The 71438-nt window shown below is 35.8% G+C and overlaps 5 protein-coding genes and 2 non-coding genes across 10 annotated transcripts; 3 read left to right on the top strand and 4 right to left on the bottom strand.

Moving 5' to 3' along the window:
* Positions 1 to 4790: 4790 nt before the first annotated feature.
* Positions 4791 to 9155, top strand: LOC118031155 (cinnamoyl-CoA reductase 1). Its single transcript, XM_035035490.2, has 3 exons — positions 4791 to 5802; positions 5915 to 6264; positions 8894 to 9155. The coding sequence occupies exons 1-3, from the start codon at positions 5323 to 5325 to the stop codon at positions 9054 to 9056; spliced, it is 993 nt and encodes a 330-aa protein (XP_034891381.1). The 5' UTR covers positions 4791 to 5322; the 3' UTR covers positions 9057 to 9155.
* Positions 9156 to 9838: 683 nt separating this feature from the next.
* On the top strand, positions 9839 to 12111 carry LOC118031163 (uncharacterized). Its single transcript, XM_035035496.2, has 5 exons — positions 9839 to 10210; positions 10321 to 10582; positions 10989 to 11147; positions 11240 to 11386; positions 11749 to 12111. The coding sequence occupies exons 1-5, from the start codon at positions 10173 to 10175 to the stop codon at positions 11866 to 11868; spliced, it is 726 nt and encodes a 241-aa protein (XP_034891387.1). The 5' UTR covers positions 9839 to 10172; the 3' UTR covers positions 11869 to 12111.
* A 1243-nt stretch (positions 12112 to 13354) lies between these two features.
* TRNAW-CCA (transfer RNA tryptophan (anticodon CCA)) lies at positions 13355 to 13426 on the bottom strand. Its single transcript has one exon. It is a non-coding gene; the product is annotated as a tRNA-Trp (tRNA).
* Positions 13427 to 17389: 3963 nt separating this feature from the next.
* TRNAW-CCA (transfer RNA tryptophan (anticodon CCA)) lies at positions 17390 to 17461 on the bottom strand. The gene has a single exon. It is a non-coding gene; the product is annotated as a tRNA-Trp (tRNA).
* A 1242-nt stretch (positions 17462 to 18703) lies between these two features.
* Positions 18704 to 20513, top strand: LOC118031154 (probable methyltransferase At1g29790). Its single transcript, XM_035035489.2, has one exon. It carries the CDS (start codon positions 18934 to 18936, stop codon positions 20284 to 20286), a length of 1353 nt encoding a protein of 450 aa, XP_034891380.1. The 5' UTR covers positions 18704 to 18933; the 3' UTR covers positions 20287 to 20513.
* A 93-nt stretch (positions 20514 to 20606) lies between these two features.
* On the bottom strand, positions 20607 to 26409 carry LOC118031153 (leucine-rich repeat receptor protein kinase HPCA1). Of its 2 annotated transcripts, none has more exons than XM_073408874.1 (19): positions 26172 to 26409; positions 25739 to 25853; positions 25569 to 25640; positions 25241 to 25315; positions 25088 to 25159; positions 24834 to 24995; positions 24665 to 24739; positions 24379 to 24450; positions 24239 to 24310; positions 24053 to 24121; positions 23889 to 23963; positions 23511 to 23582; positions 23256 to 23396; positions 22679 to 23133; positions 22414 to 22575; positions 22185 to 22318; positions 21790 to 22009; positions 21408 to 21643; positions 20607 to 21275 (listed from the first exon to the last, which is right to left on the bottom strand). In XM_073408874.1, exons 1-19 carry the CDS (start codon positions 26242 to 26244, stop codon positions 20898 to 20900), a joined length of 2730 nt encoding a protein of 909 aa, XP_073264975.1. In that variant the 5' UTR covers positions 26245 to 26409; the 3' UTR covers positions 20607 to 20897. The 2 variants fall into 2 exon arrangements, with proteins under 2 accessions (XP_073264975.1, XP_034891378.1); XM_035035487.2 differs by having other exon boundaries at positions 22414 to 22572; positions 26172 to 26408.
* A 14335-nt stretch (positions 26410 to 40744) lies between these two features.
* On the bottom strand, positions 40745 to 46629 carry LOC118031152 (leucine-rich repeat receptor protein kinase HPCA1). Of its 3 annotated transcripts, none has more exons than XM_073408873.1 (19): positions 46399 to 46629; positions 45963 to 46083; positions 45793 to 45864; positions 45475 to 45549; positions 45323 to 45394; positions 45077 to 45238; positions 44908 to 44982; positions 44658 to 44729; positions 44508 to 44579; positions 44323 to 44391; positions 44150 to 44224; positions 43729 to 43800; positions 43474 to 43614; positions 42819 to 43273; positions 42580 to 42717; positions 42330 to 42463; positions 41935 to 42154; positions 41553 to 41791; positions 40745 to 41420 (listed from the first exon to the last, which is right to left on the bottom strand). In XM_073408873.1, the coding sequence occupies exons 1-19, from the start codon at positions 46469 to 46471 to the stop codon at positions 40980 to 40982; spliced, it is 2778 nt and encodes a 925-aa protein (XP_073264974.1). In that variant the 5' UTR covers positions 46472 to 46629; the 3' UTR covers positions 40745 to 40979. The 3 variants fall into 3 exon arrangements, with proteins under 3 accessions (XP_073264974.1, XP_034891374.1, XP_073264973.1); XM_035035483.2 differs by having other exon boundaries at positions 41553 to 41788; positions 42559 to 42717; XM_073408872.1 differs by having other exon boundaries at positions 42559 to 42717.
* Between the last annotated feature and the right edge of the window lie 24809 nt (positions 46630 to 71438).

The raw sequence follows: 71438 nt of genomic DNA on the forward strand, positions 1-71438 counted from the left end.
GAAGACAAATTTAAGAAAATAAACGAGCTCACATCAGAAAGAAAAACTCATAGAAAACCAAAGAAAGGGGAACCTATGATTCCAAAATTAGTAAACATGCATGCATTTTGACTTTGCATAATACTAACTTTACGGGAAAAATATGTGGTAAAGATCAGAATTTCACGTGGTTAGAGACCCCATCCAACAAAAGATAAGACAAAAGAAAGGTTATCGTTGAAAAGTTTAGACAATAAAACCAAGGACTTTACCAGAAAATAGTTGCACAAGAGAATAGTTGTGAGAATACGGCTCTTCTGACAGTTACAAAACCAAGGTTTTAGTTGAAGGGAATTGTCAAGATGTAGGATTTTGGGTTAACTGAGTTGAAAACAAGAGTAGTTAAGATGATAGGATTTTACTAGGAAAAAAAATTTGTATAAGAGAAGAGTTGTGAGAATAAGATTCTTCTAGTAACTATAAAAACAAGGTTATACTTGAAGGGAATCACTGACATTCATGATTTCAGGTCGACAAAGCTATAAACAAAGGGTGTTGAGCTAACATAACTCCTTTCTAAACAAGAACAGTTGAAACTAGGGTTCTAGTTGAAGAAAATTGTTGAGCTTTAGAATTTCAGGTCAACTATGCTGAAAACAAAGTTGCTAAGATGACATAATTCATCTTCCAATAAAAACAGTTGAATCATAGTTCTAGTTAAAGCAGATCGCTGCAAAAACAGAGTTTTAGGTCAACCAAATTAAAGTTTGGAGAATAGTCTATTAGTCTTTACAAACTTACTATATAAAACACTTCACAAGTCTTAGCTTTAGAAGTATTGTAAAAAGAGGGCATCTATTGTTGTCCATTTTAGAGGCCTATATAAATATGCAAAAAAATTAGAAAGAAGAAAAAAATAAAAATAAATAAATAATTGAAAAAACAAATTAAAAAATATATAAATGGAGAGAACATAAAGAACACTAAGAAAAATTGCTGAATACTAGTTTAAGAGGATCAAAGTATACAAGGTTGGAAAAATTGACAATCCAATATGGACTAGTGAAGGCCCATTGAATTCGAAAATTGAATTTGGGAAGGAAAATTTAAAATTGGATGTTTATAGACTCAATTTGAATTTTTTAGGGTTTAATTGAAATTATTCCAGGCTTAAGTGCAAGAAAAATTAAGTTTTAAGTTCAATTTAGGTTTTAATTGGAGAAATTAAAGTTTGAGGGTTAAATTGTAATTTTAAAAAGCTAATTTGGTCAAATCAGAGGCTTAGTTGCATAAATATTGAATTTTGATGTGCAATTAGGGACATGATTGAAGAAATTCAAAACCAATGACCAGTTTGTAAAGGATGCGTGACTTTAGGGACTGAAAATGGCAAAATCAATGGCCAAATTGGAGAAAATTGAAAGAAAAATGATCAATTGAAGGTTAATATGCATAAAAAAAACAAGGAGTAAAATGGAAAAGAAGTTGAACTTTGGGGTTGGTAATTGAATTTAGCAAGGATAAAATTGCATAAAATTAAAAGTTAGATGGTAATTAAAAATATAATCAAGAAGATTTGAGAGTATACAGACTAAATTGAATTTTGGCCAAATCCTAAATTAAAAACCCTAATTTCTTGGTAGCTAACCTAGATGACATGTTGTCTGGTTCATGTTCAAAACACACCATTTGGAATAGAAGGTAGATGACGTGTTATTTGCCCACTATCCATCTTTTTCTTTGGGCGGTTTTGGGCTGATTGAGTTAGCATCTTCAAATGAATGAATGTGAAGCTACAAATTTCTAGATTGAGCAAGGTTGGATCCAAACTAAAGGCATGCACCTCTTTTACCAACTTCATGTGGTCTCTAATGACGTTTACATTAAAGTCGCTTTAGCAATGCCTTGAAAATGGTCAACTGAGTCAGCCATGATTGTTATACCCATTGTGTAAAACCATTGATTTCTTTCATGTGTTCACACTTCAAACCTTTTTAAAGAGTTATTATCAATGGTTGATCATGTTTCTCTCAAGATCAAAAGGCTAAAAACATCTTATTACCTTCCAAGTTTAGCAAAACCGTCAAAATCTCCAAAACCAAGTTTGTTGTAAAACCATTATTGCATAATTAGTAAGGTACACGACCTCTAGCTAAGTGTGAAGATTTAAAAGCCTAGTACAAGGATTTCTTAAACTTCAAGTGTGGTAAAGCTAAACTTTGCAAAAGAAAAGCATAAAAAGGCAGCAACCATTAGTGAGGTTTGAAGGTATGAACTTCCTCTAATCTAATTAGTGATGTTCATGAGAAACACATGTAGCTTGTTTTACATGTTTAAAGATGTTTATGAACTTGTTTTGGTGTTATAATTTTTTTAGTTTTGATTTTGATTAATGCATGAAAATGTTGTTTTTTCTTATTTTATCTTACTTTGAGTTGTTTGTTAATATTGTTGGATGATTTTTTTTTTTTTGTGAAATATGATAGATTTGAAATTTTCCAAATATGATTGTTGATATTTTTCTAGGTTGCTAATGTATGTTTTTGGCTTCTAAGTTTTAGCTAATTTTTTTTAGTATCAAAATGTCAATTTTGAATATTATATTATTGAATATGCTTGTTGTTAAGGTTTGATAGTTTTGGTAATTGAAATCTCATACATGTTTTCTATATATTTTTTAAAAAGAGCATGCTATTGTGATCTTTATTTATTTACATGGTACAATAATTGTGCTTTTTACAATTAAATTAGGATCATGATTTGGTAAATATACTTTTTTAATTTTTTGATTGAAGCCTTTTTTTGTTTTACATATATATATTGATAGAGTTGCTTGTAATAAGTTGAATTTTTAACGATCCCTTTTTCTTTTAAAAAAAAATATTATTTTGATGTATATCTGAGTGAAAAGTATTTTGAAAAGCAACCACAATCACATTCTCAAACACCTTATAACACTTTCATTATTTAAATTTCCTCACTTGAGGTGAAAATTAAACCAAGTAAACTAACAAAAAGAATAACTTGAACAAAGCAAATTAATTAAACCAAGTAAACAAATGTCCTTTGGTTATTTCAACACTTATGACGAAAGTATTCCATTTGAGTTTGGTTCATTAAGTTCACTTGAGCTTCTTGATTGGCATCTTGTAATCTCAAGGTGGATTTGGAAAAGGCTTATGATTGATTAAGATGGGACTTTATCAGGGATACATTATGTTGGCTTACTAGATTAGTTTTGCAGATTGATTATGTCTAATATTGAGAATTCATCTTTGTAGGCTTTATAGAATAAAGAAGTGTCTTCTAGCTTTAAGTCGACTAAAAGTATAAGATAAGGGGGCCCTTTCTTGCCTTTAATTTTTGTTCTTTGCCTAAAACGGATGCCCCAATTTATAAGTAGAGGAGTTAAGGATGAATTGTGAAAGCTATTTACAGTTAGCAAAAACATGCCTGAGATTTCTCATATATGCTTTGGAGATGACATGTTGTTGTTTGCTAAAACTAGTGAAGCACAACTTAAGAGAGTATTGTATTGTTTGAAGTTGTTTAGAAGTATTGCATCATTTGAAGTTGTTTAGTGACTCATTAGGCCAAAAAGATCAATATCATCAAGACAAAAATATTTTTCTTTAAGAATGTCTCATCCAATTTAGCAAGAATCATTAGTAGGAACAATAGTTTTTACTAGATCGGATGACCTTGAAAAATATCTTGGGTCCCATTATTACATTAGAGAATAACATAACAAACTTATGTTTATATCATAAAGAACATGAAACAGAAAATGGCAACAAGGAAGTCTTAAAACTTATCATTAGCATGGATAACAACTTTATGCAAATAAGTTCTGTCAACAATGCCTTTATACCCCCATACAGTACTCGCTTATCTTGAAATTAATTTGTAAGTATATTGAGAGAAATTGCAAGGATTTTATATAGGGAGATAATGAAGATAGGAAGAAAGTCTACCTAGTCAAATTGGATTATGTTTGTGGTTTTAAAATGGAGGAAGGTTTAGGAATAAGAAAGATGCTTAATATGAATAGATATATAATTCAGGATATTTATGCTTAATCAAATAGATATATAATTCTAAAAACTTATGTTCTAATGGAATTATATTCATCATAAATAAGACAAATGCTATTCATAATTAAGTTATATTTGGTAATAATTTAGAGAATTGTTTAAGAGAGTTTTATGTCTAAATCATAAAAAAAAAAAAAAACACTAAAACCATCAATTTAATTTATTATTATTTTCAATTCAAACACATGTTAATTAAAACACTTGCAAAAAAACACTAATTGCTCAATTTTTCTAAAGATATGCTTTTCCATTAAGAAATTATTTATATAAAGAAGGTACAATTATAGTATTGATTGCATTCATGTACTTTTTTAGATTTTTTTCATAATTAATCACCAACTAGAGTGTGTTTGGAAGTGTGGTTTCAATTATTTTTCAAAGTGTTTTTTACTCAGAATATATCAAAATAATATATTTTTTATTTTTAAAAAAAATATTTTTAATATCAGCGCTTCAAAATAATATAAAAACACCAAAAAAATAAATTTAAAATAAAAAAAAATAAATTTTTTTTCATAATCACTTTCCTTTTTCATTCTATGAAGAAAAGTTGAAAGAATTGTTCAACCTGTGCACAAGTTTATGCTGAAAATAATTATTTATATGGGCCTAAAAGATAAGCCTGCTGGAATCTGGATTTATCCAGTTAGCAAGCAAGCTACGAAGCCCGATATGTGCCCCACAGCTCTTTTATGTTTCCTCCTTTGTTTTGATTATTACTATTTTACGCAGAGAAATTTATTATTATTATTAAATTATTATTGCTGCTGTCATCGTTATATTGTTTAGAGAAAATATTGTCATTATGTTTTTAATGAATAATCACTCATGAATTATTATTAGTGTCATCATCATTTGTTTTTTTTTTTTAATTATTCTTAAAGCAATAATATGATTCAACTAGATCGTGTCTCTTGACATTGACTAGAAGGTGCTTGGTAAAATAATATGATTAGAAGGTGCTTGCTAAATAATATGATTCATATTCTTAAAGCAATAATATGATTCAACCAAGACATGAACAAACAAGATGTGTGTCTCTTGATATTGACTAGAAGGTGCTTGATAAAATGCCGAAAAGAAGAGTTAGTTTCGTTAGGTGAGCAAAGGAAGGATTGGATATTATTGTTACAATCTTGATCTTATCTGACGTAGTAAAGGTAGATTCCTAAAACAACCACAACACTTTAAAACAAGAAGATATTAATCCTATCCAAAATCCAGGAAAAGGCAGGCACAGATTCAATCAATGGCCAAGCAAAAGGAAGCAGTGTGTGTGACTGGAGCCAACGGGTTCATTGGCTCATGGCTGGTTCGTACATTATTAGACCAAGGCTACACCAAAATCCACGCCTCTATATACCCAGGCTCTGACCCATCTCATCTCTTCGAAATCCCCGGTGCCACCGATGCTAGCGTGAGTCTGGAGGTTTTCGAAGCCGACGTGCTTGACCACGACGCCATCTGTAAGGCCGTGGAAGGTTGCCAAGGGGTTTTCCACGTTGCATCTCCCTGTACTCTAGAGGACCCAAAGGACCCACAAGAGGAACTTGTGTTGCCTGCGGTGCAAGGGACTCTTAATGTTCTGGAGGCTGCTAAGAAGTTCAAGGTTAGGCGCGTGGTTGTGACGTCCTCTATATCGGCTTTGGTTCCTAATCCGTCGTGGCCGAGGGAGAAGGTGTTTGATGAGTCTTCCTGGACTGATCTTGATTACTGCAAGTCTCGCCAGGTAATTTAATTAGATTTAGCGTTTTCTATTATGATGCGGTAGTAAATTTGATACTGATCACTTTTATTTTTGTACCAAAACAATCTTGTCTTGGGGCATTGCATCATGGCAGAAATGGTATCCGGTGTCAAAGACACTGGCAGAGAAAGCAGCATGGGAGTTTGCAGGGAGGAATGGAATGGATGTGGTGGCAATCCATCCTGCGACGTGCCTTGGCCCTCTCTTGCAGCCTGCATTGAACGCTAGCTGTGCTGTGTTACAGCAACTGTTGCAAGGATCAAGAGACACTCAGGAATATCACTGGCTGGGAGCTGTTCATGTAAGAGATGTGGCAATGGCACAGGTTTTGTTATTTGAGAACCCTACTGCTTCTGGTAGATATCTTTGCACCAATGGCATCTACCAGTTTGGTGATTTTGCTGCGACGGTTTCCAGACTCTTCCCTGAGTTTCCTCTTCACAGGTTTGTACTTGTAGGCTGCCTAGCTTTCTTGGCTTTCCTTTCTTGCAAGTCGCACTTGCTGAATGCCCTTTTGATTACGGTTTCGAAAAATTTTAGAAATTAAGGACCAAAATATAATTTTACTAGAATTGAATGATCAAACTGTAAATATTAGAAACACAACACATACCGAAATTTCACTATAATTCATCCTCAATTCTGTCCAGAATCTCAATTTATGCTCTAGGATCAAATTGTAATTTTTTCAAAGTTCAGGGACTAAAATGTAAATATAAAAAATGAAGAGACTAAACTGGAAATCACATAAATCAATTATGAATATGAGATTCATTATCCTTAACCTCGTAAGAATACTGTTCAGAATTTTTTAAGGGGTCAAATTATAATTTTTCAAAGTCTATGACTAAACTATAATTTTTATAAATCAATGACCAAAATAAAATTTCACCATCTTCAAATTTTCTAGCAAGGTTTAAACAAATTTCTTAACCGATAACAAATCAATTACCAAATCTTTATTTATAACAACATACCAAAAATCAATCATTTAACTCTAATTTTTATTAACTTCAAATCTTTATAGATTCTAATCTCTTTTTTAATCTTTTCATAATCTTTTCATAATCAAAAGTAACATGAGAATGAACTATATACTTGCTATTTTCACCATTCTTAAACCAAAAAATTAAAGATTAAAAACTGAAATATTTAGTTTTATAATAAAAAAGTCATGGCAGTCACAAGAATTAAATGAGAAAAATATATCTAGGCTAACTTAAGAGTAGGTTTGGGCCTTAGGGTTGTATTTTGGCAAAAAAAATTAGGTCTCACATAGATGGATATAATTAAGACTATATAAAAGAAAAGGTAGATTATTGCTCATGTTCTTTTCCATTCTTCACATGCATTTGTTTTTGTCTAAATTCCGTTCCCAATTTCCTGTTTGATGGCTGAACAAATCCAGATTCTGGTAGCTGTTTAGAGGAAAGATTAGCGTTATCCATCAAAAGGTCTGTAGGCAGGATAATATCCATATTCCTACTGGATTTGAATTGGGATTGACAATCTTTTCTTTAATGTCACTATAAATTTCTCTTGGACAACATGATGAAGGTTTCGTGATTCTTGATAGATTTGTACTTCAGTATATTCGTTTTCTTAAATGTTTGTGGAGGGATTGTGGAGGTGGTGGCAATAGCTGTAATGATGACTAGTGGAGAAGACTTTGAAGGAACATTTAGCACCTCTCCGAGTGGGACTTTAATTAGTCTTCTGGCAATATCTTGGATAAACTTTGCCACCATCCGTCTGTATTTCCAAGGATAGTGGGCAGCCATTGGCAGAATGGAAAACTTGACTTCTGTTTCTGATGATGGCAAAAAAAAGAGGATAGGGGACAATTCAAAAGAGATAAGAATTAGAAAAGTAATGCAACAGTACATTAGCTGGTGTCCTTGTAGCGGGATGACCTTATGGAAAGCAGTGGCTGGTCCACACTGCATGTGGAGCGCTGGTGGACATGAGATTTACTTTAGCTACTCAATTATCAAACTCCCTCAAAAGCTTATCTTGTCATATTGCCCCCATCTATTTTATTTTATTGCCCGGTTATTCTGTTTTTTTGCACAGATTTGGAAGCTTCTCCCATTGCCATTCTGATATTATCAGCGGTGTACTTTTCTTCTTTTTTTTTTTTTTTTGCGTTGTAGTCCATTTCTCTTTCGGTTTGGAAGAATTCTTCCCCCTCTTCATGGCATAACAGTGTATTACTTTTGTCAATTGCCAGTTAATCTGCCACCTTTCTTTAACCTGGTCCCATCACATGATGCTCCACTATATAGGTTCTTGATGGTTATTGTAGAATACAGATTCCTCCTAACACGTATGTCAACTGATGGTGTTTTTGCGCGTATTTTGCACTGTATTGGGTGCTCTCTAAATGACCTTGTTGAAGCTTTAAGATTCATATTCTTGTTTGAATCCCCCTTGAAGCTTCGTATGTATAATACATATTTTCACAAATTGGGTGGCTGTTGGAGCTAAATGTGTATGCTGGTGAAAATAATTTAATACCTTATTGAACGTAGAACTGTGTTTGTTTTTCTCAAGGCCTACTGCTTTTGAAAGATGAAGTTTAAGGGCATATCTGAGTGCCGAGATGGCATAAATGAAATCAATGATTGCATTCATCCCGCATCTTATCTGTCTAGCTCCAGATGGGTTTTCTTATCATGACTGGCAATTTAAAATATGATCCGGTCAAAACCCGATCTGACTGGCAATTTTATTAGAAGGATGCCTTTGATTAGTTTGAAGAAAAGTGCTTCTCAATAAGCAGTCTCGTCTTATATTTTCTATTAGAGTGTCAAGTCCTTGTTTCCTTAGGCAAGTGAGAGCAGGTCAGGTGGCCATAGATGCAGTTAGGAAACAGGACAACCTGACTGTCTTGTTTCAAACTGAACCAAGTGGGAATTATATATCCAGTAAACTGAATATTGACGTTGTCATTTGAATTCTAAACCATTTTAACATCACTTCCAGTCATTTTTACATGTTGTCTTTCTTTTCCTGTAATTAAGGTTTTTGTTTGGTTGCTTAAGTGCATGTTCTTAACTCAAATCCCTTACAGGTTTAGTGGGGAAACTCAACCAGGTCTGAGAGCTTGCAAGGATGCATCCAAGAAATTAATTGACCTGGGGCTACTCTTCACTCCAGTTGAAGATGCTGTACGAGAAACGGTGGAAAGTCTGAAAGCTAAAGGTTTCCTCAGGAGTGAAATGTCTCAATCTTAGTTTGCTTTTAGAGCTAAAATTGATGCTCACTGTTTCATGATTTGTCACTGATAAGACAGGAAGATCTTCATTAATAATTTAATAATCTCCTTTTGGTAATCCCTTTTCTCTTTGTTTGACAACAGCTGAATGTGATCCTTGATCTGATTACCATCCCTTATGATGACAAGAAACCCATGTTCATTCTTTAATCTCAGCAGTCACTGTCAGTTAATGAGTAGAAACCATGTTTTCATTTCGTTTTCTCTGGACCACAAGAAAACAAGATTCGCCTTTCACCACGCAAGCAATCCCCATGAAGCATGTGATGATCAGTAGAATGGGTCCTAAAACTCTGTTCCGATAGCAGAACAGGGGATTAAATTATCTCTTCGAACAAACAGACAGTTACATGTCAAGTGCTTCGTGTAATGCAAATGGTTCATAGGATTCATATATATAGTACAATAACCACTACTTCGCAAAGGGCAGAACATTTTTTATATGGATATCACTGAAAACTTGAAAAAAAAAAAAAAAACCACTTTTTAAACTGCAATTGCAAAAATTTATCACAATATCAAACGCAGACAAAGCACTAGTTTGAGGCCAGGTTGTTGGAAGTTTAAGCTTTGTCATAGCACATGATGCACAGCTTATTGGGTTTGCTTGGTAGGGTCGATGTCACCTAAAACTAGGCCAGGCCATGCTTTTTGGTGTTGGATCATGATATAGTGAGTTTAAGACCTTTTAATTAATCTTGGCTTTAATTTTCAGTCTTTTCTTTCAGCTGATTTTAAAAGGCACCAACAGTCCATGTGCCTGGCACGCCCCACCCTTGCTTCTTGCTGCTTTTTTGCAAGGGAAGAATCTATCTTTCACCTCTCTCTCTCTCTCGAGGAAGAAGAGAGAGAGAGAGAGACGTGAAGTTCTAATCATGGAGTTTCTTCTGGCAATCCATGTGCATCAATGACCTCGGCCCACTTCGCTTTATTTTACACTTCTGTTCAGTCTCTCTTTCTAGCCAATCTTTAAGTTAAACCTCTTCTTTTCCTCTGTGCATATATACACCCACCAATACACATATACTCCTACTTGAAGTGAAAAAACAAGACTTGAAGAACAATTCTTGAACCGATGAACAGTACCGGTCGAACACCTTGCAGCCGATCTTGGTAACTACTGGTTCTGAATTTGTAATCAACTTAGACGCGAGCACTGCTGTATTCATTTTAGTTTCCTGATTAGTTTCTAAATTTTCATTTTGGGTTTTGCATGTATGAAGGTCCATTAGCGAGGACTCACTGAGAAGGTACGTGCACTTTGCTAGCGAAAGCTGCATACAAGAGTTGCTGTCTGCCTCCGATTCGAATAGGTTTGGCAATGTTGGTAATGATGGATGGAAGATTCTAACTGATCTAGACAATGGTGTAGAGATATCAAAACGTAGGTCTGGATCATTCCACACCTTTCGCAGCCGTTGGCTGCTCAGATCAGTCTCCCCTCAACAATTCATCACTGTTGCCAATGCCATTGATGCTGCTAAGGTAATCCATCTACTCTGACATCCTTCTTTAAGATCATATACAGGTTAGATTTTTCAGCTTACATGTTATGATTTTGTGGAGCTGAATATATGATTGGAAAATGCTAGCAATGGTAATATAGAATGAACGGTGAATATTGCTCAGACGATACCATCATAATTATCAAGATGGTTTGACTCCATTCCAAATCATTGAAAAGATGACTTTTGTCTGTGTTTTTTTTCACTGCCTGACAAAATATGGGTTCTTCAGTTACTTTTTTGCAAGAACGACACCTATTTCGGATCGCACCTGGATCTGATTAGGCATAAAAATGTAGCTGTTGGAAATGTTAAGTTACTGTGTGTAGATTGATAATCTTTGATGAAATTGACATTAATATCGATTTAACTTGTTGGAGCTGTAGCAATGGGAGCAGGACCTGGTGGAAGCTACATACATAAAGGATCTTGAAGATAATCTCAGCATAATCCGTCTGAGGTTCGGGGAGAACTCCAAACCTTTGTTTAGAAACAGAGAGTTTATAGTATATGAGCGACGGGAAACAATGGAAGATGGAACCCTAGTAACCATTTGTCTCTCAACTGTTACAATTTTCAAGTCTTCATGCTGTGTTCACAGATTTTAATCACATTTCTTTTGAAAATACATGTAAAGGTGGTGGCAGTAGCTTCATTGCCAAAAGAGATAGCAGCAGGATTGCATCCAAAGCAAAATAATGCTATCAGAGGACTTCTGCTGCAGTCAGGGTGGGTGGTGGAGAAGCTTGAGGATGATTCCTGTATGGTCACCTATGTTGTTCAGGTATTTATACATGTCATTTTGCGATTATACAGGAATATGAAACATTCGAGATTATGCAGGAATATACGCGAAAAATCTTCTTCTTATTCTGGCTATTAATGTATATTTGGTCTTGAGATCTGCACAGCAAGTCTTGAGTTCGAGTCAGGGCGTGCACTTCTTGTCGGGGTTTTACTTACTTATCTGGGCCCACAAGTGCGCTTTCCGGATAGTAGTTTCCTCGAATCAAAAAAAAAAAAAAAAAAAAAAAAAAAAAAAAAGTATATTTGATCAATATACATGAATTTTGTTTTGTTTCTCTGGGAAGTTTCAAAAGTTGATATTGAAATGTTTCTTTGATTGCTTTATTACTATTTATGCAGCTAGATCCTGCTGGATGGCTGCCCAAGTGCTTTGTGAACAGGCTCAACACGAAGCTGGTAATGATCATTGAAAACCTCAAGAAATTAGCACAAGGTTGTCCAGCTGATGGCGACAAATGATACCGAAATTGTTTTCTCTTTCCTTCAAAAAAAGTGGCAAAATCAATGGAAGAGAGGAAATATTGTATAAAGTAATAATGATATGCTGTTTTCTACACTCTTATACATCAATTAATATTCAGCTCTATAGAATACTTGCAAACATGTAGTTGAAGCCCTGGAGGAAATCCCAGTCATTAAGAAGGCACTTCTTGTGTTTTTTTTAGTTTATTTTTTCATAATAAACTAAATTAATATAGGTGTATCTTTATAAACATAATAACAATAATAATAATAAAGATTTAATCTCGATTAACACATAAAATTGTCCGTAGCATGCTGGTGACCATCATAGATTACTTCATTTCTCAATTATACTCTTTATATATATATATATATATATATATATATATATATATATCTTTTTTTGTAATTATTTTCATTAAAATTGAAATGTGAGTAAGTTTAATATAAATTAATAAAAATATCCCTTTCAAATCAATAAAATATAAAATAAATAAGTTTGGCGTAAGGATACAAATCCAAGTAAACTTGGTTATATATTAAAAATATCATAGAAAAATAAATTTTTTTTATCTAAAATTAAAGGGTATAATCCATTAATAGCACATGATGCTAATTTTAACCAAAGTATTGATAGAGGAATATATTAGAGAATGAAAATAAATTAAAGATTGTTTATTTATTTATTTACTATGTTAATGATTAATGAAGGGTGTAATATATATTTTCTTGAGAAAAGAAGGATAGACATGTAGTTGGACTTATGAACTTTTATTATTTTTATATATTAAATGGTACCAACAAAATTATTAAAAATTAATATAAAAAAGCTTATTAAAAAAGTTTTTGTCAAATAGTTACCGTCGATCCCATCGTGGGATCATACTCATCTCATCTACTTCACTTTACTAATCATGTGTTAGCTAGGCTAAAAACAAAATAAAAATAAAATAATATTATTTTAAATAAAAATTTTATTTATATTTATTTAGTTTTACCCGAATTTAATCAGGTTAATTGAATTACAAATTAACCCTTTATATCATCTAAATTTAACTGGATTAATATTAGATTTAATTTAAAAAATAAATCCAGTCTAGAATATATTTTATGTTTTGAGATGATTTATTAAGACACTTTGAGATTAGCGTGGAGCCCATGTTTTATATTTTATATTTTATCTCATCTACCTCACTTTGATTTATTAAAATCAGAGCCCATGTTCTTACAAAAACTGGAAATAGCAAAAATAAATCTGGAAATATGATCCAATCTAGTCTCCCAAACGTGGTTATGAACCCTAATTTGACTTTTTTTAGATCAACTAATTAATACTAAATCAGTAAGGATCGGATAGCCTAGTTTAATTTAAAATATATTTTAAGGCAAGGGTCGGATTAGCGTGGAGCCGTGCTTGGTTTAATGTGCTTTAAACACCATCAAATTACGAAGATTCAGCAAAAAATTTGATTTCTGTGGAAAATGAACCTGACGTGAATCGAACACGCAACCTTCTGATCTGGAGTCAGACGCGCTACCATTGCGCCACAGATCCACTTGTGCATACCTGCTCAACACATTTTACATATAGATTATAATTCCAGCTACGGCTATAGCTGGTTGCGCCATCTGGTTGAGATGGCAAAGTAGTTTGCCCATAAGTTTCCCACAGTTGATGTGAGGATGACTTGGGTAAGCCCCGAGAATCTGACAGCTTTATGGATCTATGGCAAGTGGATCGTAAACAAGACCTAGCATGAATCTGACCACTGTTGTTTACCTCCAAACTAATTAATGGATAATTTAAAAGAACAATTCAAACCTCATAAGATCTATTAAGGACATGTATACTTGAGTTTTGAGTTAACTGGGAGGATCAGTTGCTGCTAGTTGAATTTACTTATAATAATAGTTATCAGTCTACAATCGAGATGGCTTTTTATGAGGCTTTATACGGCCCAAAATATTGAATTCCTGCGTGCTTGGAGGAGTTTGGATGTATGAAATTAATTAGACTTGAATTGGTACAACTCACCTCAGAAAAGGTGAGAATCATAAATGATAGAATGAAAGCAATATAACATAAGCCAAAAGAGTTATGTAGATCAAAGAAGACAACCTCTGTAACTCGAAGTAGGGGACAAAGTGTATTTAAAGGTTGCTCCGTGGAAACATATGTTGCAATTCGGGACGAAAGGAAAGTTGATGCCGAGATATATCGAACCCTATGAAACCAAGAAGAGAGTTAGGTCTACAGCATACAAGTTGATTTTACCCTACCACTTGACCAAGATTCATGATATGTTTCATATTTAATTACTATGAAAAACTGAGATAGATACTTTTCGAGTATTACCACTATTGACATGATGAGTTGCGATTCTATAATCTGATTAATTATAGGAACTAGATCAAATATTATTTTACAATCTGATTATTGTCTATTCAGATCAAATCTTGTATAGATAGTAATTATGTGAATCTGATCAATTATAAGAGTCATATCAAATCCTGTACAAAATTATTACACTTCCTTATAATAGGGTTGTTACTTATTCAGAGCACTATCTATTCAAGGCTCTGCCTATATATTTTCTCCTACAAGGAGAAGAATACTAATGAAAAATTCAGCTTGTAGACACCATTATTTTCTACATGGTATTAGAGCTAAATTAATCAAACACGAATCTCACACAAATCCCCTACTATATGATGAATCTCAACTCCATTGTTCCCGTTCCACAACATAGCCAAGCATCATCCATTATTATTTACCAAGACAATTTTGCATTCCCTACCAGCATCATATTAGATGAAAACAATTATCCATTATGATCTCAACTAATGGAGATGTGTATTGGTGCTCGTAACAAAATCGGATATCTCACTAACGAAGCAAAAAAATCCCGAACTCGAAGATCCCATGTTTGCAACATGGATCACCGAAAGTCAAAAAGTGAAAAGTTGGCTCATTGATTCAATGAGTCCGTTACTAATGTAGCGATTTATTCGCCTATCCACAACCAAGGAAATATGGGAGGTTATGTCAAAGATATTCTATGATGGCTCAGATGAAACTTGTTTGTTTGAATTAAATCATAAATCTTTCCTTATCAAATAAGAGGATAGATCTGCGTCCACTTATTACAATGAACTAGTTGTTTTATTCCAAGAAATTGATCACAGAATTGATTCCCAAGAAGAGATGGTAGAAATTTTAAACCGAATGATGTAAGATTTATGGAATAAATTTTAATTTTATGTATGAAATTGAATTTTTCTAGTTAGGGTTTTTGAAGAGTAATTTGGGAAAAATATTATATTGTTATAAACTATTACAATTGAGGTGAATTGTGTTACAAATAATGTCTTATCGTAGAAAATTGAAGTAAATATCATAGGTATTAGAGGGGATTAGTATCAGCCACAAAAACAAAATAAAATGGAGAGTTTGGGGGAAATTAATTTATTGCTTGAGAGGTGTTATGAGTGTGTTTGAAATGAATTAATTGATGTGTTGATTTATTTTACCGATAAGGTTTATCAAAATGATTTATTGGGTTGAATTAATTGATGTGTTGGTTTATTTTACCGGTAAAGATTATCAAAATGAATTATTGAATTGAATTAATTGATATGTTGATTTATTTTACCAATGAGGATTATCAGAATAAATTATTGAATTGAATCAATTGATATGTTGATTTATTATGTTGATAAGAATTTTCAAGATGAATTATTGGATTGAATTAATTAATATGTTGACTTTTTCTATAAAGATTATCGAAATGAATTATTGAATTGAATTAATTGATACATTTTTATCATATCAATAAGTAATATTGGAGTAATAAATTGTAAGTGTATGATTTAATAATAATAATAATAATAATATGATATACCTGTTGGTATAAGTGAGGCCACAAATACTCTTTAACAGCAGGAGATTGGTAGTCGAATGCAAAATTCAGGTAGGTCATAAGCATCCTATATTAGTTCAATTTTTTTATTATTAGAATTTGAAACCATTTATTATTAGTTATTTTAAATTGTGAATTTTGTAATTTTATATCAAGTGATAGTTAGTTGTCTTGGTTTAGGAACTAACGCCAAGTTTTGGATAATGTGAGCTAGTTGTCCTGGTGTATAGACTAGCACTTGGTTTTGGGCAGCGTGAGCTAGTTATCCAGGTGTAGAAACTAACATCCTGTTTTTGAGCAGTGTGAATTGGTAGTTCTAGTCAAGGATCAGTGCTATTTTAGGCTATGTAATTTATTATCTTAGTTAAGGGTTCGGTCTTGATTATAAGATAAATGCCTAGTTTGAAGTGGTAGATTGAATGTGGGAATTAGAATTGAAAATTTTGGTGTAAGGTATAACCTTCAATTACATGAAGTTATGTTTTGTTATAGGAGGGGTAAAAAATTACATGAGATTATATTTTATTATGTAATGTAATGATCTTTTGTATCAAACAATTTTTTAGGTTTATCTAAACAACAAGGAGGATGTTAGTTAATTTTAGAAGATCTTTTGTTTATGACATAGTTTTTGTTGGTATGTGTAAATATTTGAGAGAAATTAATTTTTGCTGTAATAAAAAATTTAGAAACTAAGGCATTGTAATTAACTTAGAAAAGCTTATATAGTATGTTAGGTATTCTAGCATGTTTTATTCCTTTAAACTATAATGTATGTATTTTATTAACTCATTGATTTTTTATGTATTTGTGTATACACACACTTACACTTAATTAATTGTTTTTGTGAATATGGAGAATATTGATAAGATCTTTGGATTGTAAAAAAAATTTAAAATCTTAAATTGTTGAATAGAATGATAGTTTAAAATGATTGTGTCGAGGATGATTGAATAGTGATTTTGTGTTTGATGTCAATAACTTTATATTGAAATATTAGAGGAAATTCTGTTAAAATTTTGATAGAAAATAATTTTTTTTTCTCACTCTAATCTTATTTTGAAGGGCACTTGCCAAGACTAACAAAATCACAAAGTTTAATATAATAAGATAAAAATTAGATTCAATATTGATTTGATTTGGTTACTTACCTCTTTATTATAAAATTCAATAAAGAAAAAATAAAAGGAAGAGAATGACATTATTGCTATATAAAGTATAATAACCCTCTTCAAACCAAAATTATTAAGCCTAATTAGTAAATTGATCTAAAATTTAGATTATTTATTAAATGATTTAATCTAAGTCAATTTCAAATAATAATATTTTAATTTTTTAATAATTTTAATAAGAATTTAAATAATACTTTAACTGGATCTAGATCGTGAATTAATCTTCTCAGTTTATATTAAATTAATTTTTATCTAATTTAATTTAAAATTTAAACCGGACTTAAAAAAATACCTAGTTTAATTTAAAATCTATCTTAAGCCTAGGATCTACCTGGTTTGATTACCGTGGAGCCGTGCTTGGTTTAATGTGCTTTAAACACCATCAAATTATGAAGATTCAGCAAAAAATTTAATTTCTGTGGAAAATGAACCTGACGTGAATCGAACACGCAACCTTCTGATCTGGAGTCAGACGCGCTACCATTGCGCCACAGATCCACCTGTTCATATTTACACAAAACAATTTTACATACACATTTAAATTCCAGCTACAGCTATAGCTGGTTTAGATGGCAAAGTAGTTTGCCCATAAGTTGCTGTGGCGGCAAGACCAGGGATGTTTTTGAGCATAGCTCAGTTGATGATGGCTGCAGGCCCGATCACAAGTATTGCTGGCAACTAGCTTGTGACTGTAGCCATAGCTGGGGATCAAGTGGAGTTGATACCATTTGAGGCACCTTGTTGTCCATAGCAGCCTCAAATGGTCTGAGAATCTGACAGCTTTAAATAGTTAGCTATGGAATCAATCACTAGTGGATCGCATAGAAGACCAAGCATGGATTGTCTGCTTTCTGATCCAAATCCATATCCTGCAAATAATCACTACATTGACATCATGCATTCAGGAAGAAAAGGTGTTTCAATCCATGAACTGCAGATGAAGCAGAGTCCCCTGCATCAGTCTGTTTCAAGCAAAAAAAAAAAAAAAAAAAGACAACAAAAGAGCATGAAAGGATAACAACAATGGCACCATTATTGAGGATCAGCTTCCTGGTCCTTGGTAATCTTAACACGCTATATAATCCCTCCTCCTTTACTGATAGCCATGCCAACCTAGAACACCGGCGGCAACGTACCGGCGTTATACATGAGATGTTCATGTACAAAAACCAGATTATTTCTAAAAATGGCTCAAACGGGTAGTTTTTTTTTTTTTACCTACTTTTATATAAATATATAATGCAATCCCATTTATTCTCATTCAATCTTACACTTTAATTTAATTACTTTCAACAATTTATAAATTGATTGAATCGATTCCTTAAATAATAATATTTTGTAATTTAGCTAGTATGATGAAATTGTTGCATCATGAGAACAAAACGATTGATATTTTACTAAAACTAATCATGTGAGCTATTGTTAAAATAAAGTTAAATGATGATTTGAAAAAAAAAACAAAAATCATTAAATGCTCACAATGTTTAAAATTGCGTTTCAAATTATGTTTTTAAATATATTATTTCTAAATATATTAAAAATATGTTATTTTAATATATTTTTAAATAAAAAATAATTTTAAAAACAAACACACTATCATCTCAATCACCACCGTCACCCCCATGTGTTTGCTATAGCAATGGTGATGGCGGTGCAATGCCTAATTAAATTGCATAAAAAGGAGAGAGCTACGTGGTAAATGTGTAGGACAATGCATGAGTAGAGGCCACAGTCAAGGAATCCGATGCTGAGCCAAGATCCGGAGAGCGAGGGCAGGGTGCAGAAATTGAATTAATTTTGTGGAAAAGAGTCTTGGAACGTCCAAAGCGGCGTGCTACAATGTCCAAACTTGATCTAGAACATGTGACTTCTCCGCTTTCTGTGCCCTGCATTTACTCTGCCTCTGCCATTTAACTAGTGTCAACATTAGTCTTTTCTCATTTGAGAAGGAAGGAGAGAAAGAAAGAAAGATGGTAAATGGTGTTGAAGATTACCCTAAAAAGCATGTCCATCAACAGCAGCTCCATACCAAGTACAAGCTCAAGATGTTTGTGCTTGTAATCCTAACCAACCTTCTCACCATGTACATCTTCACCAGCCCTTCTTTTAACTGGAAACCATCTCCATTGGGCTCAAAGAATCACATCTCTCTCCCTCTCGGGGACCCCACTGCTCTGTTGGATGAGCTTAGCGCTACTAAAGAGCAACTCGCCGTCAGTCATTCTCTAATTGCTGAGTTCCACAAAAAGCTCAACTCTACCACCTTGCTTGTTGAAGCTCTTCTCACAGAGCTACGCAGCAGACATGAGGGATTGGCTGAGAAAGAGAAAGGAAGCGATCCCATGAAACTATCGAGTGTTGCTATGTCTGATGAAGTTATGCTAGTGGTAGGCCCTCACAAACTCCCACTAGGGTACTCACCAAGGATGGGATCCGACGAGGTTTATCCGCCAGTAGGTGGAGCGTGCTTAAGGTATCATGAGGAATTAGCACAGTACATGACCTATGAAGTTGGAGGGGAATGTCCGGTGGATGACGTGTTTGCTCAGAGGTTGATGCTTAAGGGGTGTGAGCCTCTCCCTCGCCGTAGATGCCATCCAAAGTCCCCTGCCAACTATGTGGAGCCAACACCATTTCCAAAGAGTCTTTGGACTACACCACCAGACACCAGCATTATTTGGGATCCATATACTTGCAAAAGCTACAAGTGCCTCATTGAACGCAGAAAGGCACCTGGTTACTTCGACTGCAAGGACTGCTTCGACTTGGAGGGCAGGGAGAAGAGTAGATGGCTTCTCGACAATGGGGGGCTTGATTATGGCATCGATGAAGTCCTCAAAACAAGGCCTCAGGGGACCATCCGCATTGGATTTGACATAGGAGGCGGGAGCGGCACATTTGCGGCAAGAATGAAGGAAAGAAATGTAACCATCATCACCAGCTCCATGAATTTGGACGGTCCATTCAACAGCTTTATTGCGTCGAGGGGGTTGATCTCTATCCATGTCAGTGTTTCTCAGAGGCTTCCATTCTTTGACAGCACTCTTGACATTGTTCATTCGATGCATGTTCTGAGCAACTGGATTCCAGATGCGATGTTGGAATTCACACTCTATGATATATACAGAGTGTTGAGGCCAGGGGGACTCTTCTGGCTTGATCGCTTCTTCTGCCTGGGATCGCAGCTGAATCAAACATACGTTCCAATGTTGGATCGTGTTGGGTTCAGGAACCTAAGGTGGAACGCTGGCGTGAAGCTTGATCGAGGGATTGACAAAAACGAGTGGTATTTCTCTGCCCTGTTGAAGAAACCAATGACCTGAGCAACAATTTTTAACTCCATCATCAAATCAATGCAATGCACATGCATGCAGTTTAGGAAGTATTTAGTTTACAAATTTTATTTTTTTTATTCAGTTTAGACCTATGATTAGTATAAATAAGGTTGTCTAAATGAAATATTTTAGATGTTTCCCCACAGCTATGATGTTCATGATTTTTAAGGGTTTTGACCTGTAATAAACTCAATGAAGGGTCATGATAACAATAATTATAACATTCACAACTTAAAAGATTGGACACAGAAAATGCTCATCATTTTACATTCTTTTGATTCAAGATGTCGATTGAAGAGAAATAGATCAATAAGTTCAACTGGCACAAGTCCAATTTCTATCATAATTAATGTAAGAGCACACAGGATTTTTTCACCCAGAATACAAATGTTTTGATAACTATATATTCACAAGTAGTTGACTCTTAGAAATCTGATGCACCACACGCGGCAAACAACGCAAAAAAATATTGTAACACCCAGTACTGAAGCAACTTCTCAGCTTTCCCATCTAAACAATGCTCATCATGGTTCTAGACTCAAGATAATGAAAGCTCTTCTTCCTTCAAGGATGGTGGAAACTCGTCCTGGCTTGCTTCCTCAAAACTCTGAAGTGGATTCTGCTTCAGCATTGGGGTTTAAACCAGCAAGATGCAAGATATTCTCAACCTCTTTCACCACTTCACCCATTGTTGGCCTGTCTCTTCCTTTCTCTTGTACACATTTCATTGCCAGATCCACCATCTTATCTAGACCTCTCGGCTTCGTGTCTAAACCAATGCTTGGGTCAAGAAGTTCATGAAGATTATATAGATCTTCTTTTCTATCCAATGAGCTACTTACCTCCGCTACAAGGTACTTCCCTCGCTCTATAGGCTTTCTTCCACTTACAAGTTCCAGCAACACAACTCCAAAGCCATAGACATCACTCTTCTCAGTCAAGAGCAGGGTCTTCTGATATTCTGGATCTATATAACCCTAAGCAGAAAATATAGTAATCTTGTCAATTGTAACCCTTGATATATATTGGCTTTAATCATAGACCAGCAAGCGGCCTGCATATAATGAAACTAGATAGTCTTAAATTCTTCAAGTTTTGGAGGTACTGACCATTGTCCCTTTAACTTGAGTGCTAGCAAGAATAAGCTCACTATTGTCCATAGGCTTGGAAAGACCAAAATCAGCAACTTTAGCATTTAAGCATTCATCCAGTAATATGTTAGCTGATTTTACGTCCCTGTGGATAATACGAGGGTTGACAAGCTCGTGCAAGTAGGCAAGACCTCTTGCAGCACCAAGAGCCACTTTAAGTCTCCTCCTCCAATCCAGCCAGATCCCGCTCGAACCTGCTAACATGAGAAGAGGATATATAATTGTATAGACTTACTACAACTATAGAATGCGTTTACTTATGTTCGGAACAAAGGCACCAAAGGGTTGTCATGGAAAACTCAATGCTTGTAAGAATATTGAAAGGTTCCATGTGCAATACCTGATAGGCTGTCCCTGAGACTACCATTGCGAACAAACTCATAAATTAGCATCTGTTCACCTCTCTCAAAGCGAAACCCAACAAGGTTTACAACATTTTTATGATGAACTCTTGATAAAACTTCTATCTCTGCGTTGAATTCATGCCCACCTTGCACCGATCCTTGTCGACATCGTTTGATGGCAATCAGTTGTCCAGTAGGAAGCATCCCTCTATAAACCTGTACACAAAAATGTTGAAAGGTTACTTTCAAATGCTCATTCTTAAGGTTTGGTATTCCATGCCAGCTCAGAAGTTAGATAGTTTGAAGGAAAATTGCAACCAGCAACACCCACAATCATTGTTTATGCAAATGAAACCACCAAGGCAGGACAGGAAAAGAGGGAGAGACTTGCCATTCCGTAACCCCCTGAACCAATATGATTGGCTTCCGAGAAATTATTGGTGCTCTTCATAATCTCATCGAAAGAGAAGCATCTGGCTCCCTTCAACTGAGGAACTCTGTCACTGTTCTTTAAATCCAAGTATGCTGCAATTTGGCAAAATAAAGAAAAAGAAATAAACCCGCAATTTTCGATAATGAACGGGAAAGTATCAGGTCTAAAAACTAGAACCTTAAAGTACCAAAATGATTCTTATGTTTACTTGCTCTTTCTCTTCCTTTTTTCAGACGATAAGCATATACCCCTGCAAGAAGCAATAGTAGCAGGAAAGAGGCTCCTCCAGCCGCAGCCCCAACGATACCTCCAATGATTGGTAACTTGTTTGATACCGCGGGTTTTCCTGCTTGAAAAAGAGGGAGGGAGGGAGAGGGATGAGTCATCATAAGAAAGAAAGAAAGATCGATGTAGGCAAATAATTTTCCACTTGTGCATGAAATTGAAATTACCATCGAAGTATGGATATGCAGCACCCTTAAAATATGAAGGTCCAAAGATGCCTGGATTTTCAATAGTCTGAAGGTTTAGCACAAATCCAATTCCAGAAATCGTAGTTGTGTTAAAATGATTTTGGCCCGAAGGAAACACAGATACGTTCAATTTAAGATACCCCAACGAATCATTTGTCGGACAATTTACATAAACTGAATCCACAGAAAGGTTAGAGTTCTTCAAGGAATGCATCAGAGACTCTTCTACCAGATGAAGATAATAATTTGAGTTTGTTGACTCTAAAAATGGAGGTCTGAAGAACAGTACTCCTGTGTACGGATAAGAGAATCTGCTGCTGGGACTGGAAATCTGATCTGAAATGCATGGGAGGAGAAATGAAGAAATGCCTTGATGAACTGTGCAGTAATGTTCTGTTGCTTCTGTACGCTTACAAACAGGGTTACCCACAAGTCTGCAAAACACATAAAACACTCTTACGCAGGCAAGTAGTATAGCACATCTCCTCAGGATTTAACTTTTCACACTACTAACTTTTCACATCTCCACAATAAGAAGAAGAAGAATGCCGCTTACAATACATCCACGTTATTCCTCCGTTCTGGTGTTTCTGAATAGAATAAAATGCGATTGTTTCGCATATCAATGACTTTCAGTTGGCTGCTAGAGCTTGTTGCAATATCCAATGTGCCATTGAGCTGGTTGTTCCTTAGAATCCTGTAAGCATTTGTGAATTTAGATATCCATCAGTTTCCATGAGATGAAAGAATCTATCAATATCCATGAAGTTGACTGCTACGGTACTTAAGAAACAAGGGGAAGGATGCTCACAAAGTCTGTAAACCAGGAAGATCGAAGAGGGTAGGAGGAATCTGACCTTCAAGTCCAGTGTTTTCCATCATTCTGTTATTCACAGGAAGAGAAGAAGGCTTCACTATGTTGACAGCGTGAAAAATCATAAATTGTAAACTTTTATACACAGGAATGCATAGTAAATAAGAGGTTCCATGGACAAAAATGTCTCTGTCAAAAAAACAATGACTGCTTCATTAACACTTACTGTATACATGGAGACAATTATAATGCCTGAGCAAAATATTAAGGGCTAATTGCAAAGTGGGATGGTGGAAAGAAAACAGTCAAGGCTTCATTGAGTTGGTCGAGTGTGTATGATGACAGAGAGAAAAGGAGGGAGTATGGGAGACATACAGTGTTTTCAAAGCCTGTAAGTTTGAGAATGACAACGGAAAATCTGAAGCGTCAAAAATATTATTGCTCAGGTCCCTGGAGAAAAGATTTTGGTCAAAGTAGGAATTTGGAGAAAAGTCGAATTGTATTTCATACTGAGATACCTAACAGAATGGAAATCTTACAAGTAGCTGAGATAAGCCATGCCAGTGAGATTAGGAACAGGTCCAGTAAATTTATTGTTGGACAAAATCCTGAAATTTATCAGCAAAAAGCACTCTTAACAGAGTGAAAATCCGCACAAAAGACATAACAAACTAGCCAAACCATTGTGATATCTTTACTGGCAATGTCGTTTTCTGTATACTTACAACGTCGCCACATTTGTAAGATTGTTGAGGTTTGAAGGGACAGGTCCAGTTAATGAGTTCCCTTCAAAACGTCTGCAACAAAGATAAGACATTCAATACAAACTAGATTAATCACTTCAGTTTGTCATGTAGATGCTTACACAGCCTCCAAAGTGTGCACAAGTCCAAGGGTAGAAGGAATGCTTCCCGTGAGATTATTGTCATGCAAAAGCCTGCACAAAAGTAATGTATATGATGTATATAGAATTGTAAACCTTTTAAAGAAGCATATTAAATTAAAAAGAAATATTGTTTTCTTTTAAATTAAATTAAAATCCCACTTCCTCTTTTCTCCCCTGTTCTCACTATGAATAAAATGAATCCAATTGTTGTATTCCACTGGTTAAGTAGTTTGACTTCAACATCCAACGCATATACAAAACTTACACATGAATGAGAGTCATGTCTGATCTGAAAAGCTCATTCGGGATGGTGCCTGAGAGCCGATTCCGTCCTAGATGACTGAATAATTTTCAGACCAGCATAAACAGATGTCAATAAAGCCGAAGCAAGAGAGCACAAATCAGCTGGACAAATACAAGGAAATTTTACATACAAGTGTTTTGTATTAACTAGCATATCAAGACCAGATGTAGTTCCACTGGAGACAGGGATGGCTCCATCGAGCAGATTATAAGATAGATCCAGCAAAAAGAGTTTCGAAAGGTTTCCAATTGAATGTGGAATTGATCCAATGAATCTATTAGAATTCAGGTCTCTGCGGGAAATAGCAATAGAGAGTTTCAGAAAACAGTAAAGGTTGCCAGTAGAGAACATGTTTAGTCCACAAGAAAACAGTAAAACACTTACAGAGACTCCAGCAGCTGAAGAGACCCTATCAACTCAGGGATAGGGCCATAGAAACTACAACCAACCAACTTTCTATAAGGGAAGAAAAGAAAATTCTGTCAGTTAATTAGAGGACTGGTCTCAGTTAATACTAACATTATATTATTCCCTTACAAGTATTTTAGCTTCTTCAAATTCACAATTGATGCCGGAAGTGTACCGCTCAAACCCGTGTTGTACGATAGATCCCTATAACCAGACACTGATAATCAGCAAGGAATCCTTAAATGGAAAACAATCACTATGTTCATATATCAAGAAAAAGGATGAAAGGAGCTCAGGGAATGGGGCATTTTCTCAATATGTGCCTTGAGATCCGGATGCTAGAGCAGCCCAGTCCAGACATCTGGAAAGCCAAAGAGTATCGCAGCGCTACATCTGAGGCTATGACTACTTGTAAGTTGGGATCATTTATTATGTGAAGTGAAAACTCAAGACTTACAGAAACTCCAATTCTGATAAGGAGGAGATGTCTCCAGACAGCTCACCCATCAATCCCACAGCTGCCAACGTTCTGCAGTTGAAAATAGTCAGCTAATCTCGAAACTTGGAGAAGGAAGAAGGTACGAGGCTTAATTAACGTTAGAAGCTGAACAACTGCCAATAACTTACATCGAAGTCACACGTGAATTGTTACATGAAATGCCTTCCCATCCACAGGGATCTGCACCCACCCAGTTACGTGGTGTGTTTTCCCAGGCATCCTTGAGAGTACTCATTACAGTAACTGCATCAGGAATGGGGCAGATCAATAAAAAATTTCCATGATTCAATCACCGTCAGAATCATCTAGTTACATGGAGTATGGAGGATCCATTAAAGCTAGCAAAGATCTCTACTAAATCTAATCTAGCCAGGAACTTTAATGAGTGATTTTTGGCCCAAGTGCAGGCAATTCAGAATATTCATTCTGCAGTTCATCTATAAAGTTAAGAACACCCTTAAGCACTTGATTCTGATTAGCATAAAAAGCTATATATCCTGCATGAGACATGGTTCAAAAACTCTTTGCAGTAAATGGGGAATATTAATTTATTGAACTTACAATCATCACCATAGGTCTGTGTATAAATCTGAAAGGAAGCAACCAGCAAAAACGTGAGAACTTTGGGACACATTTCTCGACAAAATTGCAAAGCTCTTTGTTATGAATGTTGCATAACTCCAAAACCCTTTAATAGCAGAAATGATATCGAGAAGTACAACTTTTAATATGATAAAACATGGATGGAAGATCTTTACATATCCCCATCTTTTACCTGTCTCAAAATTTCTATCGTGGAAGGACATGATCGGGACACTTTTGTTCGTATGAATCACATACTAAATACAAAGACAATTGACCTCCCATCTCAAGTCATTTTCAATTTTACAGTGAATAGAAGAACCCACCAAATGGAATATTTATGAAGAGGACATAATTAAATCCAAGAAGAGATAAAATCACACCGAACAACTAGTCGAGCAGAAAAGCTCATAATTTTTTCTACAAGTAGTCGTTCAAATTACGCTCAAAAGATGCTCTTTGATTTTTCAACTTTGTAAAAGTCCATTATTAACCTATTTAAGGAGTTGTGAGCTTCTCGAAGGAAAAAATATATTAGAAAAAAATAATATTAAGCAATAAAACTCGAATAATTAAAGAATCTAATTGTTTGAGAGTACCCTTTTCAGCGAAATTATATCTCTCTTTCTTCTTCCTTTCTTCCTGTCTAGTTCAGCTGTGTGAAAAGTCGAGTTTCTTCTAAAAACTAACCATCTAATGCAAGCAACAATAAATAGCTCTGATTCTATTTCTCATACGGATATTAAATAAAGTTCATTAATCTCAAATAATTTTCTTCTTAATTAAGAAGAGAGAAACCGTAAAAGAAGGGAAATGAATAGTTGTTTGCTAGCTAGTCATTTAAATTGACAGAAATAAATTGTGGTCTGTCAAGAGATATGAGCTAAAGAAAACTCCACAAAGTATTCCAACTCACTCGTGGAAAGAACGCTTGCATCAGTCCCGTGCTGATTTGCTTGACCAAGTCTACTAATTAGACAAGTAGAAAGAAATGCATTTGACTGTTGGAGCATGCTGCAAGGTGCAAACAACACAAGAAATTGTTAAAATAAGTTACATTGATTATGCTTTTGTGTTTATCTGGAATAAGTTATGGAAGACCTATTCCATAGGAAATATCTATTCTATAGGAGTACCATCCACGTCTTAGATAGTGGAGATTTTATTGTTATTCTGTTGCTATTTCCTTCCTACTGAACAACCTATTTAAAGGCTTGCTATTGATTTATTCAATACACTGAGTGCAATAGTCTTCTATTAATTCTTATTCACGTAACAGTGGTATCAGAGCCACATATAGAAGAGAGTGTGAGAGTATTAAAAACAAAAACAGTGTCCACAAAATAGTCATCAATAAGCAGCAGCTTTCTTTTATTAATTGTTTTCTATTTTGTAGAAATAGAAATATGATGGCAGAGACAAATTTTATGCAGGCAGCAATCCCTCGTTTCGATGGTCACTATGATCATTGGAGCATGCTAATGGAGAATTTCTTACGATAAAAGGAGTACTGGCAGGTGGTTGATTTTGGGATAGCAGAACCAAAAACTGGGATCATTTTAACAGAAGCTCAACTGACTGAGCTGAGCAGCTTGAAATTAAAAGATTTGAAGGCAAATAATTATTTATTTTAGGCCATTGATCGTTCTATCTTGGAAAAAATTCTTAGCAAAGATACTTCTAAGCAAATATGGGATTCTATGAAGAAGAAATATCAAGGCTCTTCAAGAGTAAAACGTTCACAACTCCAGGCTCTCAGGAGAGATTTTGAGACTTTACAAATGAAGGATGGAGAATCAATCACTGAATATTGTGCAAAGACCATGGGGATATCAAACAAAATGCGGTTTCATGGTGAAAAAATGAATGATACGGTAATTGTTGAAAAGATTTTACGTTCCTTATCGTCAAAGTTTGATTATGTTGCTTGCTCAATCGAAGAATCTAAAGATATAGAAGCTCTTTCTCTTGATGAACTTCAAAGCTCATTATTAGTACATGAGTAGAAGATGAAATGAAGCACAATCACAGAGGAGCATGCTTTGAAAGCTTCTACATTTACTGAATCCTCACACATAAGAGGAAGAGGTAGAGGCAGAAGTCGGGGCAGAGGATATCATGACAACAAAGATGGAGGCAGAGGAAGAGGATGTGAACAACCATTTGGCAGAACTAATGTGGAGTGCTACAGGTGTCACAGACTTGGTCATTATCAGTCTGAATGCTATACCAGATTGCCTCATAACAAAGAAAAGTGGCAGAAATCAAACTTTACAGAGAACAAGGAAGAAGAAACTCTATTGATGGCATTCCATACGAAGGATAATATCAGTGAACCAGATGTTTGGTACTTAGATACCGGTTGCAGTAATCACATGTGTGGTAGTAAGTCTTTCTTCTCTAATCTCAATGAAGAATTTCATACTACTGTGAGCTTTGGTGATCATTCTAAAGTTGATGTTATGGGCAAGGGTGATATTCAAATCAGAACAAAGAAAAATACAATTGAGACTATCTCAAATGTTTTTTATATTCTTGATTTGAAAAGCAATTTGCTTAGCTTGGGACAGCTGCAAGAGAAGGGATAGAAGAATGGTGTTTGTGAAATTTATGATACAGGGTCTGATTGCTCACTAAAATAACAGATTGTTTTCGCTAAAGATCTTTTCAACATTGGTGGTTTGTGGCACTATCGCTATGGTCATTTGAATTTCAATGGTTTAAAGACATTATATCAGAAGAACATGGTGATTGGTCTTCCTAATATTACTCATTTTAACAAGGTGTGTGAACATTATGTTGTTGGCAAACAACATCGTAAAGAATTCCCACAAAGAAAAACATGGAGAGCAAAGAAAGTCTTGGAGCTGGTACGTTCTGATTTGTGTGGACCAATAAATCCATCATCAAATGGAGGTAAACGATACTTCATCACCTTCATTGATGACTGCAGTAGGAAAACATGGGTTTATTTTTTGCAGGATAAGTCTAAAGCTTTTTCTGCATTTAAAAGCTTCAAGACACATGTTGAGAATGAAGTAGAGAGAACCATTAAAACTCTTCGAACAGACCGAGGTGGCAAGTTTTGTTCCAAAGAGTTTCAAGTTTTTTGTGAGGCACATGGAATTCAAAGACAATTGACTGCAGCATACACACCACAGCAGAATGGTATATCAGAGAGGAAAAATCAAACCATTCTGAATATGGTGAGATGCTTGTTGACACATATGAGTGTTCCAAAAGATTTTTGGCTAGAAGCTGTGAAATGGAGCATTCATGTTTTGAATCGCAGTCCTACATTTGTTGTTCAAAACATGACACTTGAAGAAGCGTTGAGTGGACGAAAGCCATCAGTTGATCATTTCAAAGTGTTTGGATGCATTGCATATGCACATGTTCCAGATGAGAAGAGAAAGAAGCTATCAGAACAAAGTGCAAACCAGCAACAACTACCAGTATTATTTGATGAGAATGAGACAGACGTAAGTGATCAATCAGACCAATAACTACAACACCAGCAACATTGACGAAGCCTGCAATCAAATCAGGAATTACCATAGCTATGTCTTAATGAAGATCAACCAGCTCTAGAATGTTCACGATCTCAACGAAGCAGAAAAAGGCCAGCTTGGATGGAAGATTATGAGGTGAGTGGTGTTGTTCAAACCGGTGAACAATCTGATGATTTTTCTCATTATGCATTTTTATCAGATTGTGATCCTATCACATTTGACAAAGCTGCTAAAGAGTTAAAATGGCAAAAAGCCATGGATGAGGAGATCTTGTCCATTGAAAGAAACAATAGCTGGGAACTGACCAAACTTCCTGACGGTAAAAAATCCATTGGTGTTAAATGGATTTACAAAACCAAGCTGAAGGAAGATGGTGGAGTAGACAAGTACAAAGCCCAACTTGTTGCAAAGGGGTACAAGCAAGAATTTGGTATTGATTACAAAGAGGTGTTTGCACCAGTTGCAAGAATGGACACTATTCAGTTGGTATTATCACTTGCTGTTCAGAATTCATGGCTTATATATCAACTTGACGTAAAGTCTGCGTTTTTGCATGAAAATTTGGAAGAGGAGGTGTACATTGATTAACCTCCTGGATATGTGAACCAAGGTCATGCGGATCAGGTATACAGATTAAAGAAAGCACTATATGGACTGAAACAAGCACCAAGAGCTTGGTACAGCCGTATATATGCTTACTTTAAGAGGGAAGGTTTTCTTAAATGCCCTTATGAGCACACTCTATGTTGCTACCCAATTTTTGACCTATGTTTTGATAAATTTTTCAAAAAAAATAAAAAAAACAATAATAAAGGTTTACATGTGGCAATAACCTAGAGCATCATGGCTAATATTAAGGAAGGCAATATGTCAAGGAGGTAATTACTAAATCATAAATAATTTGGTTTGATTTGTGCTGGTTATGAAAAATAATCACTACAATATAAAATATCATAGATATATGATTTGATTTGTACTGGTTATGGAAAATAATTATTGCAATATAAAATACCATAGATATATGATTTGATTCGTGTTGGTTATAGAAAATAATCAATGCAATATAAAATACCATATATATGGAATTTGTTAGTGTTGGTTATAGAAGACAATCTCTGCAATAATTATTGCAATATTTCCTTGAATAACACACATAGAGATTTTCTATATAAGTGAACCTCCAGTCATAATAAAAAAGGAAAAGAAGAGAGAATTTGGAGGAGAGCAATTTGAAGACAAAAAAATTAGGGCATCCACAAAACCCTAAACCCATCTCTTTTAAGCCAGTCGGCTGCACACCCTCCTTTGAAAATAAAAAAGCCACCGCCTAAGGAAGCCCTCTTCCTTCTCCTTTCAGCCGACAAAGCTCCCCTGCACTCTCTTTTCCCTTCTGCCAACCAAACAAACCAAGAGCTAACCTCCAAACCACAACAACCACGCATTGTCCCCACACACTTCGCCTCCAGCCGCTGCCTCGCAGGTAAGTCTTTCAAACTTTGAGAATATATTCACATGGTTTCTTGTCTTTAATTGCGATTAACTGTGATGCTTGTGTTTTTTTTTTACAAAAAAATATAAAAAAATATTTTTGTGTGTTGCATACGGCTAATACCCTAACATGTTTTTTTTAATGTCTTAACAAATATTTGAACTTTCAAAAATGTGTTTTTGCATGGATTTCTTAAACACAACAAAAAAATTATTTTCTTGCATTTCTGGATTTTTACAACATTTTGTAAAACTCCAAAGGGTATTGGCCAATATTCCAAAAAATACAAAAATCTTATTTTTGGGGAAATTCATTGATTATTCACCATTAATGTTTGGATAAAGAAATCTCAAAGGGATGAATATCCAAAATATTATTGGGAATAACTTGTTATTATTCACTGTTAATAGTTGGATAAAGAAACCCTAAGTGGTAAATATCCAAAATATTTTTTTAGGAATAATAAGTCATGAAACATCCTTGAAAGAAGCCTTGATTATAATCGAGGATATTTCAATTTTACTCCACGGTTTATGAGCCGTGAGAGTATGAAACACTAAGGAAAAAATAGGCTTTTAACGCCTTGAATTTCCTTAGATTTCTAAATTTTTTGTCCCTGCTCTTTGTGATTTACGAGTCGCAAAACTCTTGAAATACTAAGAAAAAAATGAGCTTTCGAAGCACATGAAATCTCCTTGGATTTCTATCTTAATAAATTTAGTTTGAATCAAACTTAGGAAAATTAAATGGGATTACAAAACATCAACACCGTAGCAGCTTACCTTAGGTAGGGCGTACTAGGGGTGCTAATACCTTCTCTTTACGCAACCAGTCCCTTGCTTTAGAATCTCTGAAAGACCAGTTAGGGTTCCTAGTGACCATAATACTAGGTGGTGACTCCAAAGAAATAATACAAAGCAAAAACAAATGAAAAATCACCATCTGATGCCGTGCGGATTTTGACGTGCGACAAAATGGCGACTCCATTGGGGACCCTTGGACTAAGCTTGGTAATTGTTTTTTTTTTATTATGCTATGTGTTGTTGTTGTTTTTTTTTTTACTTTGAATGATACTTTGTTTAAAAGCTTTAGCATGTATCTTTACATTCTATCATACATGATGTAGTCATTCATCACTTTATTATTATTTTATTTTTGGAGAGCACACACATTAAATTTTAAGTTAAGTGGGTAACTAGCAGCTTGCCTTATGACTTGAGTGAAGATTTAAGTTTGTGTAAACCCCAACTCTTTGTTGAGTGTTTAGACTGATAGTGATTGGTACACGTGTCATCCCATTATCTGCTGAACCCCTATATTGCCTTTACGATGGTGATCACTAGGACAACAAGAGACCCTCTTTAGAGACCAAGTAGTAAACCTACCCAATGTCTCACCTAAAAGAACTAGAGCCTATCCTTAGGATGTATGCTCCATAATATCTTTTTGCATCCAAACAAGCCTAAGCTGAAAGCATCTTGAATCTCAAGACCTTAATTCAAAAGCTAGCCAAGGGAGAGATGTTCCAGAATTGGGAGACCCAAGAAACTCCATTGGTGTTCAAAATTTAATCAACAATGCTTGTTTGATCATGATATTGTGTTGTTTTCCTTTTTCAACTTTCTAAATCGAGGTTCCAAATGTCAATGGGATTTTATCTTTGTTTTTTTTAGCCAAACTTTTCCCTTTAATGACATCATGCCTTTTCAAAAATTCATCTTGGTGTTTTTACACATCACTTTCCTTTTCAAAACGAATCTTCCATAACTACACTTGCACTTTACACTGAGAATGAATGGCTGGACTTTAAAGAATCCATATTAGTTGTAGAAGAGGAAGAATGGTAGGAAAATAACATTAGGGGATTCACAAAAATTAATAACATGAACAAGCTTGAAAACCCGCTAGAGAGGAGCTTGAAACCATAGATGTGGGCGATGAAGAAATCAAGAGAGAGTTGAAGATATGTACTTTGATCACCCTTAAAGAAAGAGAAGAGTTGATTGCACAACTTCAAAATTATATAGATGTTTTTGCTTGGTCCTACAAGGATATGCCTGGTTTGTATAGGGTACCACTAATAGATGGATGCAAGTCGGTTAAGCAAAGGTTAAGAAGGACTAATCCGAATAAAGGCAGAAATTGAAAAATAATGGAACGCCAATTTTCTAGAAGTAGTCAAGTATCTACAAGTGTGTCCAACAAAGTGGTAGTATCTAAAAAGAAAGATAAAATCAGAGTGTTTATGGACTTTAGGGATTTAAATCGGACTAGCCCTAAAGACAATTTTGTCTACCACACATAGATATGTTTGACAATGTAGCACGTAGCTCCACGTATTCCTTTATGGACAGATTTTTGGGCTACAATCAGATAAAAATGACTTGAGGATAATGAGAAGAAACCTTTGTAACACCATGAGGAACCTTTTACTATAAAGTCATGCCATTTGGGTTGAAGAATGTTGGGGCCACCTACCAAAGGGCCATGGTAACTTCATTACACAACATGATGCAAAAAGAGGTTAAAGTATACGTGGATGACATGATCTAGAGAGGGAGAGAATCATGTCCAAATATTGAAGGAATTATTTGAAAAAACTAAGGAGGTACAAAGTTGAGGCTTAACCATGCAAGGTGTTCATTCGGGGTGAAATCTAGGAAGTTGTTAGGATTTATTATGAGTGACAAAGGGATAGAAGTGGACCCTGGTTAAGTAAAGGTTATTCAATCTATGCCAACTCCCAAGACTGAGAAAGGATGTAAGGAGTTTCTTGGGAAGGTTGAATTACATTGCTTGGTTTATATTCGAATTAACCACAACTTATGACCTCATCTTCAATTGTTAAGGAAGAAGAATCTTGGAATTTGGAATAAGAGTGTGAAGAAACTTTCACGAAAATCAAGCAGTACCTACTAAAACCACCCCTATCTATCAAGCTGAATTGTAAAATGACAAGTTCTACTAGCTGAGTACGACATAATATATATGACAATGAAAGCCATGAATGTCATCGCCGATCACCTAGCTGACCATGCTATGGAAAGATTATGAGCCGTTAAAATTTGATTTTTCTGATAAAGATATGCCTTCAGTCAAGGAAGGGAAATCAGATTGGTGGAGTATGTATGTTGATGGTGCTGTGGTAATAGAATGGGGGCAGTGCTAATATTTCCTAATAAGAAACAATATCCGGTTTTAGTTAAGTTGTAATTTGGGTGCACTAACAACACAACTGAGTATGAAGTTTGCATTCTTGATTTTAGAGGTTACATTGGAGCTAAACATCAGAAAGATAGATGTGTATTAGAGACTCAATTTTGATTATTTGCCAAGTGAAAGGAAAAGGGCAAACCAAGGATGAGAAGTTGAGACCTTAACAAGAATAACTGTCTAAATTGGCTAGAGAATTTGAGGAAATAAAGTTCACCCATCTAGGAAGGGAAGGAAACCATTCTGATGTTTTGGTCACACCAGCTTCTATGGCTAGATTAGACTTTGGGCACAAGGTACAACTGATACACATTGATATAAGAAATAACTCAACTCATTGTTACTCAGTCGAAAGGGAAATAGATGGAAACCCTTGGTACTATGATATCAAGAATTTCATCCAAAACCAGACATATCCCATGGGGGCATCCACAATCGACAAAAAGACTTCGAGGAGTTTGGCAATGGATTTCTATCTTGATGGGGAAACTTTGTATAAGAAATCATCTGACGAAACTTTGTTGAAATGTTTGGATGACGTGGAAAAAAAAGTGGTGAAGAAATTTATGGAAAGATATTTGATCTGTCGATATAGCCCACTAGAAAAATTAATAATACCCAGAAATTCAATAGCAGGATGATAATAGAACTCTGCGCTAAATGGAAAAATCAAGTATGCCAATTCCTCGCCATACAGGCCGAAGATGAATAGTGCGGTAGAAGCTGCTAACAAAAATATCAAGAAGATTATTTAGAAAATGTTAGTCATTTACAAGGATTGGTATGAGATGTTGTCATTTACCCTTCACGCGTACCGCACTACAATCCGAACCTCAATAAGAGTCACCCTGTATACGTTGGTATATGAAATGGAGGCGGTAATACCTTTAGAAGTTGAAATCCCCTCATTAAGAGTATTGATAGACTCCGAGCTAGAAGAGGTAGAGTGAGTAAAAGTTAGATATGAATAGTTGAATCTGATAAGTGAAAAGAGGATAGCTGTAATCTACCATTATCAACTATACCAAAGAAGAATGGCCAAATCATATGATAAGAAGGTTCGACCTCGAGGATTCCATGAGATCTTGTACTGAAGAAAATATTGCTTTTACTAGGAGAAGATTAGAGTAAAAGGGCGCCAAACAATGAGAGCCCTTACATGGTAAAGAAAGCGTTCTCGGGAAGAGCTTTATTGTTATTAGAATGGATGGAGAAGATCTAGTTAGACCTGTGAATGCTGACTCTATAAAGAAATACTATGCTTCCCGATCAATGAAATAAAGTTTGGTCATGAATTCTCTCTGTAAAGAACCTTTTCTTTATAAAGTGCTTGATCGCATAACATTCAAAATCTTTTACTTAAAAGAACTATTTTTATACATGACTAAGGAGATGACTCCATCGATTCTCAAATTGGAGGGATCTAAACCAAATTTAAACCTGATAGGTATTGCATACCACACTGGGGGAAAACGTGCACATAAGGGTTTATAGTGAACCAAAGCCCAAAGGGGTATCATCAAAGAACTTCTAAAACACCTTTTATGAGAGTTGCTTAAAACAAAATATGATTGAAAGTTTTAGTTTTCATGAAAAAAACCAAATTTTTTGAGTTTTCCTCTTAGAAAATAATTTCTCAAAAATGGAAAAGACAATACTCAATGGAGCAAGGAAAGACCTCATAAAAAAAGTATAACGCGTGGATCATATTCTGGTTTAAGAGGACGGGTCAAACAAAAAAAATGGAAACAAGAGCTCAAGAAGTCTACAACGAAAGGGGGATTTATGTTTCAAAAAAGTAAGTAACAAAAAAAACATGCATACTATATTGTCATAAAACTAACCTGGCAGGAGAAAGTGTGACGAAAGCCAAGATAGTTCCAAGTTTTAGGAAGCCGCTGAGGTACAAAATCTCAGGTCAACGAAACTATGAAAAAGGATAAGGATTGTAAACCAGCATTGCTTCATTTCCTTGAGGTATGATGTTTTCTTTAAGAATTTTAAGAGGAGCCGGTCATCCGATGTTAAGTTTGTTTCTTAGAAAAGCGTGGAGTTTTCTAAGAATTTTAAGAGGGGCCGGTCACCTGATATTGAGACCGTTTCTTAGAAAAGCGTGAAGTTTTCTAAGAATTTTAAAATAGACGGGTCACCCGATATTGAGACCATTTCTTAGAAAAGCGTAGAGTTTTCTAAGAATTTTAAGAGGTGCCGGTTACTTGATATTGAAACCGTTTCTTAGAAAAGCATGGAGTTTTCTAAGAATTTTAAGATGGGCCGAACACTTGGTATTGAGACCGTTTCTTAGAAAAGCGTGGAGTTTTCTAAGAATTTTAAAATGGGCAGGTCACTCGATATTGAGATAATTTCTTAGAAAAGCGTGGAGTTTTCTAAGAATTTTAAGAGGGGCCGGTTACCTGATATTGAAATCGTTTCTTAGAAAAGCATGGAGTTTTCTAAGAATTAGAAGATCTTAAGAGGTCATTTCTTGTATAAGAGAAGTTTGAATCTAGAGTATGTAACCAAATAGCAACCCGATGAATCATGATGGAGAAACAATAAAAAAAGCTTATAGTTCTCTCCTCAAAAATAATTTTGTTCCTCAACAACCAAATGCCGCAAGTAATACTACTGGAGATTAGTCTCCAGGCTAATCTTTGGAATTTACCTTGCAACATTCAAGGCCATTATAGAAGTAGCGAGTCTAGTGTGCTTGGTAAACAACATTGGATACCTCACCAATCCAAAACTTTCATCCAAACACTCTTAGGAAAGTTACAGTGTATAAAAATATGCTTTGAAGTTTTCAAATCTAAGTAGCAAAAGACACATGAAGCTTGTGTGGCGGGCAAAACAGTCTGGTGATGGAGAAAAGCTCTTGTACTAACTTTGTCTTAAACTGCCACCTAGAGGAACACCTGTACTTTCAGAGGGGCCCTTTTAATCCAGATGTTGACTTCAAAAACTCTATCATTAGCTGAAGAGGTACTATCAATTAGTGTGCAACAGGACTTAAATAAGAAGCTTCCATTAGAATTACATGGCCATATGATTTTGTCATCTTCTCCAATGTAGTAATTGAAGCTTCATATTTTTATGGTAGTGTAACTAGAAGTTTTCAACAATTCTAGACTCCGTAAATGATGTTCCCAGCAACTTGATTCTGTTAACAATTCCAAGCAACCTATATGAGTATTCCTTTATGATCTTAGATTATTTCATTCTTGGTGTTGCTACCCAATTTTTAACCTATGTTTTGATAAATTTTTCAAAAAATAAAAAAATAATAATAAGGGGTTACATGTGGCGATAACATAGAGCATCAGGACTAATATTAAGGAAGCAATATGTAAAGGAGATAATTATTAAATCATATATAATTACTGCAATATAAAACACCATAGATATATGATTTGATTCGTGCTAGTTATGGAAAATAATCAATGCAATATAAAATACCATATATATGGGATTTGTTGGTGCTGGTTATAGAAGACAATCTCTGTAATAATTATTGTAATATTTCCTTAAATATCACAGGTAGAGATTTTTTATATAAATAAACCTCCAGTCATATGCAAAAAAAGAGTGGGAAAAATTGACCCGGGGAGAAAAATATTCACAAGGAGGCAAAATTTTAGAAAAGGGGAGCCAAACAAAAAAACCTAAAAATAAAAAACCCTAACCCTATTTCTCTAGGAAAGAAGCCGTAGCCCCGAGTTATCTTCGAAAAATAAAAAAACGAAGCAGCCCCTCCCTTTGAAGAAACTGAGGATCCCTCTCTGGCCACAACACCCACTTTCCTGCTCCTACTCTCCCAGCTAAGAGAAGACGCTCCCCCTCACCTGACTTTTCCCTCTCTCAGCTGTCCCGCCCCACAAACAGCCGGCTCATCTCTCTCCTTCCCATGTTTCCTACTCATAGACCTGTGTCTTACCCTCATCAGAAGCTCCCTCTCTTGGCCAAGACCTCCCTTCCCATCTCCACTCACCTCATTTCCCTTTCCTTTTGAAGTAAACCAGAAGACCTTGACTGCCGCCCCTTTTCTAAAGAAGAAAACCAGAGAAACCCCTGGCCAGATATACAGAACAACCTCGTCTTCTTCACAGAACAGCCACGTCTTCTCCTGACCAGAGAACGGGCTGCGCAAGCCCTTCACTCTCCCTTCCTCTCCGCTGCTAACAGCAGCTCATTACAGAGAAGATGGAGAAATAAGAGGGGAGGCCGAAGGACAGTAAAGAAGGAGCAGAAAACCGAGACTCCAAGGGCGCCGATCTTTTTCCATGCCAGCGAAAGACTTTCCTCCACCTGTGAACAAGACGACAACACTGTGAGCAGCAATAAGCAAGAGCAGCACATTAGCAGGGATCCTTCCTCCCAAAGCGGCAAACAACAGCAGTAACATGACAGGAAGATGTTTTTTTTTTCTCAGCCTCTATTAAAGCCACATCGAAAACTCTCCTGCATGACAACAATTCTGTTTCTACGGTGAGCAGCAGGCCGGATCTTCCTTCGTGAGCAGCGCCCAGTTGTCTCAGTGCCAGGTGAGTTTCCATGCATTCTTTTACTTTGCATATTAATGGTTGTTGTGCATGCTTTTGTTACTGTTCAAGTGAATTATAATTCACTTGAACAGTAACTAATGAGGCACTATTTGCCCAGCCGGGTCACTGGTTTGGGCCAGGGACTCGGCTAAGCCTACTGGGTTTAGCCCAGCCACATGGGCCGAGCTGGACCCAATCCCAAAAAAAAAAAACAAGTAATATCGTTGGTTTTCTCGTGTATTTATTTTATGGTTTGTATTTTTTATATTGTGGAAATACAAATTTGGTATTAAAATACCTAGTTTTTTATGAAATGTTGCAAATATATATATATATATATATATATATATATATATATATATATATATATATATATATGTCTAAAAAAAATGTTTTCTTGTGTGCTGCATACGGCCCATACCCTAACATGTTTTAAAATTTTTTATAAAAAAAATAACAAATATTTGAACTTTAAAAAATATGTTTTCGCATGGATTTCTTAAACACAACAAATAAATTATTTTCTTGCATTTTTGGATTTTACAACATGTTTGTAAAACTCCAAAGAGTATTGGCCAATATTCCAAAAAAATACAAAAATCTTATTTTGGGGGGAATTCATTTATTATTCACCGTTAATGTTTAGATAAGAAATCCCAAAGGGATGAATATCCAAAATATTATTGGGAATAACTTGTTATTATTCACTGTTAATATTTAGATAAAGAAACCCTAAGTGGTAAATATTCAAAATAATTTTCTAGGAAGAATAAGTCATCAAACATCCTTGAAAGAAGCCTTGATTATAATCGAGGACATTTCAATTTTACTCCACGGTTTACGAGCCATGAGAGTATGAAACACTAAGGTAAAAATAGGATTTTAAAGCGCCTTGAATTTCCTTAGATTTCTAATTTTTTTTGTTCCTCCTCCTTGTGATTTACGAGTTGCAAAACTCTTGAAATACTAAGGGAAAAATGAGCTTTCGAAGCACATGTAATCTCCTTGGATTTTTATTCAAATAAATTTAGTTTGAATCAAACCTAGGAAAACTGATGGAATTAGAAAACACCAACACTGTAGCAATTATAAAGCAAACCAAACACTAAGCAGCTTACCTTAGGTAGGGTGTACTAAGGGTGCTAATACCTTCCTTTTACGCAACCAATCCCTTGCCTTAGAATCTCTGAAAGACCAGTTAGGGTTTCTAGTGATCAAAATACTAGGTGGTGACTTCAAAGAACTAATCAAGCAAATCAACAAACAAATGAAAAATCGCCACCGGACGCCGTGCGGGTGATGTGCGACACTTGGTAGCTCAAACTCTCATATCAAGTTTAGGCTTTGCATTTTACGAACTCTTTCATGTCTTGATACAACTAAACCCTCGTATATGAGAAATGATTTATATTATTCTCTAACACACCCCTTAAGTGAAAGCTTTTTGAGCTTGAACCTTGCACAAGTCCACACTATCTTGTGCTTAATTTTATCAAATAAATAGGAATTGTGAGATTCGAACTCGTGACCACTTGGTCATCAAGGCTCTGATACCATGTCAAAAAAGCATCTCAACCCAATAGCTTACGCTGTTAGATGAGATTCTAATATATGATTTATATTATTTTTTAACAATAACTTGCACTAAATTCTGTTATCCTTTGCTCTCTGCTGGGTAAAGTTTTGGATGATAATAATAATATTCAAAACTTAAATGATTGGATACAGGTCGCAGAAAATGCTCATCATTTTACTCTCCTTCGATAAAAGTGATGAGATGTCGAATGAAGAGAAATAGATCAATAAGTTCAACTGGCACAAGTCTAATTTCTATCATAATTAATGTAAGAGCACACAGGATTTTTTTCACCCAGAATACAAATGTTTTGATAACAATATATTCACAAGTAGTTGACTCTTACAAATCTGATGCACCACACGCGGCAAACAACGCAAGAAAATATTGTAACACCCAGTACTGAAGCAACTTCTCAGCTTTCCCAGCTAAACAATGCTCATCATGGTTCTAGACTCAAGATAATGAAAGCTCTTCTTCCTTCAAGGATGGTGGAAACTCGTCCTGGCTTGCTTCCTCAAAACTAGCTGAAGTGGATTCTGCTTCAGCATCGGGGTTTAAACCAGCAAGATACAAGATAATCTCAATCTCTTTCACCACTTCACCCATTATTGGCCTGTCTCTTCCTTTCTCTTGTACACATTTCATTGCCAGATCCACCATCTTATCCAGACCTTTTGGCATCGTGTCTAAACGAATGCTTGGGTCAAGAAGTTCATGAAGGTTATATAGATCTTTTTTTCTATCCAATGAGCTACTTACCTCCGCTACAAGGTACTTCCCTCGCTCTAAAGGCTTTCTTCCACTTACAAGTTCCAGCAACACAACTCCAAAGCCATAGACATCACTCTTCTCAGTCAAGAGCAGGGTCTTCTGATATTCTGGATCTATATAACCCTAAGCAGAAAATATAGTAATCTTGTCAATTGTAACCCTTGATATATATTGGCTTTAATCATAGACCAGCAAGCTGCCTGCATATAATGAAACTAGATAGTCTTAAATTCTTCAAGTTTTGGAGGTACTGACCATTGTCCCCTTAACTTGAGTGCTAGCAAGAATAAGCTCACTATTGTCCATAGGCTTGGAAAGACCAAAATCAGCAACTTTAGCATTTAAGCATTCATCCAGTAATATGTTAGCTGATTTTACGTCCCTGTGGATAATACGAGGGTTGACAAGCTCGTGCAAGTAGGCAAGACCTCTTGCTGCACCAAGAGCCACTTTAAGTCTCCTCCTCCAATCCAGCCAGATCCCGCTCGAACCTGCTAACATGAGAAGAGGATATATAATTGTATAGACTTACTACAACTATAGAATGCGTTTACTTATGTTCGGAACAAAGGCACCAAAGGGTTGTCATGGAAAACTCAATGCTTGTGAGAATATTGAAAGGTTCCATGTGCAATACCTGATAGGCTGTCCCTGAGACTACCATTGCGAACAAACTCATAAATTAGCATCTGTTCACCTCTCTCAAAGCAAAACCCAACAAGGTTTACAACATTTTTATGATGAACTCTTGATAAAACTTCTATCTCTGCGTTGAATTCATGCCCACCTTGCACCGATCCTTGTCGACATCGTTTGATGGCAATCAGTTGTCCAGTAGGAAGCATCCCTCTATAAACCTGTACACAAAAATGTTGAAAGGTTACTTTCAAATGCTCATTCTTAAGGTTTGGTATTCCATGCCAGCTCAGAAGTTAGATAGTTTGAAGGAAAATTGCAACCAGCAACACCCACAATCATTGTTTATGCAAATGAAACCACCAAGGCAGGACAGGAAAAGAGGGAGAGACTTGCCATTCCGTAACCCCCTGAACCAATATGATTGGCTTCCGAGAAATTATTGGTGCTCTTCGTAATCTCATCGAAAGAGAAGCATCTGGCTCCCTTCAACTGAGGAACTCTGTCACTGTTCTTTAAATCCAAGTATGCTGCAATTTGGCAAAATAAAGAAAAAGAAATAAACCCGCAATTTTCGATGATGAACGGGAAAGTATCAGGTCTAAAAACTAGAACCTTAAAGTACCAAAATGATTCTTATGTTTACATGCTCTTTCTCTTCTTTTTTTCAGACGATAAGCATATACCCCTGCAAGAAGCAATAGTAGCAGGAAAGAGGCTCCTCCAGCCGCAGCCCCAACGATACCTCCAATGATAGGTAACTTGTTTGATACTGCGGGTTTTCCTGCTTGAAAAAGAGGGAGGGAGGGAGAGGGATGAGTCATCATAAGAAAGAAAGATCGATGTAGGCAAATATTTTTCACTTGTGCATGAAATTGAAATTACCATCGAAGTATGGATATGCAGCACCCTTAAAATATGAAGGTCCAAAGATGCCTGGATTTTCAATAGTCTGAAGGTTTAGCACAAATCCAATTTCAGAAATCGTAGTTGTGTTAAAATGATTTTGACCCGAAGGAAACACAGATACGTTCGATTCAAGATACCCCAACGAATCATTTGTTGGACAATTTACATAAACTGAATCGACAGGAAGGTTAAAGTTCTTAAAGGAATGCATCAGAGGCTCTTCTACCAAACGTAGATAATAAGTTGCGTTTTTTGACTCTAGAAACGGAGGTCTGAAGAACAGTACTCCTGTGTACGGATAAGAGAATCTGCTGCTGGGACTGAAAATCTGATCTGAAATGCAGGGGAGGAGAAAAGAAGAAATGCCTTGATGATCTGTGCAGTAATGTTCTGTTGCTTTTGTACGCTCACAAACAGGGTTACCCACAAGTCTGCAAAATTTAACACATAAAACACTCTTACGCAGGCAAGTAGTATAGCACATCTCCTCAGGATTTAACTTTTCACACTACTAACATGACAAGGTTTCAGTCAGATCTTCAGACTTTTGAATGATCTGTGTAATTTTACAATATCTGAGAGGGACTGTTGTAATTCATCCCACAATAAGAAGAAGAAGAATGCCTCTTACATTACATTCGCGTTATTCCTTTGTTCTGTTGTTTCTGAATAGAATGAAATGCGATTGTTTCGCATATCAATGACTTTCAGTTGGCTGCTAGAGCTTGTTGCAATATCCAATGTGCCATTGAGCTGGTTGTTCCTTAGAATCCTGTAACCATTTGTGAATTTAGATATCCATCAGTTTCCATGAGATGAAAGAATCTATCAATATCCATGAAGTTGACTGCTACGGTATTAAAGAAACAAGGGGAAGGATGCTCACAAAGTCTGTAAACCAGGAAGATCGAAGAGGGTAGGAGGAATCTGACCTTCAAGTCCAGTGTTTTCCATCATTCTGTTATTCACAGGAAGGGAAGAAGGCTTCACTATGTTGACAGCGTGAAAAATCATAAATTGTAAACTTTTATACACTGGAATGCATAGTCAATAAGAGGTACCATGGACAAAAATGTCTCTGTCAAAAAAACCAATGACTGCTTCATATAACACTTACTAAACATGGAGACAATTATAATCTAGCATGTAAAGTCATGATGCCTGAACAAAATATTAAGGGCTAATTGCAAAGTGGATGGTGGAAAGGGTTTGTGATTCTTGAAAGAAAGCAGTCTAGTTAAGGCTTCATTGAGTTGGTCGAGTGTGTGTGATGACAGAGAGAAAAGGAGGGAGGATGGGAGACATACAGTGTTTTTAAAGCCCGTAAGTTTGAGAATGACACTGGAAAATCTGAAGCGTCAAAAATATTATTGCTCAGGTCCCTGCAGAAAAGATTTCGGTCAAAGTAGGCATTTGGAGAAAAGTTGAATTGTATTTCATACTGAGATACCTGACAGCGTTAATAGACTGGAAATCTTACAAGTAGCAGAGATAAGCCATGCCAGTGAGATTAGGAACAGGCCCAGTAAATTTATTGTTGGACAAAATCCTGAAATTCATCAGCAAAAGCACTCTTAACAGAGTGAAAATCCGCACAAAAGACATAACAAACTAGCCAAACCATTGTGATGTCTTTACTGGCAATGTTGTTTTCTGTATACTTACAACGTGGTCACATTGGTAAGATTGTTGAGGTTTGAAGGGACAGGTCCAGTTAATGAGTTCCCTTCAAAACGTCTGCAACGAAGAGAAGACATTCAATACAAGCTAGATCAGTTTAGATTAATCACTTCAGTTTGTCATGTAGATGCTTACACAGCCTCCAAAGTGTGCACAAGTCCAAGGGTAGAAGGAATGCTTCCCGTGAGATTATTGTCATGCAAAAGCCTGCACAAAAGTAATGTAGATGAAGCATATTAAATTAACAAGAAATATTGTTTTCTTTTAAATTAAATCCCACTTCCTATTTTCTCCCCTATTCTCACTATGAACAAAATGAATCCAGTTGTTGTATTCCAGTGGTGAAGTAGTTTAACTTCAACATCCAATGCATATACAAACTTACACATGAATGAGAGTCATGTCTGATCTGAAAAGCTCATTCGGGATTGCGCCTGAGAACTGATTCCTTCCTAGATGACTGAATAATTTTCAGACCAGCATAAACAGATGTCAATAAAGCCGAAGCAAGAGTGCACAAATCAGCTGGACAAATACAAGGAAATTTGACATACAAGTGTTTTGTATGAACTAGCATATCAAGACCAGGTGTAGTTCCACTGGAGACAGGGATGGCTCCATCGAGCTGATTATCAGATAGATCCAGCAAAATGAGTTTCGAAAGGTTTCCAATTGAATGTGGAATTTGTCCAGTGAATCCATTAGAATTCAGGTCTCTGCGGGAAATAGCAATGGAGAGTCTCAGAAATGTTGCCAATAGAGCACATGTTTAGTCCACAAGAAAACAGTAAAACACTTACAGAGACTCCAGCAGCTGAAGAGACCCTATCAACTCAGGGATAGGGCCATAGAAACTACAACCAACCAACTTTCTATAAGGGAAGAAAAGAATATTCTGTCAGTTAATTAGAGGCTGGTCTCAGTTAATACTAACATCATATTATTTCCTTACAAGTTTTTTAGCTTCTTCAAATTCACAATTGATGGTGGAAGGGTACCGTTCAACCCCGTGTTGTACGATAGATCCCTATAACCAGACACTGTTAATGAGCAAGGAATCCTTGGAATGGAAAACAATCACTATGTTCATATATCAAGAAAAAAGATGAAAGCAGTTCTGGGAATGAGGCCTTTTCTCAATATGTGCCTCATGCCTTGAGATCCGGACACTAGAGCAGCCCAGTCTAGACATCTGGAAAGCCAAATAGTATCGTAGCACTACTTGTAAGTTGGGATCTTTTATTATGTGAAGTCAAAACTCAAGACTTACAGAACCTCCAATTCTGATAAGGAGGAGATGTCTCCAGACAGCTCACCCATCAATCCCACAGCTGCCAACGTTCTGCAGTTGAAAATAGCCAGCTAATCTCGAAACTTGGAGAAGGAAGAAGGTACGAGGCTTAATTAACGTTAGAAGCTGAACAACTGCCAATAACTTACATCGAAGTCACACGTGAATTGTTACATGAAATGCCTTCCCATTTGCCTCCACAGGGATCTGCACCCACCCAATTACGTGGTGTGTTTTCCCAGGCATCCTTGAGAATACTCATTACTGTAACTGCATCAGGAATGGGGCAGATCAATAAAAATTTCCATGATTCAATCACCGTCAGAATCATCTAGTTAGATGGAGTATGGAGGATCTATTAAAGCTAGCAAAGATCTCTACTAAATCTAATCTAGCCACGAACTTTAATGAGTGATTTTTGGCCCAAGTGCAGGCAATTCAGAATATTCTTTCTGCAGTTCATCTATAAAGTTAAGAACACCCTTAAGCACTTGATTCTGATTAGCATAAAAAGCTACATCCTACATGACACATGGCTCAAAGACTCTTTGTAGTAAATGGGGAATATTAATTTATTGAACTTACAATCATCACCATAGGTCTGTGTATAAATCTGAAAGGAAGCAACCAGCAAAAACGTGAGAACTTTGGGACACATTTCTCGACAAAATTGCAAAGCTCTTTGTTATGAATGTTGCATAACTCCAAAACCCTTTAATAGCAGAAATGATATCGAGAAGTACAACTTTTAATATGATAAAACATGGAAGGAAGGTCTTTACATATCCCCATCTTTTACCTGTCTCAAAATTTATATCGTGAAAGGACATGATTGGGACACTTCTGTTCGTATGAATCACATACTAAATACAAAGACATTTTACCTCCCATCTCAAGTCATTTTCAAGTTTACAGTGAATAGAAGAACCCACCAAATGGAATATTTATGAAGAGGACATAATTAAATCCAAGAAGAGATAAAATCACACCGAACAACTAGTCGAGCAGAAAAGCTCATAATTTTTTCTACAAGTAGTCGTTCAAATTACGCTCAAAAGATGCTCTTTGATTTTTCAACTTTGTAAAAGTCCATTATTAACCTATTTAATGAGTTGTGAGCTTCTCGAAGGAACAAATACATTAGAAAAAAATAATATTAAGCAATAAAACTCGAATAATTAAAGAATCTAATTGTTTGAGAGTACCCTTTTCAGCGAAATTATATCTCTCTTTCTTCTTCCTTTCTTCCTGTCTAGTTCAGCTGTGTGAAAAGTCGAGTTTCTTCTAAAAACTAACCATCTAATGCAAGCAACAATAAATAGCTCTGATTCTATTTCTCATACGGATATTAAATAAAGTTCACTAATCTCAAATAATTTTCTTCTTAATTAAGAAAAGAGAAACCGTAAAAGAAGGGAAAGAAATAGTTGTTTGCTAGCTAGTCATTTAAATTGACAGAAATAAATTGTGGTCTGTCAAGAGATATGAGCTAAAGAAAACTCCACAAAATATTCCAACTCACTCGTTGAAAGAACGCTTGCATCAGTCCCGTGCTGATTTGCTTGACCAATCAGAATATATCCTAGATTGACGGAGAGCGTGTTGCAAATATGTTTATGGACCAGATATATAAGGCCAATTTGGTTATTACTTGACTTGCTGTTGCCATTGTTATTAACAAGCAGTTGGTTGCTATAGAGACAAAAACTTGTCTGACAACAGTAGAGAATGATTCATGAAGATATCAGAATTCCTTCCAAACGAATCATTCCTTCTAATTGCAAACACATGGATGGATCCCCTCCTCTCCATGAATGCTTACAACAAATCATTCTCTTAGACTTGACAGCGCCTGACCTAGGAAGCAAACATATTGATCCCTGGGGAAGACGGCACTGCAGTTTCTCAGATGATGCAAACAATTACTACAGTACACAAGAAAGGTAAACCCAAGAAACAGTATCATAAAAGGCAAAAAGGTCGTGAAAAAAATGAAAATAGTTGAAACAGTCAGCAATTCTTAACCACAACAGCAGTTCGTTTTGTCCTCTAATGTTATGAGAGAGAATCGTTGTAATTCTTCTACTATCTTTAATATTAACAGTAATAATTGAAATTAAAGGGATCAAGCTCTCATCCCTTTCCATTACATATTATAGTTTTCAGCCCCGGTCGGGTACCGAATCAATTGTTCTTATTAAAAAAACGTTTCTTAGTATATATTAATTGGACCGAGTTTAACCGCATCAGCCTCTCACAGTTAATTTCATTGTGGTTTCAGTACAGTTTACTGTAACTGCATCAGGAATGGGGCAGATCAATAAAAAATTTCCATGATTCAATCACCATCAGAGTTGTCTAGTTACATGGAGTATGGAGGATCCATTAAAGCTAGCAAAGATCTCTACTAAATCAAATAGTTGTTTGAAACTGGGAAGTGTCCGGCCCCACTGTAATCAAAGACATCCCTTGCTTGCATCGTCATAGTTGTTTGCTAGTCATTTAAATTGACAGAAATAAATTTTGGTCAGTCAAGAGATTAGAGCCAAAGAAAACTCAACAAAATATTTGAACTCACTCGTGGAAAGAATGCATGCATTCAGTCCCGCGCTGATTTGCTTGACCAATCAGAATTTTTCCCTGATTTGTTAGTCCGAGGAATAATATATCCTAGATAGATTGATGGGAAAGTGTTGGAAATATGTATATAGAACAAATAAATAAGGCCAGATAAAAATATATCATCCTAAAATATCAATGGAAAAAATCCAAATTTTAATTTTGTTTGTATTTCTAGTAGTAAATCATGCATTGGCTAAAGGATCCATGAACCTGTTCACTACCAGAAATTCGCTAAATACCAACGGACATACCGACGGAATTTTTTCTGTCGGTAATTTTCGGCCGAAATCACCGACGGAAAATATTCGTCGGTAATTAGGTCGGTAATTACCGACGGAAATAGGCCGTCGGTAATTACCGACCGAATTACCGACCAAAAATTCAGAATTAATGAAAAAAGGGCGGGTAGTGGCGCGGGGGTTTTGGCGGATGATTTTTCCGACGGAATTAAAAACTGGGGCCCGTATGCGTGATGGGACCTGTTCACCGTCAAAAAATACCGACGGAATCACCGACGGATTTGAAATGCCAGATCCGTACCGGTGACGTGACCGGTGCACCGTTAAAAATACCGATGGAATTACCGAGGGATTTGAATAGCAGGTCCGTGCGGTGACGTGTCGATTGCCGACGGATTACAAACCGTTGGTAATTCCGTCGGCAAAAGTGAATATATGGCCACTCTGCCGACACTCTCCTCCCCCATTTCTCCTTCTTCTTCCTAATCCTAACCCTCCCCATCTGCAAAATAACCAACCCCCCCTCGCCCCAAAACAAAAATCTTTCTCATCTCAGCACAACAAGTTGTATTTGTTTTGTGGTCACAGCATTCGTGTTCTGATTTACCGACGGATTTTATCATTTTTTGTAAGTAATTCTATCTTTTAAAATTTTAAAATTTAAATGTTAATTTTATTGTTTTTTTAGTATATATATTATTTTTTTTAGTAGATGTACATGTTTTATTGTTATTTCTCAAACAAACTTGTAGTATATGAATGTATAATTTTATACTTGTTATGGTTTGTTTTAGATTTTGTAAGATTGTATTTGTTTGAAAATTGTTAAAACTTAATTTGTAGAATTACTGAATTACATGTTGTGTTTTGAAATAATTAAGAGCTTGCTTAATTAATGGGTCCTTTTTATAGAGGTTCGATAGAAGTCATGGATGATCGTTCATGGATGTATCTAGATTCACCCCAAGGATTGCGGAGGATGAATTATTGTAACGGGGTTCAGGGTTTTATTAATTTCGCAACATCTATTCCCAGAAATTTTACTGGAGGCGGTATTAGGTGTCCATGCAGAAAGTGTCAAAATAAAAAGTATCTGCATCCAGATGTTGTAATGATGCATCTTCTACACAAAGGGTTTGTGGAGGATAACGAGTGTTGGTATGCACATGGAGAGGTATTTGTTAGTAATAGGAGAATGGGAGAAACGGTGGTTGGGTCAACTTCTAGTGCTAGCAACGTGCATGAAGCGACAAATGACAACACTAATCCTTACAGAAACATGGTTATGGATGCAATGGGAATGAATCAAGATAATGTCAATTAATGTCCAATCGTAGAAGAAGAACCTAATGCAGAGGCAGCTAGGTTTTGTGATTTGTTGAAAGATTCTGACGAACCATTATGGGATGGCTGCACAAACCACAGTAAATTATCGGCTGTGGCACAGGTGTTCACCATCAAGTCAGATCACGGGTTGAGTGAGGCCGGGTATGACAAAATTATTGATTGGGCAAGAAGCATTTTACCAGAAGGGAACAGGCTCAAAGAGAACTTCTATGCTGCGAAGTCCATGATGAAACCCCTCGGTTTAGGATACCAGAAAATTGACATGTGCCCTAACTTCTGCATGTTATACTACCTTGAAAATGCTGTGATGACCGAGTGCATGACATGCGGACATTCCCGTTACAAACCCAGAACTGGCAGGGGGAAGACTCTAGTGGCATATAAAAAACTTAGATATTTCCCGATCACACCAAGACTGCAGAGGTTATTTATGTCACCAAGGACTGCTGAGCACATGACATGGCACCAAACACATGATGCCGTTGATGGTGTGATGGTGCATCCTTCTGACGGCGAAGCGTGGAAACGCTTTAACAGTGTTCATCCGGACTTTTCTGCTGAATCAAGGAATGTTCTACTTGGGTTGTGTACAGACGGGTTCAACCCATTTGGGTCATTTGCTGCTCCCTATTCTTGTTGGCCGTCATTCTCACAGTTTATAACTTGCCACCGGGAATGTGTATGAGGCCGGAGTTCATGTTTCTATCTATTGTCATACCCGGTCCAAGCAGCCCGGGGCGGAATATAGATGTTTGTCTTCGACCGTTGATAGATGAGCTGGCGCAGTTGTGGTCCTCCGGATCTCTGACTTATGATATATCGAGGAAAAAAAATTTCCTTATGAGGGCGGCTTTGATGTGGACTATCAGTGATTTTCCAGCTTATGGAATGCTTTCTGGTTGGAGCACACATGGGAAACTCGCATGTCCATACTGCATGGAAAACAACAAGGCATTCACGATAGCAAACGGAGGTAAAGCTTCTTTTTTTGACTGTCACCGTCGCTTCTTGCCACTTAATCACAGGTTCAGAAAAAACAGAAAAGATTTCTTTGTTGGTAGAGTTGAAAAAGATGTTGCATCCCCGCGTCTTTCTGGTGAAGAATTGCATCATGTTGTATCAGAGTACGGTGACATTGTGTTTGGCCTTCAATCAGGTAAGCAAAAGTTTCCTGGTTTTGGTTTGACCCATAATTGGGTAAAGCGAAGTATCTTTTGGGAGCTTCCGTATTGGAAGACTAATCTTCTCCGCCATAACCTTGACGTCATGCACATCGAAAAGAACGTGTTTGAGAATATTTTCAACATCGTCATGGATGTGAAGGGGAAGACAAAGGACAACATGAAGGCTAGATTGGATATAGCTTTATACTGTAACCGTAAAAATATGGAGTTGGTTTATGACGAGTCACGGGTTGCAAAACCAAGGGCAAGCTTCGTGTTAGAGAAAAACGCACAACTGCTAGTCTATAAATGGCTTAAGAGTCTGCGTTTCCCGGATGGACATGCATCAAACATATCAAGGCTTGTTAACATAGAGGACTGCAGATTGTATGGAATGAAGAGCCATGACTGCCACGTGTTTATGCAAACACTCATCCCATTAGCTTTTCGTGATTTGTTGCCAAAGGGAATATGGGATGCACTAACAGAGATCAGTCATTTCTTCAGAGATATATGCTCTAGCAAGATGAATGTTGAGCACATTGAGATGCTTCAAACGAATATCATCGAGACACTATGCAAACTTGAGATGATATTCCCTCCTTCATTTTTTGACTCAATGGAGCATCTCTCTATACATCTACCGTTCGAGGCAAAAGCTGGAGGACCGGTCCAGTATAGATGGATGTACCCATTCGAACGGTGAGATATTACAGTTGCAATGGGATTCATATCTTAAAGTATTTTCTATGTTTTTCTTATTTGAAAATACTTGAATTGTACTTCAATGCAGGTACTTGTTTAATCTAAAAAAAAAGGTTAAGAACAAGGCGCATGTTGAGGCTTCGATATCTGAGGCCTATATTGTTGAAGAGATATCAACATTTATCTCGTACTATTTCGAACCTCATCTGAGAACAAGAATCAATCGCGTTCCACGGCATGACGATGGCGGTGAAGTGCCTTCCAGTGGGAACTTGTCAATATTCTCCAATACTGGACGACCCACACCTAAAAATGTCGTAAGAGGAAGATATTTGTCGGAAATAGAATTCAAACAAGCACACAACTATGTTCTATTTAACTGTGATGAGCTGAGACCATTTATTCAGTAAGTCTATATATGTGTAATAGTAATTAAACTTTGTCAGTAATATACTGTTAATTATATATTGTAATATCATACACTCATTATCACTTGCAGGCAACATCGACAATATTTGCTCTCCAATAACTCGCAGCTGACCGAATCCCAGATCTTTCAATTACAAGATGAACAATTTGCCACATGGTTCAGAACACATGTAAGCACTATCACAAACTCATTCTAACGTATGCATGTCATTACGAGATTCTCGTTCATTTATCGTGTATTGATGTACATTTAATTACATATATTTACAAGGTTTATCAAATGGGAAGGAGTGCGCCCAAGTCATTGTCTTCACTAAGCCTCGGCCCTGAAAGAAAAGTTAGGTGCTACAACGGGTATTTTGTCAATGGATATGTTTTCCATACTGAAGAATACGGGCAAGGAAGAAAGACATACAACTGCGGTGTTTGTGTTAAGGGATCCACAAGTAGCCAGTTAGAAGTTGACTACTATGGTAGATTAGAAGAGGTCGTCGAACTGCAATATCATAGCGAGCAGAATAAAGTGTTTTTATTCAAATGCTATTGGTATGACATGACGGACAGAGGAATCAGAGTTGATCCGCACCATGGTCTGGTCGAAATCAACTCAAAAGCTAGACTCCGCAACATAAACGATGTCTTTGTTTTCGCAAAGCAATGTCAACAAGTTTATTACACATACACCCCTTCATTTAGAAAGGATCGTTCAAGAGTTGATTGGTTGTCCGTTTTAAAAACGAAACCACGGGGTCGTGTCGAGGTTGTTCAGGATGAGAACGAAGACACAAGTGTGCGAGATGAAGTCTTTCAAGTTCGTGAGTTGGTTGAACCATATCGAGTTGCTCCTTCGATTGAATTGGAAGAAAATTCAAATTTTCGAGTTCTCGATGATAGTCTTGTTGATATTGACGGAGAGGAGTTGAATGTTGTTCTCAGCTCTAGCGGACAAGAAAATGTCGATGAAGAAGATGATATCCATATTGAAGATTGCGATGAAGATGATGACAATTCAATTGACGAGGAAGAAGAAGAAAATTCCGACTAATTATGAAAATGAAGCCCTATGTAAAAACATTTGTCTCATGTAATTTAGATTATTGATGATGTATTTTTTAAATAAAATATTTATTGTTTAAGCAATGTGGTTATTGTGTTTATGTGATGGACAGTTTATCAGTTAAGTTTCTGCAGGAAGGTAAACAGGCAATACAAAGACAACCTTTCCTGCATCATGCAATCTTACCGACGGATAGTGATCCGTCGGTATCTCACAGAGAGTTCGAAATTAATTACGCGAAATGCCACCACCACTGACGACATTACCGACGGCTTCACCGACACATACACCGACGAATTCTAGGCCGTCGGTATCTCACAGAGAGTTCGAAAATATTTACAACAAAATGCCACAATCACCGACGTCCATACTGACTGATAATCATCCGTCGGTATCTCACAGAGAGTTCGAAAATATTTACAACAAAATGCCACAATCACCGACGTCCATACCGACGGATAATCATCCGTCGGTATCTCACAGAGAGTTCGAAAATATTTACGCGAAATGCCACCAACACCGAATTACCGACGGAGTAGGTCCGTCGGTAATTTTTCGGTTACACATATTACCGACAGAATTACCGACGGACCGTGCGTTTTCCAAAGTGCGTTAATTGCGCCTCTGAACTTGTCAGATTACCGACGGAATCACCGATGGACTGCGAAAAATTTGGAGGGCTTTTAAAAATTCTGAGCAAAATTTGAAAAATACCAATGGAATTTTGACCTGTTACCGATGGAATTTTGCCCTGTTACCGACGGAGGTGAAGTCTGTCGGTGAGTCCATCGGTGAAATTGACCTATAAGTTCCAGCCCCGCCGCTTCGCCTCATTTTTTCTTCTTCTCTCCGACGCTTCGCTTCTCCTCCGTTTTTCACCTTAGATTTTTTATTTTTTTCACCTCAATCCTTAAACACTTTCACCTTTAATCTCTAGCAAGATTTGGTGTTGTAAATCTTCATTATATTAAAAGGTATGTGTTTTTTTTTCTATTTTATTTTATTTTATTTTATTTTTAGTTGTTTTTATTTTTGTTGTGTTGGTGTTTTTTGTTGCAATGTAGATAAAGTTTTGAATTTGACACATTATTAAGGTATGTATATTTTGTTCCTTTTTTTTTTGAATTTTTTGAATATTTTTTGAATTTGTTGAATATTTGTGAATTTAATTGTTGAATAATTGAATTTAATTGTTGAATTTATTGAATATTTTTTGTTGTTGTGTTGTTAGAATTGTTATTAGTTAACTTAGAATTAGTTAAAGTTGAATATTTGAATATTTTTTGAATATTTTTTGAATTTGTTGAATATTTGTGAATTTAATTGTTGAATAATTGAATTTAATTGTTGAATTTATTGAATATTTTTTGTTGTTGTGTTGTTAGAATTGTTATTAGTTAATTTAACTTAGAATTAGTTAAAGTTGAATATTTGAATATTTTTTGAATAATTTTTGAATTTGTTTAATATTTGTGAATTTAATTGTTGAATTTATTGAATATTTTTTGTTGTTGTGTTGTTAGAATTGTTATTAGTTAATTTAACTTAGAATTAGTTAAATTTGAATATTTGAATATTTTTTGAATTTTTTGAATTATAATTGTTAATGTTGAATTGTAATGATTAATTTGTTGAATTATAATTTGTTGAATTTATTGAATATATTTTTTGTCATATTTTTTATTGTTTTGAATTTATTGAATTGGAAGGATTAATAGTTGAATATGTTGGAATAATTAGTATAGATTGGTTCGATTGGTTGTGGCTATTGTTAATATTTGCAGGTTTGTGGATTTGGGTAGTATCCAGTATAGGGGAGGTGCTGCCGATTTTTTTTTTAACTTTTGAATTTTATTATACAATTATTAATATAAAATTGTTTAGATGCGCAAAATGAAAACCAGAGCTGGTCGTCTAGTCGAATCAAGTTCGTCTAGCAGCGATGATGATGTTTCCTTAGGTGCCTCTCAAGAAGAGGCACCTACACCACCTGCGCCATCAACCGATGCTGCCTCTTCCAGCGATGTTTCACATCGCAGACGCGGCATACCTTCGAAGCAGAATCAATTTACCCGCTAGTTCGAGGCACAGTGGAAGGACGATCTTTCAATGTAAGTTTGTTAATGTTTTAGTTTTTTTTATATAAAAAAAACAAATTTAAAACATAATTTATGAAGTAATCACAAATTAATTTCATTTCTTTTCAGGTTCACAAACATTGAGGCCGCCCGATTAATATCATCGGCGTTTAAAGCGTTGATGGAGATTCCATTGTTTCAATGAAGTCAGATATCCAGACATCCTGAATGGATGCCTCAAATCAATGCATGGTTTCGTAGATTTGAGGTTCGTGTTAGTATATAATTTTCAGCTTATTTGTAATAAATTCAAGTTATAATTGTAAATAATTTATTAACATTTTAAAAGATTATTTTTTTATATACAGCATCGATTCTGCTGGGACGATGAACATGACAGTGTTGTGAGGAGGGTGTGGGAAAATCACGCGGCAATTAGGTAACATCGAAAACAATACGACTTTTTTTTACATAATTATTTATGTTTTGAAATGTAATTTTTTCGTGCGTGAATTAGGTTGCGTGATTTTTGGTATGACGCCCAGAAAAAAGCAAAAAAAACAGCGAGGGATAAGGGGTTACAAGGCTGGAACGATATTGCGGTTTGGAGGGATTTCAAACCAATATACATCCCGGAAGATATATGGCCGCACTATCTTCAGCACGTGACGTCTGAGCGGTTCACTCGACGCTCACAGTCCGGTGCCGGCAACCGGAATCGGCAAATTCATGGCTCGGTTACAACGCACACCGGCGGCTCCGTTCCGTTTGCTGCACATGCGAAACGGATGGTAAGATTAATTTAAATGAAATATATCGTTCAATTAATTTGTTGTTAATACATTTGTTTCATTATATATAGGCTACGTCTCTTGGACGTGAGCCGAGCCCTATGGAGCTGTTTGTGGAGACGCACATGCGGAGTCATGACCGCCAAAAGGGGACGCAACAGTTCGTTGACAACCGTGCTCAACAGTTTGTGGTGTGTTTGGTCAACCATTTTATTTTATAAGTTATTATCATGTTTATTGAATTGAATATGATTTTTTTTTTCAGGAGACCTATAATAATCGGTTGAGGGAGAGATACGGGGATGATCCTTCGACCCATCCGGAATTCGATCCGGATTTGTGGATGGAGGCTGGATCGTCAGGTGGACCCGATAAAAATCGGGTTTACGGGCTCTCCAATACTACCGCTGCCAAGTTGTGGTCGACCGGTACTGCTTCAATCGGTGGGAGCTCCCAATCTGTATCGAGCTCCCAATCTAAGGAGTTTGTGGCCTTGCAGCAAAGGTGCGACCACCTATCAGAGGCGTACACACAACTCAAAGAAGAGCAAAGATTGGCGAACAAACAACACAGATTGGCGGACGAACAACGCAGAGCAGAGTCTGAACAACAAAGAGCGACCTATGAAGAGCTTCGTCAAATGGTCATGAACATGACACAAGGTGGAACATGTGCGCCTAATCCTTTTTGGCCGCCTAACCCCCACCCTCCTCCTCCTCCTCCTCCACCTTTATATTAATTGTTTTTTTTTTTTAAACACATTCATTTTGTAATGAATATTATTTAACTTTGAGTTTTTGTTGCTTAATATAAATTTTATTTGCATAATTGGTTTGTATTACTATTAATTTATATTATTTTTTCTAAAATAATTAAAAAAAAAATTACACAGGGATTTACCGACGGAAAAAATCCGTCGGCATTGGACACCCATCACCGACATATTCACCGACGGAAATAATCCGTTGGCATTGGACAGTGTCTGCGGTATTCCATCCCATCACCGACGGAAATAATCCGTCGGTATAAAAATACCGACGAATTTACAGACGGATTTATTCGGTCGGTATGAAATATCACCGACACTTTTGCCGACGGATATAGTCCATCGGTATTTACATAACACCGACGGAAAATATTCCGTCGGTATATTCCAAGCGGAAAACTTTTTTTTTTTTGGCGCGCACGGTCCGTCGGTAAATGTTTTTTTTGTATTACCGACCGATATAGCGACAGAATGTGGAATCACCGACAAAAGGTATTTCGACGGGCGTATTCCGTCGGTAATATAGTCGGTAAATACTTTACCGACAAACGTTCTATCACACACCGACGGAATATTTCCGTCGGTAAAACTGTGAAATCTTGTAGTGGTCAGCATAAAGAAAAATATCGAATACCTTTTGTTTTTATACACACACACACACATCAACTCGAATTAGACTTTTCCCAATTTTTTTAATAGCTAGATTTTATACATAAATGACTAGCCATCGTCAACACTTGTGCTCATCGCATCACCATACAGCTCAGCACACCAAGAAAACGAATCTCATATTTGCTCGGTTGGTGTGCTTACACGGTCATCAAGGTCAGCCACAAATGTGACCTTGGCTCTTGCAGCTCTGATCAACTCTCGCATTCATATCAAGGAGCAAGCTCATGTTCTCAACCTTCATTATCTTTTCATGATCATCAACATGATGAATCTGTGGTCAAGGATCTTATCAGTATGCTTGATTCAACTAACTGTTTGGTTGGGTTATTTCACTAGGCTTCACAAAGAATGGTGAAGCGTAACAATCCTAGATATATACAAGCTTCGATTGAATGATATCAGTGGTTTGGTTGTTGGAGATATTGGTTATTATCATTCAGAACGAGATATCATCATCGAAATCTTGGCAGGGACTTTGCTAAGGATCTCAAGCTTACATCAAAAAATTATTTCCTTTCAATATTCTGTTCTTTTTCCCTCCGGTGAAGATGGTAATCAGACTAACATTAGCTTTGCCAACCAAGATGACCAGGTTTCTCGAAAACGCTAAGAAGTTTCAATGAGAGCTTTATATGCTTATCTTCTTCATGAAGGAGAATATGGTAAAGACACTATTACAAAAGACGATCGTCGTCTTTACCATTAGTTCTTAGTCGACGCATTTACAAATGTCGAAGAAGATAGGCTTGATTGCATTAGACCAAACCAGAATGATCTTGGAACTGAGCTCTATCAAGACATTAATAAAGTTGTTCTTAGAGAGGATGTTCAAGGGTTCACAACTGGAAAAATTATTGCCCCCTCTTCTTTAACTGGCAGTCCACCATACACGACAAAAAACTACCAAGATGTCATGGCTATTTGTAGAACATATAGAAATCCAGATCTATTCATTACGTTTATGTAATATTTTGAGTTAAAGGGATTGGAAAATACAATAAAGCCCTTGGAGGCTTAAAGAGTGAGTAAAATTGAATAAGGGGTATTATGGTAATTGGATAAATAGTTGATAAATATAAATAGAAAAAGAAAGAGGGATCTAGAAATTTGAAGAACAAACCGTAAGAGAGAAGGGAGGAAGAAGAAGAAGAAGAGAAAAGAAGGGAAAAATAAGGGAAAAAGGAAGAGATTGGGAGGAAATAAGTTTAAAGGTAAGCTTATTTATAAATATGTGTTAATTAAGCTTTAATTTTGGTTTTGATAAATGTTAGGGTTATGAAGTTTGTGTTTTGGGTTTAATTGATGAATTAAATTGAATGTTAGGGGTTAATTTTTGGGGTTAATTGATGATTTAATTGATTATGGAAGATTGTGATGATTTTGAGATGACGAAAATTCAGTTTGGTCTCTCAATTTGTGAAAATTGCAGTTTAGTCCCTGAACTTTGGAAATATTACAGATTGGTCCCTGGGGCATAAATTGAGGTTTTGAACAGAACTGAGGATGATTTAAGGGCAAAATTCCAGTATAATTAGGAATATATATATGATATTTTCAGTTTGGTCCTCCAAGTTGACAAATTACGATTTGACCCCTAAAATTTTGATAGAATCACATTTTGGACCTTGGGGCATAATTCAAGATTCTGGACAAAGATAAGGACGAATTATGGATAAATTTCAGTATGGTTATATATTTACAATTCGGTCATCAAAGTTTGGTAAAATTACGTTTTGGTCCCTCTTTTGGAAAATTGTTGTTTTAGTCCATAAACTTAGGAGATTAAGCCCGGTTTTATTTTATGCATTGGGATCTTTTGTTTGATTTGTTTTTGAGTATATTTCATATATTTATTGTAGGTTCTGCTAACGATCCTTAATCGGATTTTCGGGTCTTTCGTCTTACATTCCTTTAGTTCAGTATTTTCCAGGTGAGTGGAATAATCTTTAATATGCATATAATATAAATAAATATGTATGTTGATTATACAATGAGTACAACTAGTAAATTTCTTGAATATTTATATATGTTGCTTTATTTTCCGAGTACTCATTTATTCTTGAATTTGCACTCGCAATCTGTCAAAGTAAATTCTATTTGATATGATATACGTTTCTTTGATGATTCTGTGAATATCTATTATGCCTTGATATGGGACTTGTCAGTAACTCCATGCTAACGGAGAGTAGTTAGCCTGTGTGCACATAATATTATGTTACCTAGCTGGTGAAAGAGGCATCAGCCTGTGGTGACTGATCATCCCACAGTGGTCACCGATGAATGTCATCTAGTCACCGACGGGTGTTATCTGGTCACCTACGGGTGTCATCTGATCTCTGACATGTAATCCACTACGTTATGATAATATGTTTAGAAAGTATATGTATATGTATATGTATATCAAGATATTAATATCTGAAATATCTGAAATATATATTAAATGTTATTCCCTCACTGAGTTGGTTGAACTCAGTTCTTAGTTTCTGATAGCAGTTGGACTTTGTTGAGTGTTTCTGCTTCTTCAGTTCTGGTCGGTATGACTTGCTTGTTTGCGAGGCTTTCCTTTCAGTTTTGATTTGATGTCTTAGACGCTCCACTGTTACCTTGGTTTAATTAAATTTGGATTTTGACAATGTAATGAGTATTATGAATTATTATTTTTGTTTTAATAACTAACTTTCGGTTTCATCAGTATTTGAATAATATGATATTTCTGAAGATTATGAGCTGCTGCGTATTTTTGAATAAATTGTACTTTTGATGTGTCCGTTGTGAGGCTTAGCGTAGGTGGGGTGTCCTTTCGGCACTACTCCTGCGTTGCCGGCCATGGACCCGGGATTCGGGTTGTGACAGTTTACATGCAACACAAACTAGCTTGGAATTAGAAGAGAGCTTAGAAAAGTGAGTTTATAAGCATGAAGACAAGCCTGATATAATTGCACCTGTTTTAAGAACAAATGAAGAAAATTATGAGTGAAAGAGTTTCATTGTTCTTATTAATTACAAGTAGAGTTACACACATATATATAGAGAGAAATCTTTAGCCAGCTATTCTTACAATCCTTCTAGGATAGATATCCTATTAGCAACAGGATATACATGTACATGTCAGGTCTTTAACTTATGATTATATATGGAATTATCCTTAATTGCTAACGACCCCCACAATTTCAGAAACTAATGAGAGTGTCACGACTTAAATCCCGGGTCCATGACCGGCAACGCAGGAGCGGTGTAGAAAGGACACCCCATCTACGGTAAGCCTCAAAACAGACATATCAAAAGAATAATTTATTTAAAAATACGCAGCATTTCATAAACACTCAACCATCCTAAATTATGTATAGAACGAATTAGGGACCGAATTGTAATTTTCATAAAGTCTAGGGACTAAAATGTAAATTCCCAAAATTAAGGGACCAAACTAAAAATATTCCAAATCAATTATCAAACTGAGATTCATCATCATTAACCTCATAATAACACTGTCCAGAATCTCAAAATACATTTAAGGGTAAAATTGTAATTTTTTCAAAGTTTAGGGACTAAACTGAAATTTTCATAAATCAAGGACCAAAATAAAATTTGGTCATCTTCAACCTCAAGACCATTCTGTCCAGATTTTCCAGCAAGGTAAAAATGAATTTCTTAACCCCATAAGAATTAATTTAAACAAATCAAGTCACAAATTCTTATTTCTAACAACATACTAATTAATCACCTAATATTAAATTAACCCTTAATAATCATAAATCAATCTTAACAACATAAACTTCTAAGCCTTATAAACCCTAATATCTTCTTTAATCATTCCATAAACAAACTATAATCAAAAGTAATATGAAAGAGAACCACTTACTTGCTATTTCACTTTTCTTGAACTGAAAACTCAAGATCAAAAACTAAAATCTTAGGTTTGAGGAGGGGAGGGTCACGGCGGCTACAAGAATTAGAAGAGAGAAAAGTAATTCTCTTGCAACTCTTCCTTAAATACCTAGGTTAACTTAGGTTGGGTTTGAGTTGGCTTGGATTTAGGTTTGGGCCAAAAGTTTGGGTCTTACAGAGAGTGTACAAGCACAGGACACAAGATATTTGCAATACTCCCCCTCAAGTTGGATCCAGAGGATTAATGGATCCAAGCTTGCTCAATAGCTAGTGAAATTGAGTAGACAACAAAACTTTGGTAAACACATCTGCCAATTAATCATTTGTACGCACATAATGAGTAGCAATAAGTTATGATTGAACTTGTTGCCAAATGTAGTGACAATCAACTTGAATGTGCTTTGTGCATTCATGAAAAACAGGATTAGATGCAATGTGTATGGATGATTGATTATCACAATAAAAAGTCATGAGAATACTGCACGGATAGCCTAGATCGGTTAAAAGGTGATTAAGCCATACAAGCTCACATGCAACTGATGCCATAGAGCAATATTCAGCCTCAGCGCTAGAACGAACCACCACACGTTGTTTTTTACTTTTCCATGAAACTAGGTTACCACCAACAAACATACAATAACCCATAGTTGATCTACGATCAAGTGCATTTCCAGCCCAATCAGAATCAAAGTATCCTATAATGTTCGTATGTTTGTTATTATTCATAATGATGTCACAACCAATAGATCCTTTCAAATATCAAAGAATGTGTTTTAAACCATCATCTTAAAGCAAGTCTACAACATATTTTTGTTGATTCAGAAATAACCATTTGCTATTAGTTGTCATTTCAATTCCAAAGAAATACTTTAAATGCCCAAGATCCCTGATTGGAAATTGGAGTTGGAGATTCTTTCTCAACAAAGCAATAGAATCAATATTATTACTTGTGATGATGAGATCTTCATATATATAAGCATCATCAGATTATCATTTGTATTAAGTCGAACATAAAGTGAAGAATTAGCCAAACTCCGTGTAAAACCGAGAGCTTCAAGAGCAGTACTTAGTTTAGCATGCCAAGCATAAGGACTTTGTTTCAACCTATAAATAGATTTATGTAATTGACAAACCATTTTGGAATCTCCACCTTAAGGATGTCCTGGTTGAAGCTTCATAAAAGCTTCTTCTTTAAGATTTCCGTGTAGGAATGCATTTTTAACGTCCATTTGTGACATTGCCCACCCATTATTGATAGCTACAGATAAAAAAACTCTGACAGTGGTCATTTTGGCAACTGGGGTGAATGTCTCTTTGTAATCAATGCCAAATTTCTGAGTAAATCCTTGAGTAACAAGATGAGCTTTGTGTTGATCAATCGAGCCATCAAAATTGAATTTAGTTTTGAATATCCAGCGACTCCCAACTGCATGTTTTCCATGAGGAAGAGGAACAATACTCCAAGTTTTATTTTCCTCGAGAGTTGTCAATTCTTCTGCCATAGCCTTTTGCCAGATACCTTGAGATTGAGCTTCTTAAAAGTTTTTGGGTTCATGAACACTGGAGATTGTTGTAAGGAAAGTCATGTGCAACTGTGAGAATCTTTGATAAGTCAGGAATTTATTAATTGGGTACCTGACTGTATAGACAACATAATCTTGCAATTTAGTAGGAGGGTGATGAGTCCGTTATGGATTACATCACAAAGGTTCTGCTCTGTGTTGAACATTGGATAATTGATGTTCCATGGAGTCGATAATACCTGCTGCAAGAACATTACCATATGACTCGACGTTGTTATTTGAGACAGTTATAGGGGATGATGAATTTGTAGTGTGATCCGTAGCTGGTTTAAGCAAATCAATAGAATTCTCAATGTGAGGATTAACACCAAGTAGGGGGGAAATCCAGGAGTATATCTTCTTGACTAGTGCCTTCAAAATAAGGACTTGTTTCAACAAATCGAACATCTCTAGAGATATATAGCTTCTTGGATTTAGGCTCATAACACTTGTACCCTTTCTTAGGTTGCAAATAACCCAGGAATATGCATTTAACAGCTCTAGGATCAAGTTTATCATGTTGAGTAACTGGTACGTGTAAGTAACAAGTGCAACCGAACACTTTAAGGTATGACACCTTATTTTTTGTCCTTCAAAACTTCAAGAGAACATTTGAAATCCAGCACTTGACTGGGTAAATGATTTATAAGATGAGTGGCAGTACAATTCTCATATCTATATTGTTTTGTAACAGGGACATCACATAATCAAGGTGTATAGGAAATCTCATTCCAGGGGTTCATATATTTTAAAAGGTGCTTTGTAATAGTATGTCTTAGGTATTATGTTGAATATTTGCCATTCAACATTTTTGTAAGGACTTGTAATGAAAATTGTAATGGGACATGGATTTGGATGTGTGAATAAATAGATACGATGTTATAAATATTTATGTGGTATTCTCTCTTATAAGGATGTTGTGTTGTGAAATCACATTAGGATCATATGAAAGAAAGAACTAGCTGTGTAAAATTGATATTCGACACTCGGGTAAAAACGTTTGTTGATAACGAAACTAGGACAAGAATGCAAACTCATGCGTATGTCAATATAAAGTAATGTAAGTGTATGAATATGAAAATATAATATTGTGGGCATGTGTATTGATCTTTTATCTTATGAGAATGTTGATTTACGAAAGCTATGTCCATATGATGCCATGATAAGGAAGGGAACCTAATTACTAATTCATGAAGTCTCATTGTGAGTATTATCGAGAACCAAAAAAACAATTCCATCAATTTTGGCTTTGAAAAAGCCAGGTCATTACAAAAAAACTCAAGGTAGATAGAAGAGTTATGTGGATAAAAGGAGGCATGACTTAGAGTTTTCAATGGGTGATTGTGTGTTCTTGAAAGTATCACTAACCAAATAAGTATTCAGATTTGGAAAGAAATGTAGGTTAAGTCCTTGATTCATTGAACCGTATGAGATTCTAGAGAAAGTTGAAGCAGTTGCTTATATTTAGTCTTTTCAAATTGGTTTGATGAATAATTAAGGGTTATTTAGTGAATCATTGTCATGTATTATTATTTGTTTTCTTATGAATTAGATTTCGGGAAAATTGTTTAATTTTTGGGTTTTTGGAAAAAATGACCAGCTTAGTCCAAAAACATATAAGGTTATGGAATATACCCTTAGTTAAGTGTATTAAATAGGTTTTAAGTTCTTTTTGAATCATTTTTTAGTATGTCTATTTTTGTATTCAGATAATCCTGATATTCTACCTATGGGACATTAGTATGATTTCATTCGGTATTTGCTTTTGAGTTAGGTGAGTGGATAATTTTTCATATGCATGAGAAATACTATAAATATTTGAGTTGTTAATATGAATTGGATCATGCTTCTTGATAATATATACGTTGGTTATTATCTTTGTTACGATAGAGCATGATTAATTATTTAATCTGAATTCTTGATATGAACCAATATATATTTTGAATTGACTTCTGAATTGATAGCTCCTCATTTGATTGATGTCATGAGTTGAGCCTTAAAATATGAATATATTTGTTTGATTATGATTATGAACTTATGGTATACCAATCAGAAATACTCATGTTAACAGGGTAGTATTCGTCTTTGTGCACATTATATCTGAACCCTAGTTGGTCGAGGAGTCACCAACCTGTGTGGACTGATCATCCCATAGTACAGAGCCTCATGCTCATTGCATTTTTATTTTTTTCACGAGCCTTACCTTATGATATTCTTGTTATGGCTTATTTGAGAAGCCTTTTTATAAGAACCTAGACCCATAATTGTATATATATTTCTCATTATTGTATTACCTTGTGTATGTATATTGAATGTTATCTACTCACCGAGTTGTTGAACTCATATTCTCATTATTTATCTTTTCCAAGCTTATAGCTTGTAAGCAAGTCACTTTTGTTAAACCTTTAGAACCTGCTTTTTTTTGTTGTAATTTGTATTTTCCTTTATGTTTAGTTAATGCTCCACAACCATGAATTTGTATTAACTCTTGTATTAAGATAATCAATTATATTATGAAGTTAGTTTTGTTGTTATTTGTTGTGTTGAACTTTGATTAACTTATTTAAAGGATAAGCTTGTATGTAAGTTTGGGTTCACATAGGTATGGAACCTTACCTATGTGCTAATTATGGATCTAGAAATCAGGTCGTGACAATAGCCTTCTTGTCAAGCTTCTCCCGCTTGATCTGTGGAACATGAACATAGCATATGCAACCAAATTTTTTAAGAAAGCTTAATGAAGGTTTGTAATTGTACCAAGCTTTAAATGGTGTCTTCTCCTTTAAAAATTTTATTGGAAGTTGATTTTGAAGAAAAACAGATGTGTTAGGAGTTTCTGCCTATAAGATCTTTGGCAAATCTTGCTCATATAGAATGCTTCTAACCATCTCCATTATATATTAGTTTCTCCTCCCACTAACTCCATTTTGTTCTGGAGTGTAAGGAGCTGTGAGTTTATGTTCAATGCTAGCATCTTCATAGTGTAGGTTGAACTCTGATGAAGTATATTCTTTATCGTTATCAGATATAGTAGCTTGAAGTCTACATCTACTTTGATTTTCAACATTCTTCTTGAATTTCCAAAAACTCCCAATAACTTCTAACTTGTATTTCATAAAGAAAATCCAACACATTCTAGTGAAGTCATCAATGAAAATAATGTAATATCAATTACCTTTTAATAAAGGTGTGCTTAGAGGGCCAACCACATCAATATGGATTAATTAGAGTTTCTGTGTAGATCTCCAAGTTGATTTTGGAAATGGTTTCCTGCTTTGCTTGCCAAACTGACATGCTTTACAATTTGGTAACAACTCAGTAAATAGAAGCACACTTTTATAGCATCATTGTTCTTCATACCGAGACTTCATTGATGATGACAATATCCCAACCTCATATGCCATACTTCTGTGTCATTTACCTTTGTTGAAAAAGTTATGTGCTCCTTATCAAATGGTAGAAATGAGAAACTTTTGCCTCTCATCTTAGCTTATAGTATTTTTTGTCCAGCAACATAAAATATATAAGAGAATTGATCTTCAAAAATCACCTTCATGCCTTTCTCTATTAGTTGCCCAACACTTAACAAATTCTTATCTATATCAAGTATATAGAGAACTTTTGAAATTGTTTTTGTTTCTAAATTTGTTGTGATGACAATAGTTCCCTTTCTTTTAGTTGTTATACAATCATAATTTCCAATTCGAACTTTTACAACTTCTGTAAAATGCAAAGTTCTGAAAAGACTTTTGTCAAAAGTCATGTGGTTTGTGCAACGTCCACTATCAATAAGCCAATGATCTGAGTTGAAAAACAGGTGGCTACAAACATTTGATCTTCATCATCTTGACTGGCAACTTAAGCTTCTTCTTTTGTTTCTGAGGTTTTCTCATGTAGAAAATTGCTTCATGTCCAAGTTGATTGCATTTGCTACACCTTGCATCAGGTCTCTTTTAGCACTTGAATAGTGGATGGCCTATCTTGTTGCAATATTGACATGGTGGAAATTTTTTTTCCTTTGCTCTGAAATTGATTAGCAATAAACTTACTACTGCTTGAAGCCTAGTTTTTCCTGAAAAACATTTTCTTATCAGAATCTGGATATTGGGCTTATAAAGCTCCTTCTGTAAAACGACCTTGCCTCATAAATCTTCATTGCTCCTGAGCTTGTAAGGCATTTAACACTTCTTCCAATGTAATATTTAACAAATCTTTTGTATTCTCCAATGTAGTAATTTGTTTTTTGGATAATCATCGAGAGTATATTGAAAAGGCCATAAAACTAATAGCCAAATCAAAATATAGGGACATGAAAAAAAAAGGAACAGACTTAGAAACAAAACAAAACAAAACTGATGTGCTACAACAAAAAAAACAAAAAGACTACCTCAAATTTTTTATTACACCTGTTGTTACCCAAATTCTGACCCATCTTTTTGATAAATTTTTTGAAAAATCCAAAAATAGAGAAAAGCAACGAAAATCAAAAAAAAAAATATGTTTTTAATATTATTTGCATCATTTTTAGCATTTTCAACGTCGTCTAAAAAAAGAATTTAAATTGTTAAATGTCTTTCAAACATGTTCGCCTTTTCACGCGTCATTTTTAAAATCATTGATTTTTTTCAATGAGTCGACATTTATATTGCTCATTTTTTAAAAAATACAAAAACATTCAGAAAAATCAAATTTACAAAAAAAGAAAGAAGTTGAGGGACCAAACAATATTTTGCCTAAAAATAGTTGCCTTCAACACACAAAAGATGGGGGCAATTTGAGAGTAAAAAAAAAAAAAAGAGAAACCCTAAGTCTATCTCTTTCACGCTAAGTCGCTGCCCCCATGATCTAAAACCTTTTCTTCTCCCTCACCCAAGTGGCTCACTAGCCCCTCGGCCAAAAAAAAAAAAAAAGGTCGCCCCCTCACGAGGCCGCCCTTCTCTATGACAAAAAAAAAAACAAAAAAAAAATGGCTAGCGCCCCTTCCCCCCCCAGCTTTTTCCCAATCTTCTTCTCCTTCCAGAGGTCGCTCCCCCTCTCGCCTGCGAAAGCCTTTCGGTCTCCTAGCCTTTCCCAGCCGGCTACAAGACAACCCCCTCATTTCCCCTAACTAGAGAACGGGCAGAGACGGTCCGCCCTCTCAGTCGACTAAAACCCCCCAACCGGGAACACCATCTATTCCTTCATCAACAGACTTCCAGACCCTCTCTCGGCCAACCACCTTCAACCGGCCGACTGCAGCGTCTGTTCCCCCTTCAGTCTCCTCAATTATAGCAACCAAAACAACGACATCCACAAATCCAACGCAATTTCTCCTTTCCCGGCTGGACAACCACACCCATCTTCACCGCGGCATTAGCGGCCATGGACGACAACCATCAAATCTAAAAAAGGAGAAGACCAAGAACAAACCTACCACCTAGAGAAGAAGGAGAAAATGGCAAGTCGAGAGAACACATAAGTGAAACGGATCTAAACAAGGATTAAAATTGATTGGCTTGTGTGTTTTTCTTTTTTTGTAGATGACGGTGGGTGTCACTACCGACAGGGAAGGGAAGAGGAGAAGCTGCTGAGCCAGACCCACCCGATTTCCTAGATTTTTTACGGCGGCTTGTGAACCCACGCGCCGCCAGTAGCGATGGCACGTGGGAATGCCATGTCGCCACTATTCCCGCGCCCATAAACCTTCCTCAACATTGTTCCTGTAGATTCCAGAAGGCTTTGGATTTTTTTGTGTTTATTTTGTAATTTTGTTGAAATGTATTTGATTTATTTTGAATTTTTGTTATTTTTGGAACATTGGTTGTATGTGTAAAAATATAATAAAGTAAATGTGTGATTGTATTTTATTTTATGAATGTTTTTATTTAATGATAAAATTGCAAAGAATAAAGAAGAATTTAATATTTTGATTTGCTCATGTTTAAGGATTATGAACTTACATGTACATCATATTTCCAACATCCGATGAAGAGACAAGATTTTTAAACCATCTTTAACACATCAAATCCACGAAGCAGCTTGCCTCAGGTAGGGTGCATTAGGGATGCTAATACCTTTTCTAACCACAACCAATCCCTTACCCGTGAATCTCTGACAAGACCAGTACATTCGGATTTCCTAGTAACCCTCAAATAAAAACTAGGTGGCGACTCCCAAGAACAAATCAAGCAAATAAAAAGAAAATCACCAACAGACGCCGCGTACAGGTGACGTTGCGACAAACACCATAATTTGATGCCATTAAAAGATCTTAAGAGGTCATTTCTTGTATAAGAGAAGTTTGAATCTAGAGTATGTAACCGAATAGCAACCCGATGAATGATGATGGAGAAACAATCAAACAAACTTATAGTTCTCTCCTCAAAAATAATTTTGTTCCTTAACAACCAAATGCCCCAAGTAATACTACTGGAGATTAGTCTCCAAGCTCATCTTTGGAATTTACCTTGCACCATTCAAGGCCATTACAGAAGGAGCGAGTCTAGTGTGCTTGGTAAACAACATTGGATACCCCACCAATCAAAACTTTGATCCAAACACTCTTAGGAAAGTTACAGTGTATAAAAATGTGCTTTGAAGTTTTCAAATCTAAGTTGCAAAAGACACATGAAGCTTGTGTGGCGGGCAAAACATTCTGGTGATGGAGAAAAGCTCTTGTACTAACTTTGTCCTAAACTACCAACTAGAGGAACACCTGAACTTTCAGAGGGGCCCTTTTAATCTAGACGTTGGCTTCAAAAACTCTATCATTAGCTGAAGAGTTACTATCAATTAGGGTGTAACAGCACTTAAATGAGAAACTTCCATCAGAATTACATGGCCATATGATTTTGTCATCTTCTCCAATGTAGTAATTGAAGCTTCATATTTTTATGGTATTGTAACCAGAAGTTTTTCAACAATCCTAGACTCTGTAAATGATATTCCTAGCAACTTGATCCTGTTAACAATTCCAAGCAACCTATATGAGTTTTCCTTTATGATCTCATATTCTTTCATTCTTGGTAGCTCAAATTCTTATCTCAAGTTTAGGCTTTGCATTTTACGAACTCTTTCATCTCCTGATACATCTTAAACCCTTGTATATGATAAATGATTTATATTATTCTCTAACACGCCCATCAAATGAAAACTTTTTGAGCTTGAACCTTGCACAAGTTCATACTACCTTGTGCTTAATTTTATTAAATAAATAGGAATTGTGAGATTCGAACTCGTGACCACTTGGTTATCAAGGCTCTGATACCATGTCAAAAAACCATCTCAGCCGAATAGCTTACACTGTTAGGTGAGGTCCCAAAATATGATTTATATTATTCTATAATAATAACTTACACTAAATTCCGTTATCCTTTGCTCTCTGCTAGGTAAAGTTTTGGATGATAATAATAATATTCACAACTTAAAAGATTGGATACAGGACGCAGAAAATGCTCATCATTTTACTCTCCTTTGATTAAAGTGATGAGAGGTCGAATGAAGATAAATAGATCAATAAGTTCAACTGGCACAAGTCTAATTTCTATCATAATTAATGTAAGAGCACACAAGATTTTTTCACCCACAATACAAATGTTTTGATAACAATATATTCACAAGTAGTTGACTCTTACAAATCTGATGCACCACACGCGACAAACAACGCAAGAAAATATTGTAACACCCAGTACTGAAGCAACTTCTCAGCTTTCCCAGCTAAACAATGCTCATCATGGTTCTAGACTCCAGATAATGAAAGCTCTTCTTCCTTCAAGGATGGTGGAAACTCGTCCTAGCTTGCATCCTCAAAACTTGCTGAACTGGATTCTGCTTCAGCATCGGGGTTTAAACCAGCAAGCTATAAGATAATCTCAATCTCTTTCACCACTTCACCCATTGTTGGCCTGTCTCTTCCTTTCTCTTGTACACATTTCATTGCCAGATCCACCATCTTATCCAGACCTTTTGGTATTGTGTCTAAACGAATGCTTGGGTCAAGAAGTTCATGAAGGTTATATAGATCTTTTTTTCTATACAATGAGCTACTTACATCCGCTACAAGGTACTTCCCTCGCTCCAAAGGCTTTCTTCCACTTACTAGTTCCAGCAACACAACTGCAAAGCCATAGACATCACTCTTCTCAGTCAAAAGCAGGGTCTTCTAATATTCTGGATCTATATAACCCTAAGCAGAAAATATAGTAATCTTGTCAATTGTAACCCTTGAAATTGGCTTTAATCATAGACCAGCAAGCGGCCTGCATATAATGAAACTAGATAGTCTTAAATTCTCCAATGTAGTATTTGTTCTTTGGATAATCATCGAGAGT

This window comes from Populus alba, chromosome 4, assembly GCF_005239225.2.
Source record: "Populus alba chromosome 4, ASM523922v2, whole genome shotgun sequence".
Taxonomy (NCBI): Eukaryota; Viridiplantae; Streptophyta; class Magnoliopsida; order Malpighiales; family Salicaceae; genus Populus; species Populus alba.

Coding starts and splice junctions, on each gene's coding strand:
- LOC118031155 (XM_035035490.2), top strand. CDS start 5,323: ATGGCCAAGCAAAAGGAAGCAGTGTGTGTGACTGGAGCCAACGGGTTC. Junction 5,803..5,914: donor ATTACTGCAAGTCTCGCCAG/GTAATTTAATTA, acceptor GCATCATGGCAG/AAATGGTATCCGGTGTCAAA. Junction 6,265..8,893: donor CCTGAGTTTCCTCTTCACAG/GTTTGTACTTGT, acceptor AATCCCTTACAG/GTTTAGTGGGGAAACTCAAC.
- LOC118031163 (XM_035035496.2), top strand. CDS start 10,173: ATGAACAGTACCGGTCGAACACCTTGCAGCCGATCTTG. Junction 10,211..10,320: donor ACACCTTGCAGCCGATCTTG/GTAACTACTGGT, acceptor GCATGTATGAAG/GTCCATTAGCGAGGACTCAC. Junction 11,387..11,748: donor TGGTCACCTATGTTGTTCAG/GTATTTATACAT, acceptor CTATTTATGCAG/CTAGATCCTGCTGGATGGCT.
- LOC118031154 (XM_035035489.2), top strand. CDS start 18,934: ATGGTAAATGGTGTTGAAGATTACCCTAAAAAGCATGTCCATCAACAG.
- LOC118031153 (XM_073408874.1), bottom strand. CDS start 26,244: ATGTGTCCCAAAGTTCTCACGTTTTTGCTGGTTGCTTCCTTTCAGATT. Junction 23,964..24,052: donor ATGGCTTATCTCAGCTACTT/GTAAGATTTCCA, acceptor TCTTTTCTCCAG/GGACCTGAGCAATAATATTT. Junction 21,644..21,789: donor TCTCAGGGACAGCCTATCAG/GTATTGCACATG, acceptor TCATGTTAGCAG/GTTCGAGCGGGATCTGGCTG.
- LOC118031152 (XM_073408872.1), bottom strand. CDS start 46,471: ATGTGTCCCAAAGTTCTCACGTTTTTGCTGGTTGCTTCCTTTCAGATT. Junction 43,801..44,149: donor TTACGGGCTTTAAAAACACT/GTATGTCTCCCA, acceptor TGTGAATAACAG/AATGATGGAAAACACTGGAC. Junction 43,615..43,728: donor CTTCCTGGTTTACAGACTTT/GTGAGCATCCTT, acceptor AAATGGTTACAG/GATTCTAAGGAACAACCAGC.